The sequence below is a fragment of the Spinacia oleracea genome, chromosome 6, assembly GCF_020520425.1.
Source record: "Spinacia oleracea cultivar Varoflay chromosome 6, BTI_SOV_V1, whole genome shotgun sequence".
Lineage (NCBI taxonomy): Eukaryota > Viridiplantae > Streptophyta > Magnoliopsida > Caryophyllales > Amaranthaceae > Spinacia > Spinacia oleracea.
Genome location: NC_079492.1, coordinates 128,898,022 through 128,970,110, shown reverse-complemented (window position 1 = coordinate 128,970,110; position 72,089 = coordinate 128,898,022). Strand labels below are relative to the sequence as shown.

Here is a 72,089-nt window from a genome sequence, read left to right as displayed (position 1 = left end):
CGGAAGGTCTTCAAAGCTTGTAATGTTAGGCTTAGGTAAAGGTGCGATAGATTTGGATAAAATGTGAGCTTAAAGCCTTGGCTTTGGGGAGCATAAATCTAAATACAACCATGATCAACCAACATAATGACCATAAAAATCCCACTCAACACGTGATGAAACAACAAATACCCACACCATACTTTCTTGCCTTTTCACAATTATAATCAATCACTCATAAGTATATGAATTTGCAAAACTTGATTGAAACAATACTTTGAACTTTTTCTGAGAGTAATAGATTTTGATCTTTCTTTTCTTTTTCAATCTCTCTTTTTTTTCTTTCTTTTAGAAACCTTCACATTTGTTTTGTTCTTTCATCTCTTTCATTTCCAACTCATTTTTCAACAACAAACATGATAAGACGAACTCCTTTTTCAACAATCACTTTGTGCTCAAATGTAGCACACTACAACTCCCTCACCTCACTACTATTAGCTCCCCCAAACTAGGCTTGGGACTAGTAACCAATGGGGTTTTCACAGGCTTGTAATGTGGTTAGTCACCGAATAAAGGGCACAAGCAACAACATGGGTAGAAAAGGAGGGAACAAATGTATCTAAATTCATCTGGAGGCTACCTAAACAGAAAAATGCCTTCGTCCTCCACAATGTGCATGTATATGAGTCATAAAACACTACTAATAGTTGCAAATCAATACTCAAAATCAATGACACACCAGGAAGCTATCACACATCCTAACCAAATCAACTAGCCAAGCACCAAGTCCACAAATAGTTAGTCAGTGTTGACTCATGTCAAGGCATCAAAGTAATCGAATCTCAAATCATGGTTAACAAATCAACAATGCTCGTCATCAAAAACCAAGAATCAAAACAGTTTTCAATCAAGGGGCACAGGGAAGCATGGTTTTGTATTCATCGGAACGTATTTTTGTTTTTTTGTTTTTTTTCAAAAGCGATAAACTACTCTAGAAAGCAATAACACATACCTCCCCCAAGCCAAACTCAGCAATGTCCTCAGTGCTTGAAGGAGTGGAGATCGAGGGTCGCAATCTTCATTGAACCCCTCCGGCTCCAACTCTTATGTGCCTCCCTCAAAGCGATTGATTAATAAATAACCAACCAACGAGCGCAGAAGCTTGTCATGCGCACTCGCACATCTTTCGTGCAATAAGACATGCACGATAATCAACAACAACATTTGCATAAAGTCCGAATGAGCTCTATGCCAGTAAGGAGTAGGATGCCTAAAGGAAGAAGAATAAAAAGAAAAAACAATAATAAAAGAAGAATAATAAAATGAAGGAAAAGGGAAAGTAGGCATACTCTCCTTATGGAAGTTGTTTTCGCGGACTATTGATTCTTCAACCTCAATGATCAATGAAATAGCTCTCTCTGTGTTTTGGAATTCATGGTGGACAGGCTCTTCACCATACAGAGCTCTCTGCAAAGCATCCACCTCTTCTTTGTAAGTATTGTAAGTACCTGCAAAAGATTCACAAAGAGGAACTGACTCTATTGGGTCATTGGGCTTTTGATTTTCGTGAGGAGGAGGAAGATCCTCAAGCAAAGGTTTTATGAGGAAAGAGAAGGGGAGTGAGACGGTGTAAACGGGGCTAAGATTAACCCTTCCTGGACTTGGAATATGAGGGGTAGGGGTTGGCACAACAACAAGGATTTTATCAACTTCAACTTCCTCATGGACTTGCTCTATAACATATGACTTTTCAGTTTCAACAAATCCTTCATCCATTGATCCAACAGCCACATCATCATCCTCCAACTCATCCTCAACCTCTGTTATAAGTTCCTCCCACTCATGGTTGCCTATGGGTTCACTCAGTTGACCCCCATCCCCAACACAACTCGAATCATTATTTTCAATAATTTCTTGAACTTTTCTAAATCTCTCAAGAGTAGCCTTACTAGCTTTAATAATGTCCTTAGTAGTCTCTTGAGATCTAGTACACTGAATCTCAATCTCGGAGTTTAATCTTCTTAATTCCTCTAAGAATGGGCAAGGAATGGGCAAGGGTTCACAATAATACACGGGAGAAGCAACAGTGGAATCATGAGACAAAACATTGATATCCATGCAAGGGTTAGATAAGCCATTCAAATATGCATGATTGTCATAAAGATTAGAATGCACCTCATTATAACAAGTATTCAAGGGAGAGGGGGTAGAAACATGTAGATTATGCTCATAATTTAGAATAGCACATGGAACATGAATGACCATTTCACGCTCATACGAATCCCTTGCAAACCACATATAGTAATTCCACATATCATCCAAAGACAAGGCTCGAAAATCACCATTAAATCTACTTTCTATCACATTCCTTGTATACTCATTTAAACCACCATAAGCAAAACCACAAGAATCCCAAAGATTAAGATTTTGGTAACCAATAAAATCATTTAGCCTATCGAAATACACCCAAAAAGGCTCATTTACAAATTGAGGGAAAGAATAATAATCCATTTTTTTAGGGCAAAAATAGTAAAAAATAAAAATAAAAAATAAAATAAAATAAACTAAAGAAAATAAAATATATACATGGTCTAAAAGAACTGGAAGTTCTATGAGACTCAAGAAAATAATCTAGATCATAAAATTAACAGCAGAAAATTAAACCGTTTCCCCGGCAACGGCGCCAAAATTTGACAGGCTAAAGTCGTATCACCTAGTCAAAAATAAACCTAATTCCACTAACAAGGTAGCAAGGGAAGTCAGGATCGTATCCACAGGGAAACAAGCGTTCTTTCTACTATTAAAACTAAGGTCTAAACTATTGGGAAACAAGAATATAGGTTGATTTGTATATGAAAACTAAGACAATAATAAAAGAGGAATAAATAAGATATTAAGAGGTCTAGGGCATAGGTTCACCAATGAACAACAATCCGGGATGATAAACAATATTAATAATCAATAGAACAGTTAATTAGATTAGCATGCTCTCTCGAATCGATACTAATCATAGACTTAGAATTAAAGGGCTCTCGCTACGTATTAATCCCAGTTCTACCTATTGACACAAGCCTAAACATCAAATTGCATCTCTCGAATCTTAACTTGATATTGCTAGACTAATACAATTAGACCTGCGCAAATCTAATTGCATAGTAAATGAAATCAATCAATAGGAATTAACTACAATACCAACAATCAACAACATTTAATCATCCCTTCATATTAATTCATGGATTCCCAAAACCCTAGAATATAAACTACTCACAAATATTTAATTTAAACAAAGCAAACATGATTAATGAAAACATAATTAAAATTGAATAAAGAAGGAAAGAAATAATAAATACCAAATTGAAGAACAAATGATGAAATTTAAAGTTTGAAACTTGAAAGCAATAATAAAAGTAATTAACAAAAGTTTAGAGAAAGAATAAAAACTAAGCAATAAACTAAGGTCCTAGAAAAAATAAGATCCCAAATAATATGTCTAAGGGCTATATTTATAGTTTTGCCCAAAAAGCCCAACAAAAACCGGAAATACTAAAGTAAAACGCGCGCTAAAAGGCTCCTGGGTTGTCGTCGCCCGGTCGGGCAACATTCCGCCCGTCGGGCGACCAGCTCGTAACCCGACCGTCGGGCGCAGGTCTGCCCGCCGGGCGGAGGGAGAAATTCTGGAAATCATCGGCACGCGCTCGATCGGGCAGCTCCCGCCCGTCGGGCAGACGTTCGCCCGTCGGGCAGCCATTCGCCCGCCGGGCGCGCGTACAAACTGCACGATCCTGTATCTTTAAAACTCCATATCTCCTTCGTTATTCGTCGGAATTAGGCGAGTGACCACTCGTTGGAAAGCTATTGAAATCTAGAATCCAACCTAATTAGGATCACTTCATTTGGAGTTGTAGAACGTAAGTTATGATCAAAAGAGTAGACGAGTGTCGGTTTTCTACTTCTTTCACTATCCGCTTTGCTCGCAAACTCTTCCAACTCAATGTGTGTGCTCTCGAAAGTACATAATCTCTTGTGTTGATTAAAATGAGTAGGAAATGCACAAAAATATGCTAATTCCTACAATGATGAGCCTGAAACTACAAACACACTACAAGGAGCACATTAGTACTAAAAATCGCTCCGAAGAGCTCATTTGAGATCAAAAAGTACTAAGGAACGGGGGTAAAAACACTATAAAATATGAAAATATCACGGCCTATTGTAGGATCGAGAACATTTGATACTGTGTTGGTAGGCTATGCGGAGAATAGTGCATCATACAGGTTCATGAGACTTGATGATCACTCTATATGCGAGGCTCGTGATGCTGAGTTCTTCGAGCAGGTATTTCCTTTGAAAGATAATGTTGAAACTAATAATTCTTCCTTTCCTATCCCACCTGCAGGACAACCTTCTCAAGATAGACCTTCTGCAGAACATATTGTAACTTCCTCTAGGGTTGATGATCAAGTTCAACCTAGGAGAAGTTAAAGGTAAAGGACAGAAACAAGTTTTGGACATGACTTTCTCACAGCGTTCCTCGCGGAGATGGAAAGTTTGAATGTTTTGGATGAAATAATGGTGTGTCTAGGTAGTAGATGATGACCCCAAAACCTATGAAGAAGCTATGAGGTCCGTTGATGCGAGTTTCTGGAAGGAAGAAATCAATAGTGAACTTGAATCCATCTTGACAAATCAGACATGGGAGTTGGTGGAGCTCCCAAAAGGGAGTAGGGCCATAGGATGCAAGTGGATTTTCAAGAGGAAAAATAAGATTGATGGTTCAGTTGAAAGGTTCAAGGCCAGGCTTGTGATTCGAGGATTCTCACAGAAGTTTGGTGTTGATTATTTCTATACTTACTCTCCTGTGACTAAATAGCTATTATTCGTATCTTATTTGCGTTAGCATCTTTATTTAATTTGATTGTTCATCAGATGGATGTTAAAACAGCTTTCCTAAATGGAGATCTGGAGGAGGAAATCTACATGGAACAACCTAGAGCTGTCAAAAATTAACCCGACCCGAAAAATCGACCTGAACCGACCTGTATATTTAAGGATCCGGACCCGACCCGAGACCCGAAATTTTGTTAATATAAGAAACCCGTAACCCGACCGTATCCAACCCGTTAAAACCGACAACCGATTTCAACCCGTTAACGCATGACCCGGACCCGAACCTGACACCCGACCGAAATATAACCGATAACAAAACTGAGTCGGTTTACCCGACCGAATAATGACCCGAACCCGATTCAACACCCAACCCGATGTCAACCCGAAACCGATTATAACCCGTGAAACATGTTATTGACTCAATTCGTGACAACCCGTTACCTGAATTTACGCGACCTATTGACAAATCGGTTTGTCATTGACCTAACTAAATAATAACTTAACTCAAGTTAATATTATTTTTTATAATTACCTAATCTAGAACAAGCGAAAAGCGTTAAACCAAATTTATAAAAGTTAATTATAAGGTTAAAACTTGACTACACCTGATAACTATCGTACCCGGTCTTAACCCGTGTCCGATAGTGAACCCGACCTGACTTTTAACTGACCCGATAATTATCCGCTCCAAACTTGACCCGACTCGTTAAGACCCGAACCCGTAATTGTACCCGACTAGAAAAAGACCCGACCCGTACCCGAACCGAACCCGGCCTATACCGAAACGGAAAAATAACCCGACATGACCCGACAAATTTTCAACCTGACCGAACCCGACCTGAAACCGACCTGCACCCGGTGATAAAATGACCCGGCACGATCCGACCAGATCATGACCCGAGACCCGAGATGACCAGACCCGGACCCGACTCGAGTAACCGTTTTGACAGCTCTAGAACAACCCCCTGGCTTCGTAGTTCCTGGGATGGAGAATAAGGTATGCAGACTGAAAAAATCGTTATATGGTTTGAAGCAGGCACCGAAGCCATGGTATGAAAAATTTCATTTCACTATTCTTAGTTTTGTCCTTGTGGTGAACGGCAGTGACGCGTGTGTCTACACAAAGATGTTTGGTACTGAATGTGTGATTATATGCGTATATGTTGATGATATGCTCTTATTCAGTCCTAGTATAGATGCCATAAATGAAACTAAGAACTTCTTGTCCCCCAAATTTGAGATGAAAGACTTGGGTGAGGTTGACTTGATACTTGGTGTGAGAGTCACCAAAATCGACAAGGGCTACATGTTGTCTCAAGCTCATTATGTGGAGAAGATCTCGAAGAAGTTTGATTGCTTTGATGTGGTGCCCATGAGGACGTCGTGTGATCCGAACAAACATCTTTTAAAGAATAATGGAACGAGTGTTTCTCGGGAGGAATATGCCAAGGTGATTGGTAGTCTTATGTTTCTGATGAATTGCACTAGACCTGACATTGCTTTTGCTGTGAGTAGACTGATTCGTTATAACCATAATAGAAGTGGAGAGTATTGGAGTGCTCTCAAACATCTATTGAGATACCTTAGAGGCACCATGGAATGGGGTTTAAACTTTATTGGTTTCCCATTGGTTCTCGAACGGTATTGTGATGCGAACTGGGTGACAGACATTGATGAGGTGAGCTCAACAAGTGGGTATGTTTTTACCTTGTGTGGAAGTGCAATTTCATGGAATTCATCTAAACAAACGTGTATAGCTCGGTCTACCATGGAGTCGGAGTTCATTGCTTTAGATCTTGCAACACAGGAGGCCGATTGGTTGAGAAACTTGTTAGCAGAAATTCCATTATGGGATAAGCCAACTCCTTTTGTACCTATACATTGTGATTCACAAGCCGCCATAGTTGTTGCGAAGAACAACGTGTATAATGGCAAGAAGAGACACATTCGTGTGAGACATGAGTCTATAAGACAGTTTATTGTGAATGATATGATTTCTCTGGAATATGTGAGAACGGAGAAGAACCTGGAGGATCCCTTTACAAAAGGGATGGACAGAAGGAAAGTACTTGAGTCATCAAGAGGTATGGGTTTGAGAGATACTAAACCCGCGTGGTGAGCCATCCCGAAAGGGATGATGTATATGAGTTAAAAGCTTTTTATGTATCTAGCCTCATATACCGAGGTCACTTTTCTAAGTGATGTCATGAGATGCTCTGTAGATATGGTACTTCTTTGCATAGCCTCATAGACCGGGACCATTCGAGTTAATGGTGTTATGAGAAGATCTATATAACTAGCCTCACAGACATAGGTCACTCGAGTTAGTGGCGTCGTGAGATGACCGGTGAGTTTTATAGATGGAAGGTTGAACTTAAATGTTCTTAATGTTCATGGAACACCTGCGGTGAATGTGAAGGGATGGCCTCCTTCTATAAGTGATGAGATATCTCTCTAGAGCGTTCACTAAGAGTCCCAAGATGAGCGGCCGTGTTATTTATCGAGGAATTTCTCAAGCTCTTATGGAAAGGTGCGTGTTGTCGCGTAACTTTAATAATCTATGGAGTTCAATCCTTAGGATACTCTCTAGACCGTTAAACACCCCATTCCACTATGTGTTAGTTCAAACCTTTGGATACTAACATTTAAGTACTTAGCCTATATTTTACTGCTCAGATTCTCGTAGCCCCGTGTAAATTTGCATTAGTGGGGGATTGTTGGTGATAATGCAAAGTGATTAATATTTGGAGTATAATTGTACAAAACTAGCAGTATAGATCGCAGGTATACTGTGCCAAATATTGTTTGTCGCGGTCAAGTCGCGGAGCATGTTGTTGTTGCTTTGTACCTTGTTTCATTAACCAAGAGTCACGTGGAGTTTGAACTTTGGAATTTTTAGGAGATGTATAAAATTGGCGGGCCCCACGAATATTCTTTCCCTTCTAATTAATTGGTCCATTCTCTTGTTTCTACGCTGAATATATTATAGGGGTTTTTATTCGACGCCCTAATTTATTGTGTTAAAGTACCAATTTGCCCTCCCTCCTTCATCTCTACTCTATCCTTCCCTCCATCCTTTCACCACCAGTCAGCCACCATCCTTCATGCCACCAGTCAGCCACCTCCATTCCGGCCAACAAGTCAGCCACCTCCGTTTTGCGCCGGTCGGGTTTGTTCTCCCCTTCGGACCTATCTCTTTTCGCTGCCCTCAAACCAGTCAGCCACCTCTTATTCCGTCAACAATTGCCAAGAAAAACCCGACCGGGGAAGTGGTTACTCCCCTCTGTGTTTGTCGTTGGAGGATAATGGCTCCAACAAAGAGCCCTATATCGCCGTCGCTGCCTCCTCCTCCATTAGCGCCCCGGAAGGTAAGTTCAAGTTCTTTTGACCTTTTTTTTTTAAAAAAAAAAAAACTAGTGTTGACCGCGCACGGGTTTTGCGAGGTTTCTCTGACCGCCGCGCACAGTCAGTGCACCGACGACACGGGAGCCGTTCAGATCCGGTGCACGGCTCCCGTTTCACCGGCGCACAGGCTGTGCGCGGGCCACGGAAACAAGTATATTGCACGATTGCGCAGGCCATGGAAACAAAAGCTGTGATGACAGGGAGATGGTGGTGAAGGTGGATGAAGATGGTGGCGAAGGAAGGGGGTAGAATTGTCTTTTCATATAAATAATGCGGGCGCTTTTAGCGTACGCGGGCGTCGAATAACGATACACTATATTATACTCCACAAGATTGAAGTTCCCTTCCTTCGTATATACGTATATATACGAAAGATTAATCCCAAAAAACACAATATACCAAAAACACAAACCCTAAAACCTATTAGAAATCTGAGCAGTTATTGAGTAGTTCCACCTTCTGAGTTCGGGTGCACGAATTTAGAGGAGGATTGTGTTAACCTTGGGGGGGCGTTCGTTACTTGAGAGCCTGTATCGGTAATGGCGAAATTCGCTTCTAAGTCAGTGGCCTTCATACCACGAACAATCATTGTAATGCGGAGATCGTCAATCAAGTAAATTTATTCAAGTTCTCTTATTTATTTGATTTGAATAGCTTTATTTCTTACAAGGCTGAATGTGAAAAGAAGCTGAAGGTGTAAAATAAAAAGTGATAGAATATGGCTATTTCAACAACTAGTCTTTATATGGAGTACAACGTATAAAATTACTATAAACTTCCATGTTTCGGATCGTGTCGTAGTAATTGTGTCAGGTTCACACCCTTTGACCTTAATTCAACAATAGCCTGCGGGAGTTAGGCTGACTACTCGTAGCATACTGCTTTCATTCCCACAGGCCAGCTACTTTGTTCACTCGATGTTTCAATCTGTTAAGTGGCCCTCAACCAAAAGGGTTGGTTCATTTCCTTTTGGTGGAAGTCCATGCTGTGTTTACTTCAACAACCCATCTTTTAAAATCTTTCTTTAACCCATGCATGATGCATCTCTTCAATTGTTGTACCTTCAAACTTTAATTAAATCTCATTTGAAAAACCACCACAATATTTACCATTGAAACTAAGATAGGGAACACAAGAGGAGGACACTACTATATACTCCCTCCGTCCCTTAATACTCGCACCGGTTTGACCGGTGCGGAGTTTAAGACATTTGAATTGACTTAATAATTTAATGGGTGTTAGTTGATAGTGGGGTATTTTTTTAATATAGTTTATGGAAATGTGTAAGAGGTGGAGAGTGGTGAATGGGGGTGTGAATTTTTAAATGATTTTTTGTAGGGAATAGGGGTGTAGGTGGGGTTAGTAAGTAAGTGTGAGAAATAATATAATATTGGTATAAATTTCCATTTATAGAAGCGGTGCAAGTATTAAGGGACGGCACAAAAAGGAAAGCGGTGCGAGTATTAAGGGACGGAGGGAGTATATAGTTGCATAAAATCATAAATTAGGACTCTCTTTCTTCAATTCTCGTTGAGTTGCTGCATATAGTTGCGTAAAATGAAGGACTGCAATTGTATTTCTCCAAAAAGCGCACAAGTTCAATTTTCTGATTCACTCAACAATACAAAGAAGCCCTATTACAAGTTTACAACTGTGGAGAGAAATACAGAGGTTGTGGTATTTTTCGTAAAATAATTAACTAATATTTTAAAAAATACATATACTTACAGCACCATATATACTAATATACCATTACTAAAACATTACCCTTATGCCTCTAAGCACCAAGCAACGGCCTATGCAAATACTTGGTTAAACTTAAAAAGACCAAAAACTTTTATTATATTTTAGCCTCTATGAACTCGGGATATATCAAATGGTGGAGCACAATATCATCAACAGCTTTACAATACCTCATCAATATGAACAACCAGAACTTGTTAATCCATGAAACTGAAAACCCTTTCAAGTTTCAAGTAGCCTATAATCCTATTTCCATCCAACTGCCCACACTGGTCATCATACCCAAAAATATAAACAATAATTAAATACACAAGGGAATAGGAGCAAGAAGACTGCAACAAAAAAGAGCCTGACAAGATACCAAATTAACAGAAACAGGAAACTTCTAGCAAATTGAAGAATATAGCACAGATAGAAATTTCATCATACAAGTCTTACTGCAAGAGAAAATATAGCACAAACAAACAGAACCAACCCATAACAAAGAATCTCATAATCTAAAGATTCTAAACTAACCTGAGCTATATCTTAGTTCGCTGAAATGTTAGTGGTCCTTGAAAATTAGCAGAATGTTATAAACAACCAGTGGAGTGATGGAGTCCTATCGTAAGCACAACCAGTGGAATTTTGTCTAATTAGCTGAGGATAATCTTTTCAGCCTTTAAACAAAGAAAACCAACTCAATCTTTTATAAAAAGAGCTCAAGATACATGCATCACTACTCTACCGGTCTATCCTACCATGGATTATGGAATATCATCAACATAATTAACAAAGTCCATGAAAATTCATTTCTCTAAGTTTATTTCTACTTACCCATGAGATTCCTCCTTCTGTCAGTCAACACTCAACAATGTCCATGAAAAATCAGTTGTCTGTTTCTCAAAAGATCACATCTTAATCTGTGTCAGACACCGTAATATTCAAACTACCTCCTCTCTCATCTCTCCCCTGCGGCCCGCCCCTATCCATTTCTGATATTTTCCTGCTGCCTAAGTTGAAGAAAGGGTAGAGCTACTTATAAACCTCCATAAAAACCAAATTGGTCTACTGAATATTATTCTTCGATACAAAACTGAATATTTCGTCATAGACCTACATATGTACGCCAATTGTTATACATTTTTCAACTAAATAGAATCAATTCTGGTGAATGCCGTAACCCTCACAAAGTCGGGCAACAGATAAACTAATAGTTGGTACTCCGTATCAGATAAAAGCCTCCATCGTAGTTAGTGTACAAAGTGTGGACATGCAAAAAAATACAGAAACCAACCAACTCTTAGTTCTATTAGTTAACAAGAAAATTCAGAAAACGTGGGTACTTGCACCATCAATTAGTCAAATTCAGAAACAGATTTATCAATCAGAACAAGTACTAGGGTGAAGGAGTGTTTAACTTAAGTTTTTAACTAAATCTTTCATAGCAAAGCTCATCAAAATAGATAAAATTCTCTTATTGAAACAAATCCGCCTTTAAATAAAAACACTTACAAATCTTAAACAAGTTAGGAATCCGAAGTCATTAAAACCAAATCCTAATACAATCACGAGCTAAAACCACGAAAAACTCACTCAAAAACGTGCTGGATAAAAAGCATGACAAATTACATTACTGAAGGAATTATGTCCTTAGACATTTCCGGCAATTACTAAATATAAATAGGAATTAATTATGAAGATAATAAGTTAATTATTTTAGTAATCATATTTGCTTGCTAGAGAATAAATGTGATTAGTAGGACAATATTGATTGGACCTACAACTAAAATATATTAATCCTATAAGGTCACACATATAAGCACTAATTGGAATGGGCCCAAAAGGCCCGATGGCAACCGGTCTATTAAGGGAAAGAATGTTGGGCTTTGGTTTTGTGTTAACCTAAAACTCTCACATTATAATAGTTATTATGTCAGGGATTTAGAAATTACGTTCATTCAATATCTGACAAAAGGAAAACACAAACACCCTAATTCTAATTCTCTAAACGCCGTACATCCCAAACAAAGCAAGAGACAGATTGTGATCGTTCTCTTCCGTACTAGCATACGTGGGATTCAATTCGTGCTTGTGGACTGAGTAGAGGAGCAACAAGTGGGGCTCTAAGATCTTCGAAGCTTGCATACGAACGGGAGAACACGCTTCAAAGGTGATTATTCTTTCGACTTAATCTGATCTATACTATTGTTATGCATGAGATCCTGTGATAGATGTTAGGAAATTGTTTCCTGAAATTCCGCTTTATGCATCTATATGTTCCTACAGTGGTATCAGTTTTAGCCTCTTGCATAATATTTTATGATCATGATTGTATGCAACATTATTATTTTGATTCAATTAAGGGAAGATTTATTTATGGCTTGAATTTGCAAAATTAATATATGATATTAATTGATTGGAATCATTAAATCGTGATTTAATTAATTTTTGCTCAAAATAAATTTATAAAATTCCGAAATTTTTATCACAGGGTCTAAATTAACAGTTAATATCACATAAAAATTTTCGGATTTTTAAAAATTAAATTCGTCAGATTTTAAATTATTTAATGGTTAATACGATTAATCATGGAAATAATTTGTTAACAATTAAAGATTTGATTTTTAATTTGTTAAATAAATCTACTGATTATCCCCTAATTTTTATACAATAGCCGAAATTTTTTGGTAATTTTTTAACTAATTTTAGGAATTTTTGTATATTAATTATTGAATTTGGTTAATTTTTATGTTTAATTCGATTAATCATAAAATTTAAGGATAACAATTAAAATTTTTGATTTTATTTGTTAAGAAAATTCAATATATCTGCCTGGTAATTTAATTTGAATTTTTCGGACAATAATTGTTATTTTCTTGAATTATTTGAATAAAATGAGATAATTATGCCTTAAATTTTGAATTCTTGTTAGATTTAATTTTAATAAAGAGTTTAAATCGAAATCTAACTTCTAACAACCCTAAAATTCAGTTTAAGGATTGTTAATTTATTCAAATTTTTTTCCATTATTTTCGGATAATTAAACCCTAATTAAATTGTTAATCTTTAACAAAAGTTGAATAAAGATTAATTTAATTTAGGTAATTGTTACCCAAATTAAAATAACAACCTCCATGGCTGGGTGGCCACCACCCGCGACGGTGGAGCCACGGTGGAGGATAATTAGGGCGGCGTTCCGGCGGGAAAAGGGAATTAAAAATTGGAAATAAGATCTCCTAATTTTTTGGAAAAGTTAGAAATTTTCTCAAATTAAAGATTGTTTTCCAAAAGGTTTTGGGAAATAGTCTGGGTTGAAGGTTTTGGAAATTTGGTGTTTTGGTTCGATTCTCATTTATTAATTGAAATTGATAAGAAGAGTTGGAAATTAACTTGGGTTTAGTTCTTCTAAATTAAAAATAATTTTCAAAATATATTTTGAGTAACTTGAAAATATTTTTTTTTTGAAAAACATATTTTCAATGTTGAGCATAAATCCATAAAGTTCCTTTCAAATGCAAATTTTTGATTAATAAGATTATTCAAGCCATATTTAAATAGTAATTGAATTAAAATAATAAAGTTTCCCAAATAACGTTAAACTTAAATTGTTTAAGTTTTTTAGTATTATTTTGGAAATGTTATTTGCTTATTAATAGTTAATAAGTAAATAATTTTTGTCTAATATATTTTAATATTATATGCGTGTATGGAATATTATGATATTTTGTTACAGGCAAGTGACTAGTATGGCCCAAAATAGGATAGAAAATACGATCTGCGTATCGTTTTGTATTCTTGTAAATTTTGAAATACGATCTGCGCATCGTTCTGTATTGTTGTAATTTAATTTAAAAGTTTAAATTAGATTATAAAGTTCGTATTATGAGTTCGATGAAGTAAGAAGGTTCAATCAAAAATTCAAGGATGGAGATCCAAGAAAGATGAACAGGAACCCAAGAAGATTTGAGCTTATTTTTTAGGGGCCATACTAGGATCACATTTATTTTTATGCATTTTATATTGCCTTAAAATGCTTATTGAGTTTATGTATGTGGTTATTTAAAGCAATGTGTTCACTTTTAATTAACCAACATAGTAAACTTAGGTCCCAAATAATATTGAGTTTATGTGCTTTTCCATACAACACCTATAAAGCCTTAGATCATGAGTAATAGGTTCTGCCAAAGCAGGGTGTTGCTTATAATTCCGGGGATAGTAGGGTAGGTTTTTGAAACTTACACGTTAATGTTTGGTTTAACTCAACAAAACTATCAAAAGACAAAGTTTTGGGTTTTGAAGCTAAGAGATAGGAAAATACAAAGAGTTGTTAACCTTTTTTTTTTTTTGCTAAGTAAGAAAGGATAATATTAACACCAAAACAGATTACAAGCTAGGCTAACTCCAAAGGAAACGAACCAACTAGGTTGGACCCTTTCACAAAGGAGAAAGCAAAACAACTAAACAACTCTTAAAGAGTTAAAAACCATAAGCTATCCTTTCGACTTACTTTTCTAGGCATTACACTCCTAATTCGATCTCTCACAATCTGCTTGATTCTAGTAACAGTGCTATGCACAGTTGGGATACACTTATCCCATAAACTGCCATTCCTACTCCTCCAAACAGAAGAGTTGTTAACCTGTCTACCAAGAGTTATAATCAGTTATAATTAGTAAAATGTTTACTTACCTCGAATACTATAAATTAAAGTAGCAGGGCCAAAGTCCGTTTGATTGTAGTGGGAGAGGATCTTGGTTAATTCTTTATTCAATGGGGACTTCTAATTTTGAATAAAGGGTAGTAGTGAATTGAATTTGTTTAATTGCTACTTTTGATAAACATTATATTGAATCTTGCTTTACTTTTTATTGTAGTTATCATGTCTGGTGCAAACAACTTTACTTTTAACTTGCGCCCTCTAATTGAAAAAGACAAACTGAATGATACCAACTTCCTACAATGGCAAATGGCTGTGAGAATTGTTCTCAGAGCGGAAGGAAAAGAAAGTGTTCTTGACAATCCTCTACCTGAACCCTTGCCAGAAAATGCTACTGCAGCTCAAAAGCGAGCTAGACAAACTCTAGAGGATAACTCCTTGCAAGTAACATGCTTGATGCTTGCTTGCATGGAACCAGAGTATCAAAAACGTTTTGATGGTCTGGATGCCTACAGCATAATCCAGCAACTGAAAACTTTGTTTCAGAAAAATGCTAGATTGGAGAGATTTGAAGCAAACTGCAAACTTCTGGATTCCAAGTTGGAAGAGGGGAAGCCCGTTGGTCCGCATGTGTTCGATTTGATTGGACATTTTCAGACCATGGAGAAATTGGGTTTCCCTTATCCTAAGGACCTGGCAACTGACATAGTCATCAGATCCTTGCCTGAAGATTTTCATAACTTTAAGTTGAACTTCTACATGCAAGGAGGGGAGGCTACCCTGCAAGAGTTGCATGGTTCACTAATTCAGGCTGAGAGAAACTTACCAAGTAAACCTAAACATAAGGATGTTCTAATGGTTAGTAAAGGTAAGCAGTTCAAGAAGAAAGGGGCTCCCATGAAGAAGAACAAGGGCAAGGTAGTTGCCAATGAGAACTCTTCAACCAAGCCAAAGGCCACTCCCAAGGCTAAGGTAGCTGCTCAACATGAGTGCTACCACTGCCACAAGATTGGTCATTGGAAGAGGAACTGCCCCAAATATCTGGAGGATAAGAAGACTGGTGCTTTAACTTCAGGTATCTATGTCATAGAAGTTAATTTAGCTACAACTGCTTCTTGGGTATTTGATACCGCTTGTGGATCTCACATTATTGGTAATGTGCAGGGACTAAAAAGAAGTAGGAGCTTGAGCAAAGGCGAAGTGGATCTCCGAGTAGGCAATGGAGCAAGAGTTGCTGCTTTAGCTGTAGGAGATTATAGTTTACGCTTGCCTTCTGGTTTAATATTAGAACTTTATAATTGTTATTACGTTCCAGTTATTACCAAGAACATAATTTCTATTCCGATTTTGGATTCGGAAGGTTTTTCATTTCAAATTATGAATAATTGTTGTTCAGCATATTTGAATGGTATGTTCTATGTCTCTGCTAAATTATCAAATGGTTTGTATGTACTAGACTTACAAAACCATATCTATCACATAGAAAACAAGAAACACAAACCAAATGATTTGAACCCTACTTACCTATGGCATTGTCGATTAGGCCACATAAGCTCAAAGCGCATAGAGAAACTTCATAAGGATCTCAAATCATTTGATTTTGAATCATTTGAAGTATGTGAGTTTTGCTTAATGGGGAAAATGACAAAATCTCCTTTCACAGGCTCAAGTGAAAGGGCCAATGATCTTTTAGCCCTCATACATACTGATGTGTGCGGACCTATGAGTACTTTGGCTAGGGGAGGGTACGGGTATTTCATTACTTTTACTGATGATGTGAGCAGATTTGGATATGTTTACCTCATGCGACATAAGTCGGAATCCTTTGAAAAGTTCAAGGAATTCCAAAATGAAGTACAAAACCAACTTGGAAAGAAAATTAAAGCATTGCGATCCGATCGTGGTGGTGAATATTTATCTCAAGAGTTTGGTGATCATTTGAAAGATTGTGGAATACTTTCGCAATTGACTCCACCAGGGACACCACAATTGAATGGGGTTTCCGAAAGAAGGAACCGAACTCTATTAGATATGGTTCGGTCCATGATGAGTCTTGCTAACCTTCCTGCCTCATTTTGGGGATTTGCGCTTGAAACAGCGGCATTCACACTCAACAGAGCTCCGTCCAAAGCAGTAGAAAAGACGCCATATGAGATGTGGACTGGAAAAGTTCCAAAATTGTCTTTTCTAAGGACATGGGGTTGTGAAGTTTATGTAAAACGTTTACTTTCTGATAAGCTTTCACCCAAGTCCGATAAGTGTCTTTTTGTGGGTTACCCAAAACAGACTAAGGGATACTACTTCTACAACCAAAGCGAAAACAAAGTGTTTGTTGCTCGCGATGGTGTCTTTCTGGAAAAGGAGTTTATTTCCAGAAAAACAAGTGGGAGTAATGTATATCTCGAAGAAATTCGAGATGAGCAACAAATGGATGAGGTTCATGAAGGAAATAATGCCCTTGGTCCAAGTATGCATTCTATGTTAAGTCTAATAAATGCGGTTCAGTATTAATTAACAAGTTAATAATTCAGTGAGATCAAGTGAGCTGAATGCCTAGCTAGAGGCCGCTTCAGTTCAAGTGGAATAAATGATATTAATCCACAGCTTACTCTTGACTGAACCCGTAGGGTCACACAAATAGTACGTAAACGGATCAAGTATTTAATGGCATTAAATACTCCATCTATGAATATTCGGAACCGACGGATCTTGGTTTCAGTGGGAGCTAAGATCGTCACAGGAAAGAAATGAATACTCCGGAAACGATGATATTGCCGGAAACGGAAATATGGATCGTATCGGAAATATAAATATTATCCAAGTCGTAGATGTTGCCGGAAACGGAAACATGGTACGTATCGGAAAATATTATCGGAAATGGAAATATTGCCAGAATCGGAAATATTGCCGGAAACGGAAATATTGTCAGAATCGGAAATATTACCGGAATCGGAAAATAATTCCGGAAACGGAAATATTAAATATTTGTTCGAAACGGAAATTAATTCCGGAATCGGAAATATTAAATATTGTTCGTATCGGAAATGAATTCCGGAATCGGAAAATTTAATCGGAAGCGCATCGTACGAATAAGCATCGGACGAGGCCTGCCGGACGAGGCCCAGCACGAAGCCAGGCCATCGCCCAGCAAGCCAAGCGCGCCGCACAAACAGCCACGCCAGGCCCAGCGCAAGGCCAGGCCCAACAGGCTGCGCAGCGCGCACAGCGCGCACAGCACGCGCAGCGCGCAGCGCGCGCGGGCGCTGCGTGGGCTGCTGCTCGCGCGCACGCATGGGGCCCATCGTGGCAGCCGTGCGTGTGTGTGCAAGTGTTTGTGTTCGTGCACGTTTCCTAAAACATGCAGAGTTCGGTTAATGATTAAATTCCTAATTCTATTTGATAAATTAATTAAATTAGAGTTCTTGTAGGATTCTAGGTTTAATTAATTTGTATCTGAATAGGATTTCGATTCCCTTTCCATACCCCTATAAATATGAGGCTAGGGCTCACAATTTATAACGAGTTTCAAAGTATTCAAAAAGTGAGTTTTTGAGAGAAAACTAAAACACACATCTTGCTCATAAAAGTGCCGAAATTTTCTAGTACCTTAAGGGCGATTCTAGTTGGTCAATCTTAAGGCGGATCCGGACGTGCTGTGGACTATCTACGGAGGGACGACACTTGGAGTCCTAAAGACTTGTTCTTGTTCGGTTCGGGCGCAGCTAGGGAGGGCACGCAACAAAGAGTATGCATCTAAATTATGCTATATGATTATGTGTAAATAATATGTTGTCCTGGGTTAATGATTGTTTCCGCATGATCTATGTAATGTCATATGTATCATAAACTAACAGTGGTATCACGAGCCCCTTATTATTTTCATAATCTAAATTGCATGAACATGGTTAAATATTACAAATTTGCAAGAATTAAAAGGGGTGATTAATTTTCGTAATTGTTAATTAATTGCAAATTGCGTTTATTTAATTATACGTACGCAGTTTTTCGGCAGTTTCTTCGTTACTCATCCGAATTGAGTGATTTTTGTGTCAATTCCGCATGTAAAAGGCATTCTAAAATTTTGACAAAAATAATAGTTTTCTGCCGAACCCAGAATTCTCAAATTCGAAGCCTAACTATGACTTTTCGAAGGTTTTAGTTTTTCGAATGCAAAATTTCGTAAATTTAAGATGTTAAATTAAATATTTGCGATTCTTGTTGATAAATCTTGAATTTTTGATTGACCTACTGCATATGTTTAACAAGTTTGAATGCCTAGTCTTGTTAATTATGCAATCTAATTTGTAATTATGATTAATTTGTTGAAAATTAGAATAATTTAGAATTAATTTGATTTTCATAATTAATTGTAATTTAATTAGAAACCTATGATTAAAAACCACCATAAAAATTGTAAATTTATGATAAATTTTAAATTTTTATGACCTAGACTTGAATCCATAACAATCGGAAATCAATTGGATAATAAATTTTCGATTTTTCGCCCTAAAATTATGAAATTAATATTATTTATTAATTTGTCATTAATTTTAAATATAAATTTTAAATTTTTATGCGATTCGTTCATAAAACTTGCACGCACGAAGCAATGGACGCTTCGTGTTACCCTTAAGGGGTGTTGTATAATGCGGGCATGCGACGACGAGCAAGGGAGCTCGTCGCCCGTGCGGCACGAATGCAATGAGCAAGGGCGTAGTGCACGAGCACAAGGCAGCAGCCCTGCCTTGTGTCGTGTGCCACGAGCAATGGACGAATGGGCATGGGCGAAGGGCGAGCCAAGGCAGTCGCGTGTGGGCAGCAAGCGAGCTGCGCCACAACGCGCGCTGCCTCGCACAAGAGCGCGCAGCCTCGCGCGCAGCGAGCGCAAGCTCGCGTGCCACGTGCGCAAGCTCGCGTGCCACGAGCGCAAGCTCGCGTGCCACGAGCGCTGCGCCCAGCATTGCTCGCGCGCACAACGAGCGAGGACTCGCGCGCACAGCCAGCATTGCTCGCGCGCACAGCGAGCGATGTCGCCCGCCCAGCGAGCGATGTCGCGCGCCCAGCGAGCGATGGCTCGCGCGCCCAGCGAGCGATGTCGCGCGCGCACTGCGAGCGATAGCTCGCGTGCGATGAGCGCTGGCGCGCGCAGCGAGCACCAATGCGTGCGGAGGCTTGCGATGGGGATGCAGCAGCTATGCGACGAGCGCATGGGCTGCGCGCACATGGCCAGCAATGGCTGTATGCGTGCGGCCCATGGGCGTGCAACGCGTAGGGTGTTTGCGTTACGATTAAAGATCGTTTTGAATGTTTAATTTGAAAATTTCAGTTCACGTAATTTTAATTAATTTTAAAATTAATAATTTAAATTATTTTCTTGGATTTTAATTTTGAATATTGTAATTATAATAAATTTTATTTATTCTAATTATTTTACTAAAATTAAAATCATGAATTAATTTAAATACGACTGAAATTAAATTAAACTTTTTGGATTCAATTATAAATTTATATGAGCTTTAAATTTTAATTAAATTTGTATGTTTCCGGTTAGACTAGAAATACATTTTTATGTTTAAAATTAGTAAAGCATATAAATTTATTGGTTTAAGTGGGAGCGCTTTTTAGTCATAAACTCTTGATTAGGTCTACAAATCCTTAAGGTTAAAACAACTTGATTAGAATTAATAAGGACTGAATAATTGGTAGATTATTGGTGCCCTTGATTAATTGCTGCAAATGTTTACGTGATGCATAATGTGTTTTACTAACCAGCTATGTGGGCCATTCATGATAATGAATGGGTGAATGGTATATATTGTATATGTACTGTTTTGCAGGTTATGAAGTGACTAGTATGGCCCAAATAGGATAGAAAATATGGTCTGCGTACCATTAATTTGAATGTAATTGGTCTGAAGTACCAAAGTTATTTTTCAATTCAAATATGGTCTGCGTACCATCAAATAGTTGTAATTAGTTATAGCTTATCCTATTTGAAGAAAATGGTGCCTCCCACGGAGATTTTCAAGACGGACTTTGAAGTTAAAGCTTCAAGATGAAGTCGGGCCATACTAGATCACAAATATCTTATGCATGTTTTAAGTTATTTATTGCTTTTAAATATGTCTTAAAATGCATGAGATCAAAAGCTTGATTATGTTGCATGATTAAGGATTTTAGTTCACTTAAAATCTAACCAACATAGTAAGAGCCTTAAGTTCCAAACTTAAAAATTGAGTTAAAAGGTGCCATGCCAAAATATACACTTGCTTGGATATCCTTTACATCAATCTAGTAATAGTTTTCGCTCAGCGAGGTGTTACTTATTGGTCCTAAAGGGGCAAGGTACACAAATAATTGTGAGTACATGTTAGTTTTGGTGAAACTCAACGATATAAGTAAGGAGTCCTTTTATGTCGTGGCAAAATCGATAGGTTTACCTAATAAGTTCTTAGACGTACCTATCAACCAAGAGTAGTTTCTAGACTATTAGCAAAAGGCTTTTGCTTACCTAAAATGTTTTAGAATTGAGTCGACAAACTGTGCTTAATTCTTCAATGGTTTTAGGGTCTTGGAATCATTTTATTCACACCTGCCGGAACAATAAAATCGAATAAAATGCTAATAACTTGTTTGAATTGCATGGTTGCTTTAATTTCAAGTTATTATTCATGATAAATGTTTAGACTTTGCATGCTTCAATGTATGTTTTAATTATTGTTTATAATTAAATATCTTGCACTGCAATAAATCCTTTTAGAAAGGTAACAGTAAATTTTCTCGATTGGTAGTGAATCCAAGAACGATTCACGGAAAAGAGAGAAAGTGAGCAATTTAAAATGTACGTTTCTTATATCGACTTTTATGGTTGTTTTCGAATATCAAAATCGAATGGCAAACCAATTGGTGCTTGTGAATTCAAAATACACTGTAGTTTTGAAATCATGAAGCATTGAGTTTAATACGCTCAGCTTTACCAATGGTTAACAACCTAATATCTTTGTCCATTTAATTCTCGAATGAGTCTAGTCCCTAGACATTCGAATAGATCGATGCTTAGAGAACTTTAGAAGCTTCTGGTAAGATCATCTAGTTGAAACAAAATATTCAACATAAATTAAAATGGTAAAGAACCTTGTTGGTGACATTGGACATGTCTAACAAAGTATAAAAGTCAACACTAAAGAATTTAATTCTTAAGCCTATAAGAAAAGGTACAAGAAATAGGAAAACGAGGAACAAATGAAAGGAATTTACGATTCCGTTTCTACCTACAAGTTTATGTTTAAAGAGAAGTGACCTAGCAATCAAACTTCCTTGGTATCATATACCGCTTGAGGTTCTTACTTCGGTAATAACTCAAACAATGGAAGCTAGGATACACTAATGACCTACAAGTGGGAAATGAAGCATGGCAATGCTACATTAATTGTAGGGTCATCTAAGTTTGTTTTAAGTCCTTTCAAAGGCTGGAACTTAATGGCTATTTTGTTCCATAATCAACATACCTAAATTTCTGTTTTCAAACACAGAAAGACTCACATTCAAGAAAAACAAAAACAATGTTTGTTTGTTTATTTGAATGAAATGGTCAATTACAGGTTGAGTCAATATGCTTGATTAAAACAAACAACTCTTTAAAGAACTTTACTAGGTTCAAATCAATCCCTTGATTTGAGTTCCACTAATCTTTGGCATTGTTGCTTAGACCATATCAACAAGTTAACATTCATAAGCTCTATTTTGATGGACTTTTGAAAGTTGATTGATTTCTAGATCATTTTAAGACAGCTAGTCTTACTTGTTGAAAGTAACAAAAGATATGAACTATTGTTAGAACGCCTAGACAATAGAGTTCAAAGCTAAAGAAAGATTTTATGACTTTATTATTTCACACAGATTTGAGTGAATATAGGTTTATTTACTCAATGTGATATAAGTTTGAATCTGTTTGGCTAGTTCAAAGATTCAGAAGTATAAAATCCACTTGGCAAGAAATCATAAAGATCTAGGTTAGATCATGTTGATGATTACTTGAGACCAAATATGATCATCAATGATTGTGTGTTATAATTTCACAATCTAGGTCCATAAGATATGGCATATCTACGTTGGAATGATCGAAGTCAATTAGTACTTGATTCGATCAATGATGAATCAAAAAGACTTTTCCTATAATTTCTAAAACAAAATGCTCAACTACCACCAAACTAAACCAAATTCGTCAACGCTATTGAAAAGTAATTTCAGAATATCTTTTCATAATATATCTAAAGAGTTCCTAAACTCAGTGGGAGCTTACTGTTTGTTATTCAACAAACTAAGGCCCAAGTATAGATATATGTTTCATTGTGATTTATTCAAATGAAACACAAGGGTATTGTTTCTACCACGAATTTTTGAGAACATAATGTTTGTTTGCTCGAAATAATGTCCTTTTGGAGATTCGTTTCCAAAATGACAAGTGGGAGAAAATATACCTCGAAAACTTTCGAGGCGAACAACAAACATAAACGGACATTCCGGAGGCTTTTCGAAGTGCTTCAGAAAATCCGAACTTATCCTTTAAAGACTTTAGAAGTGGTTTTAAAGAATAGACATCTCTTAGAAGACTTTACAAGTGCTTCAAGGAGAACAGAATATTCAAAGGACTTTCAAGTAGCTATTGATGTTCTATTGTTTGATGTTCTATACCCAAGTAGGCATAGAATTCAAGTCACTGAAACTATGAGATTCTTCTATTAAATAGTGAAGAAACCTACAACTTGCAGTCAAACTATTATCATGTAGATTAATGAGTTTGTGACTTGTAAGAAAGCTATGACGAAACCCAGATTCCTTAAAATGGTTAGAGGCCATATATAGACTCAAATGTTTTAAATGGTTAAAGGCCATAAAACATACTCAATGTTTTGATGACAAAATTGAAATTTTGTTGATTTGCAAGAATAGTTTCACACCTATTAGTTGCAAGTTTGTTTTAAGGATAAAAACCATCAAACATGGAATTGTGTTCACACACAATTCTAGATTAGTTGCTAAAAGTTACAAGCAAATTCACGATGTGGATTGTGTTGAAACCTCATGCAAAATCGTAATGCTTAAGTCTATAATTCAAGCAATGATTGCATATTGGTACATATGGCAATTGGATGACAAAACGTATTCCTCAATAAAATGATGGAATATAATATGTACATGGTATGTCATAGAGTTTGTGGATCCAAATAAATGCTTGAAAAGGAAAGCTAGCTTATAAAATCTAAGTACAGATTTAAGCAAGCAATTGGGAATTAGAAATGTATTTTAGTGAAGCTAATAAGTATTTTAGTTTCATAAAATGTACATGATTCTTATAGATATATAAGAAGTTTAGCGGGAGTACATAAAACTTATTTGGTCCTATGTGTATCACACATATCTCTCTATTGTGAAATAACATTCAAATGCTAATGACTTAGGTTTGAAATTATTCATCAATGATGGACCAAGGCGAAACTTAGTACATACTGGGTATTAAGATCTATTTACAAAGATCTTATGATATTGTTTTGGATTAAGTAATGGCATTTACTAAATCAAACACGAAAGACTCCATTGGAGATATTCGACCCATATGAATAAATCTAAGTAAAGGATGTTTGAACTATGTATAAGCATTTACTAAGTTAAACATCAAAGGATCTAAGTAAGATTCTTAACCTATATTATATGTCAAAGAATTTAGCTGGATTTAGTATCTACTGAAACTAGATGAGCTAAAGTTACATGAATAGAATTCAATTGGAATTATTCTGCAAAAGAATTTATCATGTATGATATAATATGAGGATCGCCAAAAACGTATCGTATGACTTTGGGCATGACGAACATATACCAATCTCTATTGATCTAAGTGAAGATCAACTAGATTGAGATCAAGAAAAACTTATGGTACTTGAAAAGGTACATAAGATTAGTTCTTGACTCAAGGAAATAAAGATATGCTAAATATTGATGCTACACGCATAAACACTGGCAAAGGATCAAGCAAGATTCCTTTGGAGTTAACCATTGACAAGGACGAGCTAAAAAGCATCGTGTTTTGAAATGGCAACATGGATTGGAGACCATGAGTTGTTGCGTGGGAAATTAAATATTAATTTCTATGTTCTAAGATACAGCTGGAAAGTCTTCCACATATCCGTGAACTGCTTGGATAAGTAAATCCAAACCAAAGCATCACTAGCAACCTATACAGTTGAAGTAAAAGTAATTATTGCCTAAGAAGCAATAAAACAGGGTTGTTTTAAGTTCTTCACTGAACTTGGGTAGATCACCTATCTGCTGGCTTGATGGTTCTTCATTGAAAAATGCGTAGAACCACTCTTGAAGCAAGAAAAACGTCTGCTAACTTGATGGCTCTTCATTGCAAAATGAGTAAAACCACCATCGAAGTAAGAAAGACTAGATCACATAATAAACAAACTCAAAAGATCTTATCATCATATCTCGAAGAACATTCGATAAAAAGGATATTAAGATTGGCAAAGCATGATAACTAAACCTATGCAACAAGTGAGAAGCAACACTCACGTTGTAGCACTGGAAATCAAACATAGCTTTGAATTCCATGAAATGTTTTAAAGATGGGTTAGAGGCCCATGGTTGTAAAACATTGGGGTTGAACATTTATCATATATGAAATGTGTTTTCATATTCCATTTAATCTTGGTTTAGTATTAAATGATGAGTCCCTTCAATTTGACAATATATTCAAGATAGATTGTCAGGACCAGTCCTGTGACTAAGAAATGTCTATCAAGTGAACTTGAATGTCAAAAGTTGAAAATGGTCCCTAGTCGGAGTTTTCTATAAAATTGGACGCATAGAAAACGTTAGACGACTAGAATGCAAGATGACTAGTAGTTCTGTTTCTTGAACTATGTGGACATGGCAATGTCATAATCATTTGCATAGATACTTACTTTGGGAAGACTAGTATCGGACAAGACCTATGAAACTTTACTGTAAGAGATGAAAATCTGTCATAAGTAAATTTCATTAAAATTATTAGACACTAAATCCTCAATACCTGAGTGATTTGAGATTACTTGTTTGAGAACTGGTTGCTTTGACGTTGACCAACCGTCGCACCGTAAAAGGAGGCTATAAAGGCAACGCTCAGGTAATCACCTATCAAACGAAGTCTAATCTCAAGATCGCAAGATTGGGATTGTCCTCCCATAAATCGGGATGAGATGCTTAAAAGTTGTACAAGGCCACTCGGAGAGCTAGAAACTGTGAAATGCATGGCCGTGCTCGGATGAATCATAGGCTATGATTATCTGTTTATTTGATCAGTTGAACTCTGAAACCGAGGAACACCTCTGGACATAATAAGGATGACAACTCTTACCTTATGTTCAAGAGCAAGCATCGAGCGACAAAGGAATTAGAAAATGCACACTTGTCCCTAAGGACAAGTGGGAGACTGAAGGAAATAATGCCCTTGGTCCAAGTATGCATTCTATGTTAAGTCTAATAAATGCGGTTCAGTATTAATTAACAAGTTAATAATTCAGTGAGATCAAGTGAGCTGAATGCCTAGCTAGAGGCCGCTTCAGTTCAAGTGGAATTAATGATATTAATCCACAGCTTACTCTTGACTGAACCCGTAGGGTCACACAAATAGTACGTAAACGGATCAAGTATTTAATGGCATTAAATACTCCATCTATGAATATTCGGAACCGACGGATCTTGGTTTCAGTGGGAGCTAAGATCGTCACAGGCAAGAAATGAATACTCCGGAAACGATGATATTGCCGGAAACGGAAATATGGATCGTATCGGAAATATAAATATTATCCAAGTCGTAGATGTTGCCGGAAACGGAAACATGGTACGTATCGGAAAATATTATCGGAAATGGAAATATTGCCAGAATCGGAAATATTACCGGAATCGGAAAATAATTCCGGAAACGGAAATATTAAATATTTGTTCGAAACGGAAATTAATTCCGGAATCGGAAATATTAAATATTGTTCGTATCGGAAATGAATTCCGGAATCGGAAAATTTAATCGGAAGCGCATCGTACGAATAAGCATCGGACGAGGCCTGCCGGACGAGGCCCAGCACGAAGCCAGGCCATCGCCCAGCAAGCCAAGCGCGCCGCACAAACAGCCACGCCAGGCCCAGCGCAAGGCCAGGCCCAGCAGGCTGCGCAGCGCGCACAGCGCGAGCAGCGCGCGCGGGCGCTGCGTGGGCTGCTGCTCGCGCGCACGCATGGGGCCCATCGTGGCAGCCGTGCGTGTGTGTGCAAGTGTTTGTGTTCGTGCACGTTTCCTAAAACATGCAGAGTTCGGTTAATGATTAAATTCCTAATTCTATTTGATAAATTAATTAAATTAGAGTTCTTGTAGGATTCTAGGTTTAATTAATTTGTATCTGAATAGGATTTCGATTCCCTTTCCATACCCCTATAAATATGAGGCTAGGGCTCACAATTTATAACGAGTTTCAAAGTATTCAAAAAGTGAGTTTTTGAGAGAAAACTAAAACACACATCTTGCTCATAAAAGTGCCGAAATTTTCTAGTACCTTAAGGGCGATTCTAGTTGGTCAATCTTAAGGCGGATCCGGACGTGCTGTGGACTATCTACGGAGGGACGACACTTGGAGTCCTAAAGACTTGTTCTTGTTCGGTTCGGGCGCAGCTAGGAAGGGCACGCAACAAAGAGTATGCATCTAAATTATGCTATATGATTATGTGTAAATAATATGTTGTCCTGGGTTAATGGTTGTTTCCGCATGATCTATGTAATGTCATATGTATCATAAACTAACAGTTCACACCTCGTCAGAGACGACCCAGCATGAAAATGCTCAGGAGGCGGTGCATTCCATTCATGCGCCTTTTACCGTCCCACTTGGAGATAATCCATGCGAAGTCCCTCAACCTAATGAGGTGGAAACTTCTCCTGTTGTTCCCGAACGTAGGTCTAGTAGGACTGTCATTCCGTCAAAGAGATATATTGATTTCCTTTTGACTGAAAGTTCTGAAATAGAGATTTTAGAACATGAGGAACCTACTAGCTACACAAATGCTTTGACGAGTCAAGACTCCGAGAAATGGCTTGAAGCCATGAGATCCGAAATGGATTCGATGTTTGAAAATCAAGTATGGGACTTGGTTGCTTTGCCTGATGGGGTTAAACCCATAGGTTGCAAATGGATTTTCAAACTGAAAAAGGACAAAGATGGAAACATTGATGTCTTTAAGGAAAGACTAGTGGCAAAAGGTTTTAGACAAATTCATGGTATTGACTATGATGAAACCTTCTCACCAGTAGCCATGCTGAAATCCATTAGGATAATTCTTGCGATTGCTGCCTTTCATGACTATGAGATCTGGCAGATGGACGTCAAAACCGCTTTCTTGAATGGGTTCTTGAAAAAGGATGTGTACATGACACAACCACAAGGTTTTGAAGATCCAAACAGTCCAAGAAAAGTTTGCAAACTTAAGAAGTCCATTTATGGGCTTAAGCAAGCATCCCGGAGTTGGAACCTCAGATTTGATGAGGCAGTCAAATCTTTTGGTTTCCTCAGAAATGAAGAGGAATCTTGTATATACAAGAAGTTGAGTGGGAGTAGTATTTCTTTCCTAGTCTTGTATGTGGATGACATACTTCTCATAGGAAACGACAAGACCATGCTTGAGTCAGTCAAGGAATGGCTTAAAAGTTATTTTTCCATGAAAGACCTAGGAGAAGCTGAGTACATCTTGGGAATAAGGATCCATAGAGATAGATCCAAAAGGCTGATTGGACTTAGCCAAGAGACTTATATTGATAAGGTTCTTGCAAGGTTCAAGCTGGAAAACTCCAAAAGAGGTTTCATTCCCATGCAACATGGCATTTCACTTGGCAAGACTCAGTGTCCTTCGACACCTGATGAGGTCAAGCGCATGAGTAATGTTCTTTATGCCTCTGCAGTAGGGTCCATTATGTATGCCATGGTATGCACTCGACCGGATGTTGCATATGCTTTGAGTATGTGCAGCAGATACCAGTCAAACCCAGGAGAGGCGCACTGGATGGCAGCAAAGAATATCCTTAAGTACTTAAGAAGGACTAAGGATGATTTCTTGGTCTATGGTGGAGATAATGAGTTGGTTGCCACTGGATACACCGATGCAAGCTTCCAAAGTGACAAAGATGATTTCCGATCACAATCTGGTTTCATATTTTGTCTAAATGGAGGGGCTGTGAGCTGGAAGAGTTCTAAGCAGAGTACCATCACAGATTCTACAACAGAGGCTGAGTATATTGCAGCAAGTGATGCAGCAAAAGAAGCTGTTTGGATAAAAAAGTTCATTAGTGAACTTGGTGTAGTTCCTAGCATTGAAAATGGCATTGAGTTATATTGTGACAACAATGGTGCCATTTCTCAGTCCAAGGAACCCAGATCGCACCAAAAATCCAAACATGTGCTCAGGAGATTCCATCTTATTCGAGAGATCGTTGAAAGAGGGGATGTGAAAGTAAGCAAGGTTCATACTGAGGATAACGTGGCTGATCCTCTGACTAAACCGCTTGCTCAACCTAAGCATGAGAGTCATACTAGGTCTATGGGGCTTAGGCATATGGGAGAATGGCTTTAGTTTGTTTACTTTATGTTTACAATTGTAAATACATTTATTATGCTTTGAATGTTTATCAATAAAAGTTCATTCTTATTTAATTATTTGGTTTAGTGTTAAATAAAATGTCCAAATAACTTGTGTTTTCAAATAGGATTATCGAAAACGTTTTGATAATGGAACCCTATAAAGTGAACTGAAATCACAACTTATTAAGTCCCTAGTCTAAATCACTAAATTGGACATAAGTGATTTATGTGAAGACTAGCATGTAATTAATTGATAGTGCAGTTCCATGGGCTATGGAGACATAGGGATGTCTAATTGATTATATGGATGTATACTTGATGCATTGAGACTTGACCTAACTAGATTCTAAAAGTAGAATCAAAATTCTATATTTAGTGGATTCCTTAGACATGAGTATGTCTTAATAACCATGAGACAATTAGTTTAACCTTGACTCGTTAAACGCCGCGCCGTAAAAGGAGGTTATAAAAGCAGTGATCAGGTGGGCTAAGAATTGAGTGGGAGTTATGGTCATACAAGAGTGAATAAGTCCTCCTATTTGATAGGAATGGTGTCTGGGCCTCTTGATGAGCGAGAACTGAAAAATTGCATGGCCATGCGGAATGGGATTAAAATGTTAATCTTTATTTGAACAGTTCGAACTCGGCGATCAAGAAACTAGAATTTGAGAATAACAGTGTGTTATCAAATTTTGGCATTAAGAGACTTAAGGAATTTAACATTGCGTTCTTGTCTTCGGACAAGTGGGAGATTGAAGGAATTATGTCCTTAGACATTTCCGGCAATTACTAAATATAAATAGGAATTAATTATGAAGATAATAAGTTAATTATTTTAGTAATCATATTTGCTTGCTAGAGAATAAATGTGATTAGTAGGACAATATTGATTGGACCTACAACTAAAATATATTAATCCTATAAGGTCACACATATAAGCACTAATTGGAATGGGCCCAAAAGGCCCGATGGCAACCGGTCTATTAAGGGAAAGAATGTTGGGCTTTGGTTTTGTGTTAACCTAAAACTCTCACATTATAATAGTTATTATGTCAGGGATTTAGAAATTACGTTCATTCAATATCTGACAAAAGGAAAACACAAACACCCTAATTCTAATTCTCTAAACGCCGTACATCCCAAACAAAGCAAGAGACAGATTGTGATCGTTCTCTTCCGTACTAGCATACGTGGGATTCAATTCGTGCTTGTGGACTGAGTAGAGGAGCAACAAGTGGGGCTCTAAGATCTTCGAAGCTTGCATACGAACGGGAGAACACGCTTCAAAGGTGATTATTCTTTCGACTTAATCTGATCTATACTATTGTTATGCATGAGATCCTGTGATAGATGTTAGGAAATTGTTTCCTGAAATTTCGCTTTATGCATCTATATGTTCCTACAATTACTCCATGAAAAAACACTGTGCTGCACGCATTAGAAATTTAGAACAAGTCGACAAAATCGATAACAGATAGTACTAAATACCATCATGTTGGACCTATGGAACCTGTTGATGAAGAAGAAGAACCCAATTCATTCTGCATTCGAAACATCAACAGGAGCAATTTCATTCATTCCCTTAGCCTTGGAATCCCTAACAATATAAGTGATAAACCACTCGTTTTCGCTGAACTCCATCTTACACTTCCCTGACACACCCAAATCCACCACAAAATCCTTCAAACGACTCCACTTAGTCGCAAATTGGTTAACATGCTTCTCATCAGAGAGATACTCATTATAAACAACCCTCGCAGCGACACGGTTATCTCCATGATTGCGTCTCATAAGCTCTAAAAAACCATCCTCAAATTCCTGAGATGACTTTTCAACATGTTCCTTCCAATTCATTTCGTCAGAAGTTTGCAATTGATTCAAGTGACTTTCACTCATACAATGGGATTTATATTCATTGTTGTCACTGCATTGCTTTTCACAAATCCCGCAATTAAACCTTAGCTTTCTAAATCTTTTCGATTTCATTTTATTCGAAAATTGCTGCAGACGAAGACCGCGTAATTTATCCACCATTGTTACGAATGTCGCTTTCTAGGGTTTAACAAAGAAAAACTCAGATTTCAAAATTGAATGAAAATAAACTATTTGGAAAATATAACAAATCAATTGTGAGTGATGATTTGAGGAAGTAAAGTGCTGGTAAGGCTTTATTTGGTTGGGAGAAATTGGAAGGAAAAGAGAAAGGAAAGAAAAAATAACATTTTCTGTATTTGGTACAAAAAAAATTTGGAAGTGAAAGGAAAAGAAGGGAATTGGAAAGAAAACTCTCTTTATAAAAATTTCACTCTAATTTTCTCTCAAAATTGGAGGAATTTGGAATAAAAGAGAAAATTAAAATCTGTTAAAAAATAAAATTAAATCCTAAATTAACTTTCTCCGTTTCCTTCCTTTCCCTTACTTTACTAATGTTCCTTTATTGATGTTGTACCAAACATGAGATTCATATCATTTCCTTTCATAGTTTCATTATACCAAACATGGGAAAATATGGGGGTGTTTGGTTAGGAGATGTTTGGGGAAAATGGGCTTTTGGGGTGAATTAGAGGTTTGCCCTTTAGCAAAAGCTAATTGGGAGTGTTTGGTTAGGAGAGGATTGGAAGAGAGTTTTTGGGTGAAAAAACTAATTTTGAAAAAGCTCAATATAGGAGCTTTTTGCAATTAAAGGTTTGAGAAAGTGGATGAAAATGACTACTTTGTCTTACTATTGCCTATTATTACAACCACTATCAACCTTGGTACCCAGTACCCTACATATTTTTCTCCTAAAAACATTACTCACACTTTCTTTTTCATTTCACCATATTTACTAGATTCGTTTTTTGTTGTAATAAATTTTATATTAGCACTTTGAAGCAATTGAAGTATATTGCAATCATGCTTAAAATTTCATTAGTAATATTTATCTATTTGAAAAATATATATTATTAAAAAAATTAAATAAAGAATAATTTTAAAAAAATATATTATTTTCTTTAGTCAATGTTTATTAGAAAAATATAGAGAGAAAAAATTAACACAATAAAATATTTGTTTAATATTAATAAGACATAAAGTATGTCAATGTCCTTAATGGTCATTTTACATATTAAACAGCTAACAGCTATCAGCTAACTTACCAAACACTTTTACACAAACAGCTAATGCAACCAGCTAGTCAAATCAGCTAATGCAAACAGCTAACCGCTAACAGCTAGTCAAATCAGCTATCAGCTAACAGCTCCTAACCAAATATGGTCATATTTTTATTTCATTTCCTTTCTCTTTCCTTCTTTTTCCTTCCTTTCTCTTCTCTTTCCTTCCTTTACTGATATTGGACCAAAGGAAGCCTAAGAGGTTTCGTTTTCCAATCGTGTTTCCTAAGGCAATCAGTGTTTCCTAAACTCTAAAAATCAGAACCCGCGAGAAATTCCAAATCCATCCCCTTGATTAACAACAAGTAAATCAAGGGGCGTATTTGGAAAATAGAGGTGAAGTCATTTAATTCAATAGTGATTGTATGTTATAAAATTCTAGTTGTATCTTATTACAACATGATTATCAAATATGCGTATTTGACTATATATTTTTATACAATGACTGTATATATAATTCAAAGTCGACATTGAGGGAGGCAAAGGGTGGCAGCGAAGACGAAATCGAGAAGCTTATGTGCTTCGAGGTAGGCGGTGATGAAGATCTAGAAGCCTCTATCGAGGAGGAAGTCGTCGACAACATATGTAAGGACACGACCGCAAATGTCGTCGAAAGCTTCGAGAAGTAGGAAGGGGATGTCAGAGGAGTGGAGGTACATGGCGGCAGAGATCTGCGAAGTTGTTGGACCACCATAAATCAAGGGAGTATAAGAATGTCTAGTCGAGGGCTGCATATGAAATCATTTTGAGAGGCATTTTTGTAAATAAATGGTCAATATATATTGTTTGAATATTTAATATGTACTATGTAGTTTATTTTCTAATAAAAAATATTTTCTTTTATTTTTAGTTTAGTTTAAAATAGCAATTGTGTAGTTTAGATTGTATATTATTTTCAACATATTTACGAAAATGTCACTCGATATACATATATCGCTAATCTTGAATATTGTTTAGGAACTTCTCATCCAAAGTCCAATCTAATTTAATCCTCCAAAAACTATTGAGGGGAAAAGTTTGTGTATTCTAATTGAGGGACGACTATATATAGTGTACAGAAGTGAAGTAATTAAGGTAATTAAAATACAACTATTAGGAAACTATTCTAAATAATATAAACTACGTCCCTTCCTTATGGTAACAAATTCAAGCTTGTCCCAAAATTGGTTAGAATATATATGCAGTGGACATGGATTCAACTAAAGGTGGTTATTGGACAGGATGGTCTAGACAATAGGTGCGGATCGCGTTTTAAAGGGTCTTGACCCTTTTAATTTTTAGTGGACAAGGTCATTATTGAGCATTTGAGCTTTATGATATAGGGTCAACATTGGGCTTTTAATAACAACCCTATAGGATAAGGTAACAAGCATTATAGGGTCAACATTACACTTCTTCTCCCTTTGTTTTTTCGAGCCCCTTGTATTATTTTTCTAGTTTTCTTTTGCTGCCTGAAAGTTCAGTGGTTAACCTTTTTTCTGTCAAAAAAATTAACCATTGAACTTTCAGGCAGCAAGTTCAGTGGTTAACTTGAATGAATGTAATTTGCTGCAAGCAAATTCATTTCTGGTTAAATTCTGATGGGTGAGTTCAATTTTCTATTTAATTAAGCTTTATTGGGTAATTTTCAATGCATACATTGTTTCATTTGTTAATTAAACTTTTTGGTTCTCTTTCTTCTATTTTTTTTAACAAAATCTTCATTTTAAAAAAACGAATTATATAAGCGTGTGTTGAATTTTGGATTGGATTTGGACTTGGTAAAGTCCAACGGTAGTCTATCTTATTTACACCCCTAATCATGTATACTTCCGTAATTGAATCATATAAGCGTGTGTTCAATACTCATTTCGTACGGAATATACACAAAGGTGACAAAACCACTTCGTTTCTCTATTTTACCACTTCTTTTAATTCTTGTTATTTTCCCTCACTAAATTTCCATGTTCTTTTGTGTGTTTTCTTCCAATTGCCTGTTGTTTTGCCTCTCTTTCCTGGGTATTCCTCTATTTTAATGTGACGAAAAGAGAGCAAGACAAGACGGGGCTAGATTTTGATTTTTGAATAAAGAAAGTGATGGAAAATTCAAATTCAATGAATTTTCTACTTCTAATTCAAATGATTCTTATTCTTCAAATCTGAATTTTAGAGTTGGCCATCATATTGATGAAGCATCAAATTTTTCGATTGATATCATATTTTTGATTAATTTCATCCATTTTTTTGTTCTATTACATGATTTCTTTTATCAATTCTTTTTGATAAATTTCTTGTTATCTTATAGCATGTTTCACTATTTCCCATGATTTGAGGCAATTTGTTTATCCATCCATTGCGCTTTTTATTGAATGTTTGTAGTGAATTTCATGTTTATTTTTATTGCATGTTTTTATGAATTTTATTATCACAAAAATGTTGGTACCAATGTTCGAACCCATGACCTCTTATTCATAATGTAAACTTCTAACCATTTCTATAATGATATAACGTATGATCCTAAAGTAATAAAAAAGACAAAATTCACTCTTATAAATATTAAAACTTTAATGCCAATATATATTTGAATAAAACCTATTATAATTTTTTTACTCAATCTATCTTAATTACTCAGATCATACGTACGTTAAAAAAAAGAGTAAATTGTTGCACTATTCCTTTAGCTAATCAATTGTGTGTTTTCTCAAAAATATATATATTTTGTTATTCAATTTATAATAATTGATACTTTAAGAAATTTCTTAGGTTTATAAGTGAATTAGAAAAAACAAAGTTTTATACGGAGTACCAATCAAGTAACACTTGAGAAAAAAAAGTATATGAACTTAGAAACTATTATGGAAACTCTCATATATTTAGAGGACTGCAATATATAATTTAAATAAAAAAATACATAAATTTTTACAAGAAAAACAATCATTAACCGGAAAAAGATCAAATAACAAAAATAATAAAATTCGGGACATTGCCCGGGTCCCTAACTAGTACTCCGTAGTTTATAGTACCCTCCTTCACAATTTTGAATTTAATCAAATTGTATTAAATATATAATTAATGCCAAAATTTATGAAAAGTTTAAAACTACGTACAAATTTACAACTTATGTTATTTTCTTAAGGGAAAAAATTAACTGGAAAAAGTTCAAAATGCTATTATTTAGTGACGACAAATATTCGATAAAAGATGCAATAATACATGTAATATTCACTTTTCAAGACCTATAGTAAATACAAAGTATTAAAATGCATCAAATTATACACTAAAATTAAATGTAGTATATATTACTTTCAAGATTAGTAGCAAAGCAAAGTAGTAGCAAATAATATGAGTATTAATATACACAAGATATGCAGGAAAAAATTACGCATTACTCAGTACACTAGAGGAAAAAACATCATAAGTTGCCCTTAAAATAGGCTTATAAGTTGCCAATTATAAGGGCAACATATGGGGGGATCACTTTTGTGCAATTATCAAAAGTTGCCCTTAACAAGGGCAACTTATAATCTTATAAGTTGCCCTTGTTTGCAACAAGGGCAACTTATGTGAAACTTATAAGTTGCCCTTGTTGCATACAAGGGCAACTTATAAGCTTTGCATAAGTTGCTCTTGTTTGAAACAAGGGCAACTTATAAGCATCACATAAGTTGCTCTTGTTGCAAACAAGGGCAACTTTTAAGTTTTTTTTTTTTAAAAAAAAAAATGCAATATAATTCCTGATATTTTGCAATATAAAATTCTGCATTATAATTTATATAATACTGTTTCATCAAACATCATCTTGACATTCCTCAAAAATGATATAAATTTCAAATTTCCAATAATATTACCGAAGTAATTCAAATGTAATTAATTAAATCGATAAATAACAAAATAATGTAAGAGTCACGGATAACTACAAGTCTGCTCTATTTATTACACTGGAGTAGTTCACAATCGTTGAAGTAGCCCACTTGTCTCGAACTTCATCCAACTCCTCTTTGGTAAAGGGCCCCCCCTTGGATTTGTGAAAACCTTTAAAAGAACAACGTACATGCAAACCAATAAATTAAATAAGTTTCATATGCAAAAATAGAAATTATATTGGTCGCAAAAACAACTTTCTGAGTGTACTAAGATTCATTTCAAGTTTTTTATGCACATCTAAGGCTCACTTAGCTCGATATAGAACATATTTGGCCAAAAATAGCATTTTCGATCCCAAATATCAACAAATGAACCTAAGTACACTTTCTAAATCTTTTTCATGATTCATATGATTAATTATATGTTTATAAGACTCATTTCGAGTTCTTTATGCACGCTTATGGGTCCTTTGGGTCGATATAGGTCATTTATGGCCAAAAATGGCATTTTCGATCCCAACTACCAATAAACGAACCTATTTCCACATTCTAACCCTTTTTCATGATTCATATGATTAGTTATATGTTTATGAAACTCATTTCAAGTTCGTTATGCAAGCCTAAGGGTCATTTGGGTTTATAAAAGATTAATGTTAAATACAAAGTACTAAAAAGCAGAAAGTCATTCCTTGTGTAATTATACACTAAAGATGTAGGACCAGCCAAAAAAATATATTAATAACGTTGATTAATAATGTTGTTAAGACAATTAACATGTATATTCATATTAAATTTTATATTTCGTACAAATGAACATGTGTTGTTTTCTAAAGAAAATACTCCCTCAATTTCGAAATAATGTGGACAAATTATTTTTTCACGCTTGCCAGTGTGAATATTTGGATATTAATATCTCTAATTTTGTATTCGTAAAAATTATAAAAAGTTGATATTTCGGAAGTACATATCGAGACGAATTAAACAAGATTCCACACGACTATATTTTGTATGTTTTTACGATTAATAATATATAGCTATATTACCAACACTATAACTAGCAACCAAACCCAATGTTCCACTAGGCTCAATAACCCAAGCCATCTCATATTCAATATATGAGGGACATGAGTATATTTAAAGACAACCAAAACATCATTTCTCTTCCATGTGGGAGAATACTCCTACACACAGTCACACACAAGTTGAAGACTAATATCTAACAACATCAATTCTTTTTGTGTTTATATGAAGGGTTCAAGGCGGTGACGTTGTGTCATGGTCCGAATGTTTTGACACCTGATCTGTGCGGCACCCTCTTGCATATTGGTGGCAAGGAGGCAAGCCTTGTGCGGAATGAGTGTCTCGTGACTCGTAGGGGCACGGGTAAGCGTCTGATTCTGAAGGGCACTCTTGCCTATTGGCGACAAGAGCGAGGGTCGAGGGTCGAACGGGGCGCTTGTGTGCGCACAGCAGGCACAAGCGTGACTGACAACGAGAGTGTATCTGTTTTGCAAGGGACTTTGATGGGTCTTGGAAATCTTAAAGCATGCAACAGCACAATATCTATAAAGTCTAGCAACAACACATGAATTAAGCAAAGGCAACTTCTGATGAGAGGTATTGGTTCATACCCCTCATAGAGGTTTATTTTGAATTAGCTAAAACTTGACAGTGAACACTGGAATTACAGTAACATAATAATTCTCCCTAAAGCCTAGAAAACTATTAGAAAGATCCTAGAAAGCAATGGAAAGGAGAAATACAAGTAAAGGAAGGTTGGATTCTAACATCCTCCCCCACTTAAGTTGTCGACGCCCTCGTCGACTTACAAGAGTTACAAAAGATGAAAGAAAGAGGCAAAGAGCGAACACTCTTCCTACGCCACAACCTCCGGCTTAGATTTCCTCCTATTCTAAACTCTGTAGTCTTCTCTGCGCCGTTGGTTGATGGCGGTTGTTGGAGTCTTCTTGAATCTTGTTGTGTCTTGATAGGCTGGTGAATCTTGTGAATCCAAGTCTTACTTGTTTTTGGTTTCTGGCTCGGAGCGGCTTGGCTTGAGCTTGTATCTTGTTTCTTGTTTCTGATGCGAGGGGGTATCTGGGATGTTGCCTTTCTAAGTGGCTCCATCGCTCGCACTGACGAAAGGAATCGGCCCTTCTCTTTTGTCTTTGTGGGAGTACCTGTACTTCGAACTAGAAAAGTTTTTCCACCTGCTACAAGCAAAGAATTCAAGTGAGGCATTACAACTGTTTTGCTGGAGCGGAGAAACTCCAATCCAAGTACAAGGTTGAAGTCGTCCATGTTGACGACAGTGAAGTTCATTTTTCCTTTTCAGTCTCCCAACTTTGCTTCCACCTATTCTGCCACACCGAGAATTGGCTTGGCTTTGGAGTTGACGGATTTCATGCTACCGCCTCCTTTCTTGAGCACTAACCCCAATCTTCGGGCTTCTGCTTCGGTCACAAAGTTGTGAGAGGCGCCGGTGTCTGCCATGGCTCGAGCATTCCTCCCATTTACCACGAGGTCCACATACATCATGTTTGTGGATTCCTCTCTTGTCTTCGGGGTCTCTTTCCCCATTGCATACATCATGTAGACGGAACTCATTCTGCGGGACTCGTCGTCTTCATGGCATGCTTCTTCTTCTGTCTCTTTTGGGGCTTCCTCTACGGACATGGACGACAACTTCCTCTGTAGGTTGTCGATCTCCCCTTTGCGTTTGCACTCCCACCATTTGTGTGGGCCTCGACATAGCAAACAGTTAAGTCTACTAATGTTTCCCGAGGGCGTGCTGATCTTGGATTCTTTTGTTGATACGGAAGGTGACGACCAGGCCCCATTTCCTTTCTTGAATCCCCCGACTGAGCTAGACGACACCCTTGAGTCACTTCTCGCACTCTTGGGTGAGCTTGGAGTCGCGTCCATCAATCGCTTTGCAGCAGTTATAGCGGCCGAAAGCGTGTCCACTTTCTCCCTCAATACTTCACGCTGCGCCCATTCTTGTAGCCCGTGAACAAAGTTGAACAACCGATCATTCTCATTCATGTCTCGGATGTCCAACATGCAGGCCGAGTATTCCTTCACATAGTTGCGTATGGAGCCCTTTGTGGCGGATCTCCTGTAGCTCCATTCTTGCAACAAACTCGGTGTTCTCGAGATAGAATTGATCTTTGAGTTCCTTCTTGAACTCTTCCCAGGTGTCTATCTTTATTTTTCCCTCTTCGATATCGGCGTGCTTGGTGCGCCACCACAGCTTCGCATCATCCGACGAATGCATGGTCGCGGTATCCACCTTTAGATTGTCACTCAGTTGACAAATTCTGAAATACTGCTCCATGTCGAAGAGAAAGTTATCAACTTCCTACGAGTCTCTAGCCCCACTGTAGTCTCGAGGCTTTGGAGGTTTGATCTTCATCGCAACACCTCCACTCGAGTCAGTCCTTGCAGCGCGCATCAGTGTCGCACATTTGTCTTGGGCATCTTCAGCTTGCTTCTGGACAAAGTTGAGTTGTTCTTGAAGCGCTTCTTTCTCTTGCATGAGCTCATCGACCGCACCCTCAAGTCTTTCTATCTCTTTGGCTTGGCCAATCACAATTTCCTCGAGTTGGGTCCAGCTCTCTGACTTGCCTTCCAGCCAGGCTAGTCTTTCTTCGATTGTTTCCATCTCAGTTTGCTTCTTGGGTCTCTCGATGCCTAGGTTTGAACCTTGGCTCTGATACCAACTGTCACGGTCCGAATGTTTTGACACCGGATCTGTGCGGCGCCCTCTTGCCTATTGGCGGCAAGGAGGCAAGCCTTGTGCGGAATAAGTGTCTTGTGACTCGTAGGGGCACGAGTAAGCGTCTGATTTTGAAGAGCACTCTTGCCTATTGGCGACAAGAGCGAGGGTCGAGGGTCAAACGGGGTGCTTGTGTGCGCACAGCAGGCACAAGCGTGACCGACGACGAGAGTGTATCTGTTTTGCAAGGGACTTTGATGGGTCTTGGAAATCTTAAAGCATGCAACAGCACAATATCTATAAAGTCTAGCAACAACACATAAATTAAGCAAAGGCAACTTCTGATGAGATGTATTGGTTCATACCCCTCATAGAGGTTTATTTTGAATTAGCTAAAACTTGCCAGTGAACATTGGAATTACAGTAACATAATAATTCTCCCTAAAGCCTAGAAAACTATTAGAAAGATCCTAGAAAGCAATAGAAAGGAGAAATACAAGTAAAGGAAGGTTGGATTCTAACACGTTGTGTCTAGGTGTAGTTTGATGTAGATAAAAAAAAACGGGTGTTTGTTCTTACCAAACACAATCAGGTGTACAACCATTCCATTTGATAAAAGACACTTGATAATTTTAATATCTGCATTCGTTCTTTGAAGTTTTCTGTTTGTTCTCTTCTTTCGTTTCACTATGTTCTTGCTGTTTTTGATTTGGGGATTATTTTTTTTTAGTTTTGGCGTTAATTTTGCGTTTTAGTCTCCGTGCAGGGGGTGTAGCATCAGAACGTTAGTCAGAAAGATAAAACCAGAATATTTGTCATCCAGCAAGCTAAAACTGCAAAACAGCGAGACAAAAACCATATTGTGAAATGATATATCATTAAGAAGTGATCTTTACAAATCATGAGACTGTAGTGTTTTTACAGGGAGTGGGAACGTGGGATCAAAGATAATAATCGGCTCTACACATTTTATAAACAAAAAAGAATCAAACCAGCAGCCTCTTCATCAACATGGGTTGCGATTTCATGTTGTTTTTATTCTTCTGTGGCTTCAGATAGTATTATCACCGACCCTGATCATTGATCAACCCCCCCAACTCTCAATTGAGCAGATAATCTCAACTCACACCTCATAAACAAACACAATGGGCATTCTTTTCCTTAAAACCCAGAGAGAGAATAGCTTAGCATAGCCCTGGAATGGGATTGAGCATCATGGAATTCCGACCTCCTTTCCCACTTGTTCATTTGCCGAGGGATGCAGCTCAGTACTCAGTAGGCGCACAGAATCTATCAGTTTCTTTCAGGGCTGGCTTGAAACAGAACATGTTCCATTCCCTATTGGCCTGAAGTCTGCTTCTACTCGTGAATATTAAGATGTATTGCTTGACCTTGATGTATATTCTCCCACCAACATTGAAAATACAGATGACTTGTTTTCCATCAACCGTGCAGGACTGTCAAACTCTGCCACTCGACCTGCAATGGTTTACAACAATGGATGAGCCTAACATTCCAATTATGACTTATATTTGTTGTTGTTGTTGTTGTTGTTGGGGCCCTTGGGGGGTGAGGGGAACTAACAGAATTATGACCTTTTTATCATTCAACGACAATGCATGCATTCTAATCATGAAATCCCCTGATAGTTTTGCAAGAAAAAAGGGTAACAATTAAGAAATATAGACCAAAAACAAAAACAAGGAATTCCCACACTTACCATCACTGAGGACCAACACAAAATCACTATCCATAACTGTTGGTATTCTGTGTGCTATCGTCACAACTGTGCAGTCTCTGAACTCTGCCCTTATTAGAGTCTGGATAAGATTATCTGTCGCTGTATCAACAGAAGCAGTGGCTTCATCAAGAACAAGTATTCTTGCCTGCTTAAGCAAAGCACGGCCCAATGAAACAAGTTGCCGTTGTCCCACACTCCAATTTTCCCCATTTTCAAGCACTGCATGTAAAGCAAAATAAAATTTGGTGTAAAAAAGGCTAATTATGAATAACAGATCATAGATACTCTCAACGTATATGATTACAGACCTGGTGAATCAAGCTTTTCGCCTCTTTGACGAAGAAGGGCTCCAAGCTGTGATTTATCAAGTGCCTGCACCAGATAAAACACGTATTTAGAATAGCACACAAGTATATACAGTTTCAGATTCCTCGAGATTCTGCTTCATGATATACAGCTATGTAGGAAGATACTATAATGGACCTAGAAATGAAATTAAACAGTGCGCTGAAAAAGGATACACACAATATTCAACCAAAAAGAGAACTCATTGAACCTGGCAATACTAGAACTTGTTGCACTTGTAGTAAAACGCAAATGACATAGGAATAATGCAAATTTACAGAATCATCTACTGTTGTATGTGATCCGTCGTATTCAGAGAAATATTTGCTCTCAACTTTTCAAAAAGAAAATTTAATTACGTAATAAAGCCCACTTTTCCACCTCAAAATTATGAAAATGGAACCCAGTCATGATGACTACAAATGCCGAAAGAGAGGGGGGGGGGGGGGGGGGGGTGGGCTGTGGGGGGGAAGTGGGGAGAGTTCAGAAAATTACCTCCCAAATTTCCTGATCAGAGTGTTCTTCAAGAGGATCAAGATTGCCCCTGATGGTTCCTTCAAATAAGGATGGGTCTTGTGGAATGATACTCAAACGGCTTCGAAGATCATGAAGCCCAATCGTGCTAATATCAATGTTGTCAATAATAATCTTTCCTGCTACAGGTTCAACCATTCGAAAAAGTGCCTGAATCAATGTTGACTTTCCACTGCCAGTGCGCCCAACAATCCCAATCTTCTTCCCACCAGGAAATGTGCAAGTCAAATCATGAAGCACGAGAGGAAGGTTTTCTTTATACCGGACCTGTCAGGACAAGAGTCAGCAGAAAGAACTCATATCGCCTATTATCATTGACCTCCACACAAATAATGTTGAATAGCAACAAGGAAACAAATTATGATTGGTATTTGGTATAACATAGAAAGAAAAACAACTGCACACCTTCAGATCTATCAGTTCAACAGTCCCAATTTCCGGCCATGTAGCTGGAGGACGACAGCTTTCAATAACTGGTGGAGCTTCACTTGGAATTTCAGAATACTGATTAATCCTTTCAATGGAAATAATTTTGTTTTCAAGTTTGCAGAAGCTAAGAATCCACCGAGATAGACGAGCATTCAGATTCAAGCCATAAGTCACAGCAAGTCCTGCCATACCTATCAAAAAATAAACGAAGCAAATTAGCATTTTATTCAGTAGATAATATGCCGTCTCACAAAGGGGGCAAGAGGCCTAAATAAAGAACCATGTCGGTGAACCACAGACCAAATGTTGGGTTCTCCTTCATCTTGTAAGAGAGACGATAGATACCATAGAAGTAGGCATTATTTGTTTGATTGTTATTTTATTTTTAAAAATTGATTCATATGATTCAAATGTTGGCTTCTGTTTTATTATTTTATTTTGCTTCTAAATAAGACCTAAATTACCCTCCAAAATCAAGTTTGATCTAACAATCTCACACAGTGTATCAGCTTGCATATGAAAATTCTATAAAATACCCTGACCCAATAGTACCTCCACGGCTTCACGGCTCCACATCCCCCACTACAAAGAATTCTTGAAGTAACCAAACAACTACTTAAAAAAGGTGTACATGAAAAATACCACTAGAACTACTGAAGTTGTAAAAATGGAACTTCGGAATAAAAGTTAAGAACTTCCCTGGAACGAAGAATGTTCAGGTATAAATCACGAAATGTGGAGTGCTGAACCCAATAATTATCAAATAGCTACAATTAAATTGTTAACCATGATTCTTTTGTTTAATCTACCATGCAAGTATAATTTAAGTTACTAACCAATTATGAAAATGAACTAATATTCCTTTAGCAATTAAGAAACCATTAATGATACATAAATGTGATGTAAGCTTTGTTGAATTTGTTCTCTATGCCAATTTAGATTTAATTCGGAAGTACAGCAAATTCTGACAACCCTATGAAATATGGAGAAGGATATACATACTTGGATCAATGGTTCCTCTTGGGAAGCTCACGAGCAGAACCATGCAGAAAGCAAAGACAAACGTCGAAAGCAACTCCATGCGCAAGCAAAGCCATTCAATAGCAGAAATGCTGCAGAAAAAAGGTCGGGCAAAACAATCAAGAAGATGAAGATTCCTCTTCATAAAGCGTTTTTCTTGCCCAAATCCTCTTATAGTGGCAGCTCCAGCAATTGACTCGCCAAAAAGATGGATAACAGGAGATTTTTGGATGCTTACAATGCGAACCAATTCCCGTGATGAAGCCATGTAGTATTTCTGCAGTAACATCAACTATAAGTACACATACTCCGAAACAACTAAAATAGTAATTTGTACCACATAAGAATTCAGAATAAGATAAATAAAATATTCCTCCAAAGTCCAAACGAATATAAGTCACTCTAATATCAAGTCGGTCTCCAAATCAAAGAAATGATAAATTTTAATGTGATAAATGGAATCAGCAGTGTCATCTATGCGTTAGTTCTAAATTATCTTGGATCTGATACATAAACAGAACTCTCCAAATAAGTTTCCAACACTAGCCAATTTACGAAGTGATCCTCAAATCTACTCTCCTTCACCTCCAGTCACCTCATAAATGACACTAAATATGCCCCAAGACAGACAGGATGGGGAAGTCTCATGATTATGGAGATCCCAGACATCTTGAAATTTCAACTTTCTTATGTCAAATTCAAACACAATGCATTACCTGCAACCACAAGCAAATAATAGCCATTGGAACAACAAGAAGCAACACTTGCCAGGTGACTTTCATCATTACACCAACTATGCCAAGAAGTTGTATTGTTGTTGAAGCAAATCCACCAAGTCTGAAAGGAATATCCAGATCAACAACACTTTGATCAACAGAAACCTGAAAGGTCATGTAAAATTTTGTGAGACTGATTGCAACAAAAAGGAACCAAAATGCAGATAAGAATAAGAGTACAAGAAGAGAACATCCACATTAAAGGAACAAAGGGAGGGAGAAGAAGAATCCTCGGAAACTGGCAGAAAACTTACACGATTAAGTATCCGTCCAGCTGGAGTAGAGTCGAAAAACGACATAGGTGCTCGAAAAATGCACCTAAGCATCTTTGTAAACAACTTTTGAGCAGCTTCCAGCCCAAAGGTTGCCACTAAAAGAGCCCTCACAAACACAAACCAAGAGCTCCCAAATGCAAGTGCCATGTAAACAACAAGAAGAGTCACATTACTCGTCTTAGGAGTATCCCCCTGCGTTTGTGGATTTGCCCAGGCCATCCACCAACTGCTAGCTATTTGCAAAACTTGAAATAATGTTTGTGCAAGAATGATGAGTGGAATTAGCGCTCCTCCATAGGCTGCTGCCATATATGACAAATACACCTTCATACTAACTTTACCCCTTTCTCTCTCCTCCTCTTGAACAAGCTGCTTTTTTCTAGCTCGTTTTGCCTTCTTTTTCTCTTTGATTGCTTTTAGGTCAGCAGAAGACATACTCGCCTGTCCTTCATTTACTAAACTGCCTGTACATTTACTACTTTCATTATCAATGTCATCAAAGACGTTCTGTGGACTGGAACCCTCATCGGAATCTTCTGATGAGTGATGATGAGCTATGTCCATTGCTTCGATTGCCTCATTGTGAGCAAATACCAGGGAGTTAAAGTCTGTGCCAGCTTGCAAAAGATCATCATATTTCCCTGCCTGTACAATTTTTCCTTCTCTAAGTACCTGCATTGATTGAGGAATGCATCATGATTACTGCAGTGCAAACCACGGAATTTTTATATTCATTTACCCATTCCAAAACAGAGAATTGCATAATACGACTACAAATTTAGGAAAGTGAATCAAAAAAATCATTTTGTAAAGAAACATCTGGAGAGTGAAGCATTTGATAAATAATTAAGCCTGCAGAAAACAGATTTGGAGCTGCCAGGTTGACAGACAAGGTTTCTCCGACCTCCGGAGCTCAGTCACCAATCAATCAACCAACCACAAATCCAAACATCCAAATGGGTTTGGAACTTCAGCAATACATTATTCTTGACAAAGGAACATCATAACATTCAAGTCCAATTCAGATTTCAGATAGCCTTTTCAGTGGCTTAAGCTTTATTCTAGTTGTCAATAACCTAAGGCAACCTTCCCCCTAAAAGTTAGAAGGTAAACGCAAGTTCCATCGACCATCAGTATACTAAAAAGTTCCTACTGACAAAAATTTACTCTATTGGTGTCAAATTACTTTCCCCATTTTTTTTTAACAACCTCCAACGACACATATTTGACCATTAATATCTTTGATTGTGTTTAAATAAAAAAGTTATAAGTTGATATTTCAAGAAGTATATGGGGCAACAATTTTAAGATGGAAATGGTAAAGTTTTTTCTTGTGAACGAGAAATTTTCATTTGGGTTAACAATCAACATTCCTCAACACAGAGTATTGCTCACTCGTTATAGGCGTTGTAGTTTACAAATACCTAGATACTCAACAACGAATTTCATGCAATGAGAAAGATATATACTCTCAAGTAGCAGAAAGGAACAGAAGCCTAGACCTAAAAGTAACATCTTTCAAGTTCTTCAAAGGTATCAGGTGACAACTTTACTAAATACTTAGACGTAAATAAAATATCAGTTTTGCATATGCAACAGCAATATTAGAATCACAATGAAGGCAGTTGTAAAGTGTATAAATCTAAAATCAGCGAATACATAAAGTGATACAGAAGTACAAAAAAAATAAACCAATACGATATTCATACCAATATTAGGTCAACAGAGGGCAAAAAATCAACTTGATGCGTCACAAAAATCACGGTCTTTGAAGCCAGAGCTATCAGTATGAATTCCTGCCATGAAAATATTTTTGTTAGAAAGTACTCCGTATCATTTAGTTTAAGTTTAAAGCAAAGTTGCTCCAAAATACCTACAAGTCTACAACCTTATACAAAAAAGAAGCAGTCTGAGCATCAACAGCGCTAAAGGGGTCGTCAAGTAAATAGATATCAGCATCCTGATAAAGGGCCCTGGCAAGCTGCACCCTCTGTTTCTGGCCGCCACTAAGGTTTATGCCTCTGTCTCCAATGATGGTTTGATCACCATGCGAAAGATTTTCTAAATCCTTCTTCAATGCACAGGAATTAATTACACTCTTATACTTTGGCTTATCCATTGGGCTTCCGAAGAGGATATTTTCTTCAATAGTTCCAGATTGTATCCATGCTGATTGAGATACATAAGCGGCAGAGCCACATATTTTGACCTGGTAACAACCATGTAAGCACAATGAGAGAAGAGTCATCACTATCCATACTAGACATTCATTTAACTAACTAGTCTAATAATAAAAAATTAATCATAATCAAATAATAAACTCACTTCACCAGAGATCTTGGGTATCTCTCCAAGGATGCAAGACAAAAAACTTGATTTTCCTGCACCAACAATTCCACAAACAGCCACAAGCATCCCCTTTTCAACTTTCATTTCAATCCCTGATAAAGTTGTTCTCGTAGAAGAAGGATCCCAGCAGAATTTTCCATCTTTAATCTCAATGGCAGTTTCAGTAGTTCCCCTAGGCAGTACCGTGGTTGCATCTCCTTGGATTTCTTCGCTCATGAGAAATGTAGAAAGACGATCAAGAGAAACTTTCGTCTGAGCCATCATTGACACCAAGTCTGGAAAGTTTCTAAGTGGCTCTTGGAGGATCCTAAAAGTAGCAAGAGCAGAGAGAACAGTTCCTGCAGTAAGCTCACCCCCCAACAATATGCAAGTAGCAAAAGTGACTACGGCCACAAATATGGGAGAGCCCCAGAACATGAATGTGATAAAGGCTTGAGAATAGAGTGCTTTCCTTAGCCACTTGAACTCAACATCCCTCATCTGCTCTAGCATATTTCTGTACTTATCCTCCCAAGCATGCAACTTCAAAATCCTCATATTCTTTAAACACTCTGAGGTCGTCCTCATTCTTTCATCTTTAGCAGTCATTAACTTTTCTTGATATTCTTCTTGCACTCTCGCTATTGGTACCGTAACAAGAATGGATACAATTGTGGCTACCAATGTTGCCAAAGAGGCTATTCCTACATTCTTGTACAGAATTGCCAAAGCAAGGATAATTTGCATTGGTAGCATCCATATATCATGAAGATACCAAGAGTAATCCCCCACTCTTTGGACATCAACTGCCATATAGTTCACAATCTCTCCACTAGTATGACTTTGCCGAGCTGAATTAGACAATTTCAGCCCCTTTCTATACACCATTGCAGTTAGAGCTGACCTCACATGCATGCCTAAAATGTCAACTCCAATGTACCATTGACGAGTTGAGAAAGTCTCTACCAACTTAGCTGAAAAGAATATACCAGCAAGAATATAGCCCTCATGGGGAAAAGTCTCTATCCCTCCCAAGTAATCAACAAAATAGCTAATCAGGTATGGACCAACATACGAAACCAGCGTAGTCAAGCCAGCAAAGATAGCATTGCAAGCTGCCTCCCTCCAAAACGACTTTAGGAGTGCCCAAGCTAATGAAGGCTGCTTCCCTCCAAAACGACTTTCAGACTTCATTTTTTCCCAATTCGAGTTCAAAATTTTGTAGTTAGCCTTAGAACGGTCTCTAGGAGCAAGAAGAGGAATGTCTTTCAGCTCCAGTGGCCTCTTGGCACCGAGAGAAAGAAGTGAGTTTAGCCATGAAATGGTTGCCAAGCAAAAAATCCCAGCCCCACTATAAGGAGTAACCCTTAAACACCCTGCCTCTTCTTCGAGCAACGGCTCTTGAAGATCAGAGTTTCCAATAACTTGTATCCCACTACAACCCCTAACTGCTAGAAAGCAAAGGAAACCAAGAGCTGGGGTTGCAGCAAAATTCCCCACAACATGAGCACACAAATGTTTTGACCCTTCTTCAGCCAAAACTTTACCATCAAAATACAAAGTACACAAACAAATAACAAAAGATGCAAACCACCAAACCCTAAGCAACAAAGGAAACCTCTCTGAAGGCCTAAATTTACAATGAAGTGTCATAAGGCACATCACAAACCAAGCTAAACCCTGAGTTATAGGCCAACATATGTGAACCCAACTGCCTACATTCCCATGAGTTGCCTCCCTAATTACTCCTACCCCATCAAATCCTAACAAAACTACCTCCACTAACAACACATAGAAGCAACTCAACACAGTCATCTTATACCCAATACCCACTACAACTTCACTAACTTCATAATCCAAACCTCGGCGAACCGGGACCACATTCGAGTTCGAATCATTCTTAACCAACCTGATACGGCCCATACAGGTATTGAACTGCCTTGCGGACACCATTAACAGAAAAACAAGCAGCATAGCCAAATTTATGCAGATTGACAACAGTTCTAGTATAGGTATACCAAGAACCTCACTTGGTAAGCTGTTAGTTGCCATTGATAGCATTGCAAATACAGGATTAAACAAAATTGATTGAGATAAACTGGGTTAATTAGTGCAAATACTTTATAACCCAAACCCAGAAATTGTGATCAAAATTGGAAGTCGGCGAAGAAGAGAGAGACTGAGAAACAATGAAATTCAAGATTTTAAGGGCATTTCGCCATCTGTATATTGAGCTCATAAATGAAGACAGCTCATAGAAGAAGGACAAAACATAACAACACGGACCACATGGAAACAAACAGATTGTTTAACATCCCCAGAATGCGAAGAGAGAGAAAATTCTCAAACAAAAATGAAAAAACCCCTCCAAATTTCAAAACCCCAGAAATTTGTACTCAACAGGAATTCAAAATCAGACAGAAACCCATCAAAATTAACCCCAAAAACCAACCTGGGTTAATCTCCAATCACCCAAAAACACAAGTTCTGTCACCAACTTACTCACTCTGCAAATGTCAAAGTATTCCTTACTCCAGAAAGTGTAAAAAAAAAAAAATAGCTAGCAAAAAAAAAGCGACGAAGAAGAAGAAAGAGAGATCTGTTACTCTTTCTTTCCTGTTGTATGGTGAAATTGAAGTGGGTCTAAATTTGCAGAGACCCACCTAATTTGTATTCATGCGTAATCGTTGGTATCACCGCCGCAGCTGCCGTGCTATGATCGAACTTTGCATTATATTTTTGGGTGTTTTTTTGTTTCTGAGTCTTTTCCAAAATTGCATGTGCCTGTATTTTGTCAACTTACACTATGGTTCGACTTTTATACTCAAAATATTGCCCCCACCTCAATTAGCTCCATATCAAATCTTTCATTGCCATATTCGTAATTTTATTTAACTAATGTATTTACGTTATCGTATATTCGTCCATCACCGAAGCTGGGAGTCTATCATATACAATAAATTTCAAAGTATGCTTTTTCATTTCATTGTTGTGTGGTAAGCAATTTTTACTTCTTACAAAAACACTAGTGCGTAGAGAACATTGTTTTAAACATGTTTAAATATATTATCTTTATTTTTGAGTAATATGCTAAAAGTCGGTAAATTGTACACCATACGAAGTATTATGCAACTCTAGTAGTTATTTTAGTGTTTTATTTAACTTATTGGGGAAAATAAGTTTTAATAGATTTGAAATATGTTAGTATTATTCAATGTTTAGCCCGTATAAACCGTGCAAATGAGTAATATTCTGTAATAAGAAATTAAAAATTAAAAAAAAAAAAAAAACTTAGTAAAGTAAGTTATTCTCAATAGGACAAAGTGGAAGCTCATACTATAGATGGACAATGAAGCTTGTATTCGAGTTATAAAAAAACGTGGAGTGTCAAAAGGGGATAATATCATCACATCCTAAATCATTGTAGGAGTTTAATTGTTCACTAACTTTTAAATGGACCTGGTCCGTATTAAATTTACCGTGGAACATGTCTAAAAAGAAAAGTTAACAACTTGATTGAAATTTATTTTGACGTGTATATTGAAATTATTATTAAAAAATATTAAATTGATTTCGTTAGTACATGTTGTGCTTGAATAATGTGATTTAAAGTCACAATTCTCTTTTAAAACATAGGGTTACTTTCATTCAAAAAATGGTCACTATATCTAAGAAAAATGGTGTTTAATTTATTATTGTCACTATGTGAACAATAAATGTCACTAGGTATATAAAAGGGGTGCTAAAGTAAACTGCTGGTTTTGGGTCCATAATAATATTATTGGTCCATACAAGAATAATCCTTAATTATTTTGTCATAGTGGGTAATAGATACTCCATATTACTCATAGCTACGGGGAACATAATAAGGTAGTCGACTGTTTGGTTAACTTAGAGTTCGTTTAGGATGAGAAGCTTAATCTTTTTTATTTTATTTTTTTGCATACTCCTCCGCATGAAATTTCTAGTCTATAGATAATCATTGAAATTATATAAATTTTAATCAGTAAAAATAAATAAGTTGTCTAACTATTCATTAAAATACGTCTTATATTATGAATGCACATAAGATGCACCTAACTTTAAGTACACCACTTCTTTACTACGACCCTCCCAAGTTTTCAATTAGGCCTTTCAAAAAAAATAAAAAAAATCCCAATCCGTATTTGAGGAGTAGTGATGCGTGGAAAAGGTTACTTTCCACAATGGCCCCATAAAACTTTTTAGGTCATATGCCATTTTAGAGTTAAAGTATTATGAATGCGAAGTATTTATGTCATCATTATTTATTGTTATTGGATGTCGATCATAATTCTAATATTTCCTAATTCATACTCCCTAGTCTCGAAATACACGCACCGGTTTGACTTTTTGCACTATTTACATAATTTACTTTGACCCTATTTTATTTCTAGTATATGAAAACAAAAGTTAGCATATAATATATTGTTGGTTTTATCTTAGTATATACTTCATAAGTATATTTTTAAAATATTAATATTTCATAAGTTTTTATAATATATAGTTAAAGATATTAGTGGTCAAAGTTGTGCAATGGCAAGCGTGTCGACTCGAACCGGTGCGAATGTTCTGGAACAGAGGGAGTAATTTTATGGAAATCTTTGTAAATTGTAATGGGTTTCTGACCATTAATAAGATATTCCAAAGGTAATGCATGGCCATTGGACATGTCATGAGTTGATGCCTTTTCGAAAGTAAAGTTAGGAGTCACTTTGCTTCTGTTAAAGCAAGATCTCGATCATAACCTTGTCATCAACCATCAAAATAATAATACGATGACGTGAACCTCAATCCTTGTACATCCATATGAAATGGTAGAGGTCTAAGTCAATATCAATGTCAATGGGGCGGGTAGGACAACGGTCCATTGGAGCGGAAAAAATTGGAATCTATCTATCTATATATCTATCTATCTATTATATTACATTACATAATAATAAAATATACACTAGGAATGACAATGTCATTTCCTGGGGCAAAATTTTTCCGCTAAAAATCGTTTCCTAAAAAAGTATATTTGCATTATTCTCTAATATCTTATTTTATTTTGTATAAATGTTTATATATGGAAAAAATTATATGATTATGGAATATGAAATTATTAAACAATTTTGGTAATATTTTAGTCAAATCGTCATATCAATAATAAAAAAATATTCTTACTCAATAATTTGGTCAAATTAGTGTATTAACCATATCAAATATTTTGGTCAAATCATCATATTAAACATATATAATACATACTCCGTAATAAGTAGTAGGGCAAAAATTGTATATTATATGATAAAATTAGTACGTTTGAGATTTATTAATTACGCAATAGATTTAAGGAATAAATATTTCAGTTAAATATCTTATAAAAAATATGCATGGTCAAATGATAATTCTCAAATATCCATGCATGCACGGGACCTAATCTAGTAATATACTAAACTAAAAGAGAGGAAATCAATGTGATGATTACAAATGTCACTACATGATTCGCCTCTCTTTTTTTTTTTGAAGGATGATTCGCCTCTCTTTTAATATAAATAATTAAACTTAAAATAAAATAATTACTATATTTCATATATTTATTTTGCTTAGAACCTTCTAGTTACGTACGTATGGTAACAAATATGCATGTATGGGTGTTTCATATGCAAGGGATTATTTTGATGTTATTGTACGTAATGTCTAACATATTTTGAGTCAACGTACTATTCGTGCCTCGTTGCACCACTTAATCTATCCCGTTTGTAGGGTATGTTTGGGAAGTCTATGTGAATCGAATTAAGGATTTTTCGTGCCTAGTGCATAACCCGCATGTTAATGGGCATGTCGTGGAATCTCAATAATATATTGAGAAGGAACAATGGGAGTAATATCACTTGACTCTTGTATGTTTGATCACAAGTTCTAATTGATTAAAAAAGAGTGTTGTTTGGTTGCTTGTTATTAAATGCCCTGTTGTTGTGTCTTGAATTCACCTTGTTATAAATATTAATAAATGTAAAGTGCAACCAGAACAAGGTTCAAAACTCTTGAAACGTATATACCTCGAGTATGAACAATGGGGGGAGTATTTTACCAAGGGGTTTGTACTTTTATTACTGATACAAGACATTGTTTCATTTCTTTTATGCGCTGGAATTCCGTCGGTATGGTCCAACAAGTGGTTTATTTTATTATTATATATTTTTGGTGTTTGGTGGGCTCCCAACACCCTTCCTTTAATGGATATATCTTTAGGCCCGTTCGAAACTTATTCTTAAATAATCTATGAGTCAATAGTCGTTTCAAGAGTCAAGTCTTGTCTCCATAAGTAATTGTTTATTTGTATGGCTTTTGCATGTGGATTATTTATTGTGAGTGAAGCATGTTAGACTAGATCGAATTTCATTCTAGCTTGTTCGTACTCAGAGGCCCGACTAGTAGAAATTATTTCAGCAGTTTTCGACGATTTGCTTCTTTATCTAATCGTGCAGCTATTCTTCGTACGTCATTTTTTAGTGGGTATCTCTTATTAAGAGATGGTGGTGACGTGGATTAGATAATAAACTAAGAGAGAGCAAATACGAGTTAGCTTACCATTGATGCTCTAATAATTTAGTAGGAGTAGTGGAGTACTCCGTAGAAATGAGACATTTAAGCAATTTTGACATTTTTACAATGACATCCCACGCACACAGTCACAACCCACTAGGCAACAATGCTTCAATATGATATACTTCCTCCGTTCCGGAAATATCGCACCATTTGTTTTTTACACTATTCATACTACGACTTTGACCATTTTTTGTGATTTGTACGTAATGAAATTTTATTGATGTGGGGTCATGTTAGATTCGTATCGATATATATTTTCTAAATATATTTTTTTTATAATTTTTATTTAGACACGATTTGAGATACTAAGAGTCAAAGTAATGGTTAGAGGAGTAAAAGTCAACCATGGTGCGATATTTCCGGAACGGAAGAAGTATTATACTTCGTACGATCCAGTAGCCAGTAAAGTTATTATGATGTCACACCTCCTCTTACGTCTTAGCACTCTACATACTTACGTGCTTATATGGGACATATGGATAAAAGGCGTATATTAACAATGTCTTGAGCTAATTGTTAAGATTGGATGTTTGTGTATGGTAAGTTGCGATCTTATAAATTTAAATCCCCGATCCCCATAGGTATTAAGGGAGTCATGTGACAAGGTTTTCATGAGGCCCATTCAGATACTTTTATAGAACTTGATTGACACGTATAGGTCTGATTGCATTTTTTAATGTGAAGAGAACAGATCTTAGAGAAACTATATAATGTTAGCACGTTTTGTCCTTTCATATATTTTTTTGAGGGGGCATGTCCTTGGTATGCAATATCCTGATTAACTAACAATCATATTCGTCAAATAAAAATAAAAAAGATATTCATTGAGATTAAATAGGGAATGATAAAGAGAAAAAGGTAAAGCTAAGGTTTGTGACCTCTGCTCCAATGTTGGTAGCAAACATTGCAATCATACTCACGCTCAAATAACAGATCCACTAATCTTAATTACTTCTTAACTGTAAAACCACATACTTTGTCTTCTCCTTAGTTATCTACTATTTTTTAAAATGGGGTCTTTGAAATCTGATCTCATCATCATATAGCTAGCTAGTCATTGTAGTATCTCCATTTTTAGCTATACATATGGACTGTGTTGTGTAGTACTGCCGTACATTATTGACACGATTCCGAGTATATACCTTAAGTTATGGCCCTCTTTTTCTATTACGGAGTACATAATATAATAGGTCCTCCATTAGTTTTGGTTTAGAATGTGTTTTCTTTATCTGAAAAGTACTTCTGAACTAAGCTTATTCAGTTATTTGAATTGATTGAAAATGGTTGTAAGAGACTAAACTTGAGAGAATAAACTTATTTCACCTGATTGGGACTGATTGTACACATAGGGCCGTTTTAAACAGCTTAGGGGCCTGTACTATTAGTATAACATTTTATTTTATTTTTTAAAATATACTAAATGTTATACTAATATCAAAGCAAGTTTGGTAAAGTCAATAATAAATAATGAACGAGATTTAAAAAAGAGACGGTTTTTGGGTACTTGCTCGTCGAACCTTCGATCTCCTTGCCAAATAAACTTACCTTCCTTCCTCCTACCAACTCAACTATCTTCATTTCAGTGAATAAAATATGTTGTGTTTTATATATACTTGGTTTTTCAGATTTTGGGGACCCAAAAAAGTTGGGGGCCCTGTGCTGTTGGGTTGGATGCACAGCCCAATAGCCGGCCATGTGTACACAAGAGCAGACATTTGAGGGAATAAATTTGTTGGACCTAGTCAGACCTTGATTGCGAAGGAGTAAACTCGAGAAAATAATGTTATTTAAACTTATTACATCTGATTTAAACTTATATGATTTCCCTCAAAAAAAATTAACTTATTAATCGAATTTAATAGACATAATATTTTGTTAGGGTAGAAAGAACGCAGTGACGTTCATTCTAAACTTTTTCATTTTCACGATAAACCAATGGATTTCGTGCATATTATGTAATTTTGTCAATCATCTCCTAGAACTTCTATGTTGAAGAAATTAGTTTTCATATGTAAAAACTAGAAACAAGTACTCTATTCCCCCTAAATACTTGTAATCGATTATTATTTTTGCACTATTCATACATGTATTTTCACCAATTTTTCTTACTAATATATAAAAATCAAACGTTGTTGTGTAATACGTTGTTGGATTAGTCTTAATATACATTTTTTAAATATCAATTTTTTAAAGTTTTAACTAATATATGATTGCATATAATTACTGTCAAATTAGCGTCTTACCAAATGTGTCAATCAAACTGTTGTAAATATTTAGGAACACTCATAAAGAAGGGTAAAGAAAGGGAAAAAAAGAACTCTATTTTTCCTCCAAATCTCTCCAATATCTCTCTTCTTATCCTTCATTACCCCAACCTTTTACTCCGTATATATAGGAGTTTATTTCTCTCCCTTTTCCTTTCCCTTCCCTCTATTTCCACTATTTCCAAACAACTACCATGTCATTCTACGTCCATTAGTAATTTTACATGCTCGCGGAGGGAAAATGTGAGGATGTATAACTACATCTGAATGTTTCATGGACAACCTACAACAAGTGACAATGACAAAGCAAGGGGAATTATCTTCATCTTAAAAACAAGTTCAAGTAAGTTTCAATTAGGTACAATAGTTTTATTCTCTATTAGGTATGATCATGTATAAGACCAAACCGATCAGGTTTAATTAGGTCCAATAAAGCTAACCAAGTTTAATAAGTTCATATAAGTTCAAATTTTATCCACACAATTAAGTTAACTAGATAGAGGTTGCCAGCTTGTGGCTTGTAGCTAGAATGTACTCCCTCCGTCCCGGAATACTCGACCCGGTTTGACCGGCACATAGTTTAAGGAACTTGAATTGACTTATTTAATTTAATAGGTAGTAGTTGATAGTGGGGTATTATTTTAATGTAGTTAGTGGGAGGTGGGTTAAGAAGTGGGGTTGGGGAGAGTAGGGGTTGAATTTTTAATTATTTTTGTATGGAGTAGGGGGTAGGTGGGTTAATAGGGGTGGAGTGAGAAATAATATAATATTGTTAGAATATTTCCATTTTTAGAAACAGGTCAAGTATTAAAGGACGGCCCGATAAGGAAAACAGGTCAAGTATTCCGGGACGGAGGGAGTACTTGTTTTTGTTGGAATCTATACTATATATTAAGAGGCGTTTATGAGAAAGTATACGTGACACGTGGCGCTTTGCTTATGGGTAATTCGCTCCATGTAATCTTCATATACATTAAAAAAAATCAAATATAGTTTGCTAAGGTTTGAACCCTTGACCTAGAGTTTAAACAATAAAGTCTTTTACCACTAACCTACTACATGTTTCATGTTATTATTGAAAAAAAAACACATATAACTAAAAGTGAATTTTATTAATGTAGTAACCCGGGGCATCGCCCGGGCCCAAAAACTAGTTTAAAGATGAAAAAGTGCACCGAAAACCTGTCGGGTTTTCAAAACCCGATTTTGAGCGCAAGTGAAAAAAAGTTAAAAAGGCTTTTGTGAATTGCACCGAAAATCGACCGATTTTTCAAACCCGGTCGATTTTGAGAACGGAGTAATTTATGAAGTTTTTTTTATTGCACTCGCTCCCGACCGGTTTTGAGAAATCGGTTTGACCGATTTTGAGAACACTTCTTCAGTTTTGTCCCGTTTTTTTATTATCTCTTTGAATTCCTCTTTTATGACAACCTTTTAAATATGGTTTATGGACAATTATCATTTTGATTATGGTGATTAAGTTGGTCCATTATTTCTCTTGATTATGGGGGTTATGAACTCTTCATTATCATGGGTTTAATTGGTTGTTCAATGTCATTTGATTCCTTTGATTTCTTTGAGCGGTTTTATATACTCCTCTAATCCTATAAATATATGCTTCATTTCTTGAGTTGTTTACAGAAAAATCATTCTCTTATCTTCTCCTTTTCTTCCTCTCTTTTGGGCATAAGTTCAAGTAACTCCATCTCACACCCAAGAGTTCCATTGTGTGTTGAGATGTGTAAACCTTAGGAAACAAATCGGTGAATGCAATTATGTACCGCGGTTGCACCAAATCTTGTTTTTAAGGCAGTGGTTTGGTTACCACGGCACAATAAGTTCCGTAAGTCCTACTTTCTTGTTATTCATATTAGCCTTGAAAACACAACATTTTGAAAACGAGATATTATGTCTATTGCTATGGATAACTCTATGATGAACAAGACCCTTTACGACCTCTCTAATTTGGAGCCTCTTGATGGCAAGAACTGTAAGAGATGGTCAAAAAAATTGTTGATCTTTTTTTAGCAACTTGAAATAGATTATGTGCTCTATGAGGATGTGATTTAATCAATAGAAGCAGGCAAGACGGTAGCACCGGATTCCTCCCTTTTGGAAAAAGATGCCAAGAAGACGGCCGAAGCATTGACCAAGAAGGAGAAAGACAACAAACTTGTTAAGGATCACATTCTCCATCATGTGAATGGAATCTTGTTTGACCTCCTCATCACCAATCAGTCAAGCAAGTCCATTTGGGACACCTTGCAAAAGAAGTATAGAGCCGATGATGCTGGTAAGAAGAAGTATGTTGTTGGTAAGTGGACCAATTTCAAGATGACGGGTGACAAATTCCATCATGGATCAAGTCCATGATTATCAGAACATCATCACCGACATCTTGGGTGAAGGTATGAAGATGTGTGAAACTCTTCAAGACAATGTACTCTTGGAGAAATTTCCACCATCATGGAATGACTACCGCAATTCTTTGAAACACAATATGAATGACATGAACCTTCAAGAACTCATTGGTCATATGAGGATCGAAGAGGCGAACCGCCTCAAGGATAAGTTTGAATCTCTTTCTTTGAATTTTTCGAAAGCTAACTTGGTTGAATCTGGTGCTCCTATGGGTAAAAACAGGCTCAAAGGGTAGAAGAAGAATGATTCAACCAAAGGAAACTTCACTAACAACCACAAGATTCAAAAGACCAAAAGATCTTGCTATGTGTGTGGAACGATAGGACACAAAGCCTATCAATATGACCACCGCCACAAGAGGAACTCCAATGGTGTCTCCCAAGCCAACCTTGTTGAAAAGAATGAGGTGATAGTCGCGGTGTTTGTTGAAGCCAACTTGGTGGAGAAGAAGCTGGAATGGATCTTGGATACGGGAGCATCAAAACACTTTTGTGCTAACAAGGCTATCATGACGGATTTTGAGGATGCTTCCGATGGAGACAATGTTTACATGGGAAATAGTAGCATCGCCGGAGTTCTTGGCAAAGGGAAGGTCCACCTTAAACTCACTTCCGAAAAAACTTTAATCTTTGAATAATGTCTTGTATGTTCCATCCCTTAGGAGGAATCTTGTTTCGTGTGCCCTTCTCAAAAAAGCCGGCCTAAAACTTGTCTTTTAAGCGGACAAGATTATTATCTCTAAGAACGGATTTGTTAGGAAATGTTACCTTAGTGAAGGATTGTTTGTGTTGAATGTTTTGAAAAATAATGAAAGTACTTCCTCTTTTGCTTATATTGTTGAGTCTATGGATGTTTGGCACAATCGATTATGACATTTAAATTTTCTTACATGAAAAAAGTTAAAAGATATGAACTTGATTTCTTTTGATAAAATAGACGTACAAAGCCTCCAAATGTCCTATTTGTGTTGAGGCCAAACATACTAAGAAAACATTTAAGCAAGTGGTAACGAGAAGTACTAAGAAACCATTTAAGCAAGTGGTAACGAGAAGTACTAGATTCTTAGAGTTGATTCACTTGGATTTAGTGAACTTTAAAAATTGCACTACTAATAGAGGTGGGAAAATTACTACATAGCTTTTGTTGATGGATGATTTTTCAAAGTTTACTAAAGTTTATCTTTTGAAAACTAAGGATGAGGCCGAAAGTGAATTTTTATTGTATAAAGCCGAGGTTGAAAATCAACTTGACCTTAAAATTAAAAGAGTTAGAACCGATAGAGGTGGTGAATATGGAAAATGGTCCTTACAAGAATTTTTTGAAATCAATGGAATCATCCATGAGTTAAGTTCCCCTTACACCCCACAACAACATGGTATTGCCGAAAGGAAAATAAATCTTTAAAAGAGACTATAAATGCCATGCTTCTAAGTTCTGGATTATCCAACAACATGTGGGGGGAGACGGTTTTATCCGCTTGTTATGTACTCAATACAGTGCCCGATAAGACACCCTATGAGCTTTGGAAGGGTTGTAGTCCTAACATGAGTACTTTGAAAGTGCGGGGGTTCTTAGCCAAGGTTGTTTTTCCAAATTTTAAGAAAACCACCATTGGGTCTAGAAATTTTGATTGTGTGTTCATTGGTTATGCTTATAGATTCATGATTTTGATTGATCATTCCATTTGTGAATCTAGGGATGCAGTTTTCTTTGAGCATACTTTCTCGTTGAAATCCTCTTTGTCTTTTCATCGGCATGAGTCAAGCGTCGATGTGCCTTTGGATGTTTCTTTTCCTAGTCCTAGTGTTCCTCCTCCTCCTCACACTATAGTGGACGAAGTCCAACCTAGGAAGAGTAAGAGGCTTAGAGTAGAGACTACCTTTGGACCGGATTTCTTGACCATTTTTCTTGTTGAAGACTTTGATGTGGATTATTTGAGTGAAATTGTTGCTTCTTTGTTTCTCTTAGAAGAAGAATCAAAGACTTATAGTGAAGCTATGAAATTCATAAATGTTAGATTTTGGAAAGAGGCCATTAAAAGTGAATTAGCTAGATACAATCATGTCTAATCATACTTGAGACTTATGTGATTTTCCTAACGGGTCTAAACCCATAAGTTGTAAATGGATCTTTACTAAGAAGAAGAAATCTAATGGCTCTATTGATAAGTTTAAGGATAGACTTGTTATTAGAGGTTTCGCTCAAAAAGAAGGAATTGACTTTTTTTGATACCTACTCACCCGTGACTAAGATTTCCACCATTAGGACTTTGGTTGGTTTAGCGGCAACTCATGACTTAGTGGTCCATCAAATGGATGTTAAAACGGCATTTCTTAATGGTGATCTTGATGAGGAAATTTACATGACACAACCGGAAGGTATTGTGGTTAAGGGTCAAGATCATAAGGTGTGTAGGCTTAAAAAGTCTTTGTATGGTTTGAAACAAGCTCCTAAGCAATGGTATGAAAAGTTTGATTGTACCTTAGGAGTGATGGCTTTGTTCATCGAACTCTTATGTGTATTCTAAAGTGTTTGATTCCTCTTGTTTTATTAATTATCTCTATGTTGATGACATGCTTATTATGGGCACTATCCTTGAGGTTATTGCACTAAAGATCTTCTGTCTACTAAGTTTGAAATAAAGGACTTAGGTGAAGCCGATGTGATTCCGGTTAACCAAATCCAAGGATGGGTTCTCAATGAGTCAATCTCAATATGTGGAGAAATCTAGAATAAGTTCGATTTCTATGATTTGGAGCCATGTAAGACTCCTTATGATGCATGTGTAAAGCTTACAAAGAATAAGGGTCCAAGCGTGCCTCAAGAGAAATATGCCAAGGTAATAAGAAGTGTGATGTTTTTGATGAATTGCACACGTCCCGACATTGCCTATGCGGTAAGTAGATTTAGTCGATATACTCATAATCCTAGTAGTGAACATTGGAATGCACTTTATCGTTTGCTTAGTTACCTTAGGGGTACCATGGAGGTATGTTTGCATATTAATTGCTTTTCTAATGTTTTGGAAGGTTATTGTGATGCTAATTGGGTGTCCGATAATGATGAAGTTCTTTCTACAAGTGGTTATGTGTTTATGTTGGGTGGAGGTGCTATCTCATGGAAGTCCGCAAAACAACCATGTCTAGCTTTCTCTACCATGGAATTTTAATTCATTGCTTTTGAGTTGGCAGGTCAAGAAGCGGATTGGCTAAGGAGTCTTCTTGTTGATTTCCCATTATGGGGGAAAAGATCTTCCCCGGTATCTTTGCATTGTGACTCTCAAGTTGTGATTGTTGTGGCTAATAATAGTAACTATAATGGTAAGAAGAGACACATACGCCTTAAACATAGTTCGGTGAGGTAACTACTAAATAATGGAGTAATTGCATCGAACTATGTAAGGTCCGAAAGAAATTTGGAGGATCCTTTGACTAAGGGGTTGGCAAGGAACCAAGCTCTTGACACCTCGAGGGGGATGGGGCTCAAGCCTATGAAGTGAATATGATTAGCATTACTAATATTCCATCCCTATGGCGTTTTGTGTTGTAATGCTTGTTGTAGGTTGAATTCGTTCGAATTCTTAATGGATTTATACTTATGTAGTAGGTGCTCTAGCTAAGCATTTGAGAAACCCACCGTTGTATTTTATGTGGAGGTTGAGTTTGTTTAAACTCTTAATGAATCCTAAGAGAAGTTTTGTGCTATTGAGAAGCATAAGGGATTCACCTACGTGGTTGTGAAGACTCGCCACCTCTATGAAAACTTGGGCGGTTTCCTAGAGCTTCCATGAGAACTAAGGTTAACGCATGTCTTAAAACACGTTCACTTTGCAGAGTTTACTAGATCTTTGGGGTGATGTATGTGTTTTGGGGTGCTTGACTTAAATCTTAGAGTTTCAAGGTCAGTCCACTCTTTGGTCAAAAGTTTAAGGGTTCAAGGTTTGTCCACCCTTGGGACTTGTAAGTCATTTTTCCACTTCACTAAGCATTTGGTTTCAATTTACTTAAATGTAACACCGAGTGTTATGTATTGATCTCCTCTTATGCCCAAAATTTTTTCCTGTTTCATTTGATACCTTTTCTCATTTCAGTGGGGGGTTGTTGGAATTTAAAGATGAAAAAGTGCGCCGAAAACCTGCGGGGTTATCAAAACCTGACCGGTCTTGAGCGCAAGTGAAAAATCTGAGTTAAAAAGGCTTTTGTGTGTTGAGAGTTGTGTAAACCTTAGGGAACGAATCGGTGAATACAATTGTGCACCCCGGTTGCACCGAATCTCGTTTTCAAGGCAGTGGTTTGGTTAACACGGCACAACAAATTCCGTAAATCCTACTTTCTTATTCTTTCATATTAGCCTTGAAAACACTTAAAATACTTAATTAATATAAAACGGGCACACAAGATTTCCAGCCCAAAAAAAGAGTCCAACCCACAATACGGAATAGTTTGAATGATCAAAAGAACTAAGGTAGAAGAAGAAGAAGAAGAATAGCGTAATAGGAAAGCGAACTGTACGAAGTAGTTCGTATAAAATTTCTCTCACAAACTAATTAGCACTGCAAAATTATGCAATATTAGTTGAATGATCAAACACCTATTTTGCCTCATTGGATTCATGTGAATGTTGATGCTTTCATTGGTTCTAACATGCATTTTATAGCAGGAATTTTCAGAAATCGCCCGGGAATAAGATACGCTATCTCACACTCGTACTGTAAAACACACTAAAAAAAAAACTCACGTGCTCATGTGCAGAGCGTATAAGTAGGAAACTTCGAGTATAAGACAAACTCGTAGTCGGGTGCATAATGCATAATTTATGCTCTGTTAAAGAATCCCTTTCAAACAACAGAAGTGTTACAAAATGCCATAGAGAAATTACACTATTCACATATCAAAGCGATCGAACTTATTTCAAGTATTGTAACGGACCCTCTATGACTCCATGAGTTCTCTTTTCCCTTGTCAAATACAAAAAATGTGATCTTCACGTACAACACAAAGTTACCGGATGGGAAAGAAAGACGAGAAATTAATAAGAGGAAAGGAAAAGAAAGAATATCTAAAAAAGCAGGCTATCATACATTCATACACAAAGTAACCAACTATACAGGTATTTCAACCTGTAATTGTTGGTCTATCTTGCTGTAATAGGAGATGAAGAAAACTCGTTTCCAGATATATCACAGAAGAGATCATCACTCTTGCACAACGCGTATACAACATCCACCATGCTTGGCCGTTTTGAAGGATCCTTATTAACACAAGCAACAGCCACAGTCATAATGTTTGTCAACGCATCAACCGAGCAAGATTCCTTTTGTAGAAACTTGTCTATCCACTCCATCAATTTCCTTGCCTTTTCCCCCTCATCACTGCACTCCCATATTTCATGGGCACTCACCCAAAGTACTTTTCCCTCTTCGTCAATGACCTCCCTTCCCGAAAGCAACTCCAGCAAAATTACTCCAAATGAGAAGACGTCCATTTTTGGAGAGACGACACCATCAGTCAGATATTCAGGCGCAATGTACCCTTGGGTTCCTACAATATGCATTGTAATAGCATTGCATCCGGACCTTGCTAATCCAAAATTGGCAATCTTTGCTCTCATATTGGAGTCAAGGAGAATGTTGCTGCTCTTTATGTCTTTGTGAACCACTTGAGGTCTTGTATGCTCATGTATGTATTGTAGACCATTTGCAACATCGATGGAAATTCTTAGTCTGGCTTTCCAGTTTAACTTTCTCTTGTTCTCGTGTAGCCACGAATTTAGAGATCCATTTTCAATGTACTCGTATACCAGGTAACAACTAGCATCTTCAGGGTCTATGGAAAATCCTTCCAACCTGACCAAGTTTCCATGATTCACCTGCAAAATACAGAACAAAATTGTTCAACGGGACAAAATACAGTGGCACCCTTCAAATTTCAAGACTGGAATCATTACAGTATAGATGTGCCATGGAAGCATGATCTTTGGATAAATGATTGGAATATCAGCAATTTGAGCTGATAGGCAAGAACTTGTATACAACAAGCTTACTAATCTCAAATTTCAGTAACATCGCCTTAATTAAGGCTCTATTTTGTTCACCTTATTTCCACTTATTTCAGGAAAAATAAGCTCAGTTAAATTTAGATAAGATAACTAGATAAATTCAAGAAAAATAAGGGTTACCCAAGTACAATTTATAACTAAAATAAGTTTTAATAAATTTAGATAAGTCCAGTTAACTTCAGATAAAATAAGTTTAGGGAAAATAAGTGAATATCAGGTGAATAGAACACACCCATTTGTGACGTTAACTTTAATGTGATAATTTGGAATGACATTTACAAAATTTATGGTCATTATTTTCGTAGTCTACAAAAGTTCCCATTGTATAAGAGACCTACATGAGCCAAGAGCTATTATAAGTCGGAATAAAACACATATCAAAAAGACAAAGAACGAAGGTACGTACTCTGTACGACTATGTAATACAAATCACTAAGCAACCTAGCTGAGTTTCAGCAAATAATTGAATTCTGCAGAAACCAACTAACTGTTGTATTTCACAGCAATGTTAGAGTAAAGAAAACAACATTTTGGCAGAAAACTTCCAAACATTTTGATTTAAATTTAAGCATCTTTAACATTAGAAAATCACCAGTGTTTTATTTTAGTTTGTTTACGCAATAATCTCACCCATTGTCCACAATCAACGGTCACTAGTTGCTAGAACTTGTCTTCTTTCTACTTAGAAATTATTCACCAACCATTATATAGCAATTTTATAAGTGAGCCTCCGATAATAAATTATCAAATTCAAATGGATTTTAGTCAATAATGAGTCTATAATTAACACCTAACCACTTTGTTAATGAATATCTCCACTTACCTCAGCTAAAAGTCCTAAAGATACTCATTTGTCTTAGTCTCTCACCACTCATCACGGTTTTACCTCTTTTCATTCAAAGGAGCACATGATTTTCCACCATTTGCATTTACTTCACAAGTATTTGAAATCAAAAGTCTAATTCAAGCCTATGTTATTTCGAGCAGTGCCTCTTAGTTGATCTCGAGACTAACAGGCTGATTCCATATTTTCGGTGGTACATTGGATGGTTATGGTAATAGTTCAGAGAGACTCGTCAAATGGCTCAAACCTCTAGCACAACAGAACTTATCAAATACGAAGTACATCATCAAAAACAAAATCTATCTAATACTTGCAAAAAGTACCAATCTTACCTAGCAAATTACTACATGCACTTGTATGTAACATATCATCCAACATCCATATATTCAACTTAACATATTAGAGATCATATCTAGGCGAAAATTTACCGAAGGCAATATACACTACTGCCAAGGCGAAAACTAAAACACATCAAAGAATTGACAGAAAACTTAGATTGAGACAGTAAAAAAGTGAAAGTTTTACCTTCTGCAAGATCTTTAATTCTTCATAAGCGTTCCACTTCATCTTCTTAATAGCAAAATCCTTGCCATCAATACAACCCTTATAAACAGAACCTTGAATCAAAAACTTATGACCAAACCCACCAGTAGCTTTTCTCAACTCATCAATCTCATAAATCTTATACTTATCCAAAGTATCAGAAACATCAGCCAACAACAAATTCTGCTCTAATTGCTTTATAATTCTTCTCTGATCACCCATCCCTCCATTCTCCGGTCTACTAATCACCTCCAATTCTCTCTCCTTCAACTTCTTCCTATACTCAATTTCCCTGTAAATCAACAACCCAGAAACCAAAACAAGCAACAGAACACTAACACCTAATCCAACCCCTAATCCGACAACCGCCTTTTTATGATCATCACTATTACCATTCATTGCAGTAGTCTGATTATTAGTACTATTACTACCACCAGCATTAGTCTGATTAACACCAGGGGGTTGATGAAGCGTAACAAGCTTCGAAACCGGTACGAAAACCGTGTCAAAAGCACCAAGATTATTAGCATTCACATCAGCAATAGACTGTTTAGTGACCTTAAACAATTCAGCAATAGAGTCTAGAGTATCATCAGGCTGAAATACATAGGAAACCAAGCAAGTGACATTATTCCCCAACTGGGTTTTGTTAGGGCACTTACAAAAGATGGGGAAATAAGCATCACTCCCAATTTGAAGATTCAAAACATCAAGTTCAGGGTTTACAACCTCAACAGATTCATAAGTTGTAAGATTACCATAAACATGAGTGGAAACGAAGTAAAAAGTGTCATCTGGTTTGAATGTGTAAGTCATTCTGGCAAAGGAGAGGGATTTGAGAGTTTGATTCCGAACTGGGTTGCACCCACAAGTGATGGGGATGAAGAGGGGTTGGTCTGGGAGGAGAGAGAAAGATGGGTTTGAAATGTTGCTGGGTTTTGAGATGCTAAGTCTGCTGACATTGAAGAGGTCTGCAATTGAAGCTAAGTCTAGATATTCTGGGGGTTTAGGTCTGTAAAGTACATAGGTTTGGCAAGGGTAGATGTTGTTGCTGGTGTTGGTGGTGGTTGTGCAGGTGTAGCCATTGGTGGGGGGTTGAGAGTTTGAGTGGTGGATTGTGTTGAGGAAAAGAAGCAGAATTAGACAGTGGGAAATCTGGAAAGACTTGAAAGTGGAGATTTTCGGGAACATTTTTCTGGGAAATTTTGATGGGTATTTGGTGGTGAAATGCAGGATATAATATCTTTTTGAATTGGAGAATTGTCAAGTTAGTAGTGGTCATGGGAGTCATTCATTGTAGGGGCCTTTCTGTTGAAGAAATTGGGTGAGAGAGTGTTGACTGGGAGATTTTTAGTCAATTGCACAAATGAGACGTAATTGTGCACTTGAATTTTCAACTGTGAGCTTCAATCAAATCCAAATTCGACTCCGGTCAAATATTTAACGAACACAATTTATCCTACAGATTAACTCGGAACTTCTCCATAGGTTTTCCGAGTTAATCTCGTTGATTGTGAAAATTGTCCAAATTAAATGGCATTTTTGTAAATAAATGAATGTTTTATTACGAAAATGCTATTAAAGTGAGTTTAAGTACAGTCACATGTTATTTGATATGGACCCATATACAGTCAGCCTTTTATTTTTTAATACGTTAACAGCCATATATACAGTCAACGACTAGCAATATATAATAAATATCTATTAATATGCTATCAACCACTATAAATATACAGTCAATCACTTATAAATGAACAATATTGAATTTTAATAATACATAATCACTCATATACTATACAGTCAACGACTAATATTATACAATCAACACGAATTAATATACAATCAAGAACTACTAGTATACAGTCAACAGATAAAATTATACTACCTATACTTTTCCAGCAAAATATTTACAAATTTGTCATTTGATGGGAAAGGTTTCCCAATCATTAAGATAAACTCGGAATTTCTCATAACACTTAACCGCACTTTTATTTAGATTGAATGTCTCTTCCTAAAAAATTAATTCATCGTTTGAAGTCTTTTTTTAGAAAATATTATCTTAATATGAGTAGAAAGTTTGATATTTTGTATGTGGAGTTGGGAAATAAAATACGTAAAACGATATTATAATACGGAGTAATAGGGATCATGATATGTGGAAAAAAAATAAGGTAAAGAAACCAAAAATAAATAAAGATGATAAAAGACGGAGAGAGTTTTTTGTTTTGGTGTGTATAGTGTATACAATTTACCAATGAAGGTGAGAGAATTCATATATTTGACATTACACGAACTCTTAGTTTTAAGATTTAACCATTAGGCTAAGATGTCAATAGCTCCATCGTACGGATAGATCAAGACCTCAGTTGACCAACTTGATTCTAAACATGCGGTGGTACAAATTGACCGATAATTGTAACATGAATATTCTTGATAGAGTAGAATGGAAGAGGTAAATGAGCAATTGTAAATGAGTATGAGCAGAAGAATACGGAGTACTTTAGTATTGGTGAGTGTATGTATAATGTATTACATCAGTTGTGACCTGTGCCCAACTCACGGGGCTTGTCGTGTGGTGTTGAATCATCAACAGCGGCCTTCAATTGGGGGCATCGGAACTACTTGTATATTCACTTCAACCCTTCTACTTTTACAATTCTTCCTCGTCTTGAAGATGACGGGGATCGGTCTTTTTTGGTCTTTCACTCAAGTCCCCAATATACAGAATACATTGTTGAGCATCTCCAATGTTTGTGACTAGGATTTATTTATCATCTTCAAAAGTTTTGACCTAATAGCTAGACTATCATAATAAAAATGATAAAGTAGATAAGCCAATCAAATTAGCTCAGATAAGAGAATGATCTGTCCTAAGTATTAAGACTTAAGTTGTGCTGACACGGCATATGATTATCCTATTTTAATAGGAAAATTTGTAATTATTCCATCATTTGCCCGATTTTCTTTAATTAAGCCTACCTATGCGATATTTCTAAATAATCCAACCTTTATGACCCAACTACTATTATTAAGCCTAACAAGTTATTAACCTGCTATAGGCGGTATTAACCCTTACGTGGCATATAACAATTATAATTTTTATTTTTATTTCCCCCCCCCCCCTTATTTTCTTTAATTGTTATTTTAATTTTCGTTCCTCTCTCCTCTGAGATTTTCTGCTTCATCTCTGCACTCCGCTCTATTATTTCTCCTCTACCTCTTCTCCACCATTGTCGATCTCTCATACCTCTCCATTCGAAGTTCATCAAAAATAATCAGCAATTGATATGGCTGGGGTAAAGCAATTGCCTGTTGGATCTGAATCTTCTTCAAATTTAAGGTTTTTTTTTCTTTCTAAATTTTCAACAAGACCACAATAACCAACATCCCAAAAAAAAAACTATATTATTGCAACAGCTCGGGTTTTTACGAACTGACCATCAAGGAAGCCCAAAATTCAAAATTTACCAAAAAAGGAACAAAAACGCTAAGGTTCGTAAGTTCACCTTCAATTGTACGATTTTGGAGACGAAATTTGAATGCGCGTGGATGAAGTCACCTATTTCCACAAGAAAATCGCTGATGATGTCATGAACCAGTACAATTGTGGTTGAATCAGCAGTAATGGAGGTGAGAGGAATTGAAACACGGTACAGAGAAGAGAAGGGTTAAGGGTTTTTTTGAAAAAAAAAATGAAATCCTTGTTTAGGTGGCAAGTGATGATGACGTGTCCAATATTTTAGAAGGGAAACCAACTTTAGGTTGTCATTGTTTTTAACGTTGACTTTGTAGCAGGTAACCGGTCATCCAGGCTTAATAATAGTAGTTGGGTCATAAAGGTTGGATTATTTAGAAATATTGCATAGGTAGGCTTAATTAAAGAAAATCGGGCAAAGGTTGGACTAATAATTACAAATTTTCCTTGACTTTGTAGCAGGTAACCGGTCATCCAGGCAAATAATAGTAGTTGGGTCATAAAGGTTGGATTATTTAGAAATATCGCATAGTTAGGCTTAATTAAAGAAAACCGGGTAAATGTTGGATTAATAATTACAAATTTTCCATTTTAATATTAGACAAATGAATTTTTAGCATTGGAGTAGATGAGTCTTGACAAAGTCTTAATTTGAGTCTTGAAAAACTAAGACTCGACTTAAGACTAGTGTGTGAGTTGAATAAAATAATATATGGCGCATAAATATAAAAGTTTTGAAGAGTGAAGTGCTAAATTTAATTGAATTTTAATAATGATTTAATTATTTAATAATAGCGAAATGCTAACATGGCATATGAAGAAAGTCTTAAAACAAGACCCCATTAATCTTGTTCTACGTTAATCTGCTTGACAAATATAAATACTTATTGCCAAATTAATTGACAAATAGTCAATTGGCAATGGCCGACAAATTTAAATACGGAGTAGCAAACTAGTCTAGCTATTGAAGTACAAATTAGCTAAAAAATAAAATAAACTGAAATCTTATATGACATGGCAAACTCATTGTCAAATTAGTTTGCGGTTAGAGTTGCTCGTATACAACTTTCTAATTATTCTAAACTATAACTTTCAACTTTCTAGTTATTCTACACTACAACTCTACCACTCTACAACTCTACAAGTCATCTTACAACAACATATTTTGACCTAAAAAAAACATAATATATTTTAAGGTTTGACAAATTTTCACCTTGGCACCCCGTGGTTTGGTTTCACTAATTTCGTTTCGGTGCCCTGAATTTAAGTAATTACTTGTTACTTTAGTGACCTATAGTTTTGTGATTTCATTTTGATGCACTGAGGTTTATATTTATACTTTGGTCGCAATGGTTTGATAGATACTTCTGGTCTTCTACTGATTATAAGGGGTCTTAAAATATCCCCCAAAGTAGGTAAGTTTTTGTGTGTTGAGGTCTTGAGGAAATATCACCTCATATTCTCATAATAGTAACCTGCTTGGAAGAGAGTGTTAGATGATGCGAGTTGTGTCACATGGGTTACCATAGAGTTGTCAATTCAATCTCAACCCGAATCGTTGAACCCGATGGGTTAATCCGATCGTTAAGAATCCAAACCGTTAATAACCCGTGAGTTGGAACCCGAAACCCGATCCGATCCGATAATATTCAACACGAACCCGAACAGTCTCGAAAATATTAACCCGATTAAGATCTGAACCGATAACAAACCGTCATGCGACAAACCGAATCGTTTCTACCCGAACCGAATGGACCCGAAAATCAGTAATGACCTGAATTATTTCAATCCAAAACGTTTTGACCTGGGAAAAACCGTTTACAACCCGAACTGTTTCAACCCGGACCGTTTACAACCCGAACTGTTTCAATCCGAACCGTTTCAACTCGGGAAAAACTCATTTACAACCCGAACCGTTTACAACCCGTAACTCGTTTAATTACCCGGACTGTTTCAATATACATGTTGTTTTAACTGAATCGACTTCATTCATTAACAATTGAACTTGTTTGTCTCATTTCGTTGTTGAACATGTTAGTCTCATTGTCGTTTAAACCAATCTATGTACTAAAATAGACACCAGGAATGACACGTGTCATTTCCTGGTGCGATTTTTTCCCGCCAAAATGCTTTTTTATTTTTTTTACTTTAAAATAAATAAAATTACATTACGTTTTTTTAGGAAACTAAGATAAAAATATATTTTGATTACTATAGATGTGTACTGCATAATATATTATTGGAGGAAAGCTAAATCAATATTATTTTTTCTTTTATGATATAATTTTATTTATGTATTATTATAACTTTTTAATCTGATAGAAATATAAAAAATATTGATAAATAAACTTCTAATGTTAGTCTACTATTAATAATATAATACATGGTAACTGGTAAGTAAGA

General features: G+C 36.5%; 4 protein-coding genes across 4 annotated transcripts; 1 reads left to right on the top strand and 3 right to left on the bottom strand.

The window, feature by feature from the left end:
* Positions 1-30,849: 30,849 nt before the first annotated feature.
* Positions 30,850-31,347, bottom strand: LOC110788000 (KIN17-like protein). Its single transcript, XM_021992636.1, has one exon. The coding sequence runs from the start codon at positions 31,345-31,347 to the stop codon at positions 30,850-30,852; it is 498 nt and encodes a 165-aa protein (XP_021848328.1).
* A 9,524-nt stretch (positions 31,348-40,871) lies between these two features.
* Positions 40,872-50,279, bottom strand: LOC110788010 (ABC transporter C family member 5). The gene is made up of 11 exons (XM_021992646.2): positions 47,471-50,279; positions 47,034-47,354; positions 46,855-46,941; positions 45,125-45,817; positions 44,811-44,975; positions 44,077-44,371; positions 43,051-43,265; positions 42,607-42,912; positions 42,075-42,138; positions 41,746-41,985; positions 40,872-41,504 (listed from the first exon to the last, which is right to left on the bottom strand). Exons 1-11 carry the CDS (start codon positions 49,532-49,534, stop codon positions 41,398-41,400), a joined length of 4,557 nt encoding a protein of 1,518 aa, XP_021848338.1. The 5' UTR covers positions 49,535-50,279; the 3' UTR covers positions 40,872-41,397.
* A 7,975-nt stretch (positions 50,280-58,254) lies between these two features.
* On the top strand, positions 58,255-59,404 carry LOC110787602 (uncharacterized). The gene is made up of 4 exons (XM_056832777.1): positions 58,255-58,336; positions 58,430-58,660; positions 58,755-58,979; positions 59,091-59,404. Exons 1-4 carry the CDS (start codon positions 58,255-58,257, stop codon positions 59,402-59,404), a joined length of 852 nt encoding a protein of 283 aa, XP_056688755.1.
* Positions 59,405-63,565: 4,161 nt separating this feature from the next.
* LOC110788018 (serine/threonine receptor-like kinase NFP) lies at positions 63,566-67,579 on the bottom strand. Its single transcript, XM_021992659.2, has 2 exons — positions 66,194-67,579; positions 63,566-64,635 (listed from the first exon to the last, which is right to left on the bottom strand). Exons 1-2 carry the CDS (start codon positions 67,400-67,402, stop codon positions 63,901-63,903), a joined length of 1,944 nt encoding a protein of 647 aa, XP_021848351.2. The 5' UTR covers positions 67,403-67,579; the 3' UTR covers positions 63,566-63,900.
* Positions 67,580-72,089: the final 4,510 nt, after the last annotated feature.

What these genes read in the sequence shown, in the direction of transcription:
- LOC110788000 (XM_021992636.1), bottom strand. Translation starts at nt 31,347, where the DNA reads ATGGTGGATAAATTACGCGGTCTTCGTCTGCAGCAATTTTCGAATAAA.
- LOC110788010 (XM_021992646.2), bottom strand. Translation starts at nt 49,534, where the DNA reads ATGCTATCAATGGCAACTAACAGCTTACCAAGTGAGGTTCTTGGTATA. An exon ending in TTATTTGCTTGTGGTTGCAG is followed by an intron (nt 44,372 to 44,810) that starts GTAATGCATTGT and finishes ATGTTACTGCAG; the next exon opens with AAATACTACATGGCTTCATC. An exon ending in TTGAACTGATAGATCTGAAG is followed by an intron (nt 42,913 to 43,050) that starts GTGTGCAGTTGT and finishes TTGTCCTGACAG; the next exon opens with GTCCGGTATAAAGAAAACCT.
- LOC110787602 (XM_056832777.1), top strand. Translation starts at nt 58,255, where the DNA reads ATGTCTATTGCTATGGATAACTCTATGATGAACAAGACCCTTTACGAC. An exon ending in GCCTCTTGATGGCAAGAACT is followed by an intron (nt 58,337 to 58,429) that starts GTAAGAGATGGT and finishes CAATAGAAGCAG; the next exon opens with GCAAGACGGTAGCACCGGAT. An exon ending in TGAATCTGGTGCTCCTATGG is followed by an intron (nt 58,980 to 59,090) that starts GTAAAAACAGGC and finishes GTGGAACGATAG; the next exon opens with GACACAAAGCCTATCAATAT.
- LOC110788018 (XM_021992659.2), bottom strand. Translation starts at nt 67,402, where the DNA reads ATGTTCCCGAAAATCTCCACTTTCAAGTCTTTCCAGATTTCCCACTGT. An exon ending in AATTAAAGATCTTGCAGAAG is followed by an intron (nt 64,636 to 66,193) that starts GTAAAACTTTCA and finishes TGTATTTTGCAG; the next exon opens with GTGAATCATGGAAACTTGGT.